Raw genomic sequence first — 72,089 nt, forward strand, 5'->3', positions numbered from 1 at the left:
GAACTACAAGTTCCACTGATTAGCTTGAGAGTTGGGATGGTGATGGGCTGAGCTAGGCATGATCATGCTACAGATGCTCACTGGGACTGGGAACAAGCAAGGCAGGTCAAGGCTGCAGCACCCACTTGAGCACCCTCAAACAGGGTGTGGGGTGGGCCACATTTCATACAAAGGCCAGGATAAATGTGGCACACCATGCTGGATAAGAGCCAAGCACCTGCTGGCATGCAGATCTGGGTCTGAGAGTGGCCCAAATGGGGGAACCTGGGAAACTCCTAGTGGGTCATAGCTCCCACTGATGAGCACGTGGTCCAGATCTGGGTGTTGGGCAAGCTGGGCAGGGTAGCTCCATCCATCAGCAAGTGTGTGAGTTGGTTTTGGAAAGGGGCAGACCAGGAAGGGCTGAGCAAACCATAACCCACTGGCAAGTACAGAAACCAGGAGGACGTGCGGATCATGCTGGGCTAGGCCGTCACACCTACTGATTTGCATGAATCAGAGCAGACTTAGCAGGGCCAGGATGCAGCACCTGCCAGCGAGAGTTGGGACTATGGGCCAGCTAGGCCAGACCAGGCTACAGTATCTAAAGGCAAAGACCAAGTCAGGGGAGGGGCTATGCCAAACTGGGTCAGAGCAACCACTGGCACATGTGAGATCTGTGGCTAGAATCAGGCTTGGTTGAGGAGCAGAGGGGACGCCCTGGCTGAGTTGTGGGTCCCACTGGTGAGTGAGGGGGCCAAAGTAGGGGGCTGTGGTCTGGTCTGGACATGGCTGCAATCTCCCTCAGCACAAGTGTGGACTGGGTTTGGGATGTGCATGACTGGGCTAGTCTCCAGCACCTATTGGTGATCGTGAGAACCAGGGTGGGTGTCGGATGGGCTGGGGTAGGTCTCTGGTCTGACTGTGGAGTGTGTGTGTCAGAGCTGGGCCTCCTTAGCGGCTTCAACATAGCTGTGGACTGCATTTCAAAAAACACATGGAGGATATGGCAGTACACTGGAGCCTGCAGAGGACACTTGGTACCATGACAGAGAATGAAGATCAGAACAAATCGATCAACTACTCCAGACAAGAGTTGGCAAACAAAACCCAGGCAAGCAGAGACTCTATGGTGGACTATGTCAGCCAGTGGAGTCTGGAGAGATTTCATTGTGATTAGAGTGGAATGATTAGTAGCAATATAGAACTGTTGAACTATCAAAAGCACTTGAGCAGGATCCTCAGAGCATGCTCCACATTGGGGACCCTGGAATGGTTGGGAGGCTGGGTATGGCTTTTCCCCTTATCTCTCTGCTTCCTCCAGATATGGGAAGGAAAGAAGAGAATGTGAAGACAAAGGTCTCACCTACTTTCCTGTAGCCTTTGACCCTTCGTACCCTAATCAAATACGTAAAATTTATCAAAAATAAAGTTTATACAATTTTGAAAAAGATTTTTTATTGGAAAGTCATATATACAGGGAGGAGGAGAGACAAAGAGGAAGGTCTTCCATCCATTGATTCACTGCCCAAAATGGTTGCAATGGCTGCAGATGTGCGGATCCAAAGCCAGGAGCTTGGAGCTTCTTCTGGGTCTCCCACGTAGATGCAGGGTAGGTTGTCCTCAACAGCTTTCCCAGGTCACAAGCAGAGAGCTTGTTAGGAAGCAGAGCAGCCAGGATTAGAACCAGAGCCCACATGGAATCCTGGCACATGTAAGGCGAGGCCATTAGCACTGTTACTGAATTAATGAAAAATTAACTACAAGTGGAAAATAATAATAACCTTAAACTTTAAAACCTGAAAGTAATGACTTCAGGGTAACACTTCACCTTGCCAACTCTACATAACAAGTCATTTTTCACCTTTTAAGACTTTTGCTCTTTATTTACTGCAGAAAACACGCAGTGCTATATTTTCAACCATAATCCTATCATTGTGCACACGACATTTCAGAACATTAAGTCTACGATATTTTAACAATACAAAAATTGGGAACAAGCCAAATAGTCAGAACAATGCCTTTAGGGGTTTGACATACCTGGCCAGTCATCTGGGAAGCATACTGGGTCACTGAAAACTAAAGGGGAATGAGTATAGATCAGCCTGATTCCAACTTCTCCATGGGGTAGACAGAGCAAGCACCTTTTCTGCTGATGGCGAGGTTTTGTGAGGCCACAATGGTTGATGTGACTTAACCAAGAAAAATAGCGACTAAATATAGCTGGTATGATTTTGAAATACTACTATATTTTACCAAGCACATTTCCTTTTCCCCAGCCCTACCTTTTGACAGCCAATGAACTGTTTTGCATGTATTGTCTCGAGAGAAGGAGTTCTCTGCAGAAAAATAGGAATAAAGAATACAATGTCAGGTTTGAGCTTCAAGAGATGAAGACCAGTCAAGTGTGGAGAGGACCAAAGCACAAATAACACAGCCTGGGGGAAAAAACTGTTTACATAAAGCAGAGCTTCCACCCACAAGAACGAAAAAACCTTTTCCTGCTAGGTGAAGGTGGGGTTCAGGGCAGTGAAAAAGCAAGCAACGACAGTTGACATGTGGTGAGTGCCTGAGAAAAGGACCCCACTTCCTGGCAGTTATTTCTCTCCTCCAAAGTCCCGAGCTAGGGTTCGGTAACTGTTAGATGATTATACTAAAATGAACCCTGGATGAGTTCTGCAATCTGGGGAGGAGAATGAACTTGTGCCCGTCAGAGCATGAGAATCAGGAGTACGGATGTTCAAGGCGTGAGATGACCTCATGGAACACAGACAGAGCAGATGATGTCTAGGAGGCACACAAACGTGGCAGAAGTCTTTAGTCCCTCACCTCTTAGCATGTCCAGCAGACCAGCATAGTGCAGAAGCAGCCTTGCAGCCACAAAACATAGCTCAGGTGAGTCAGCTGTGGGTGACCACCAGCAAAAGGGAAGGAAGGAGTAGGACTACATGCCACCACTGATGTACAGCAGTCCCAGCACCTGCCCTCCAGCTTTCAGAGACAAACATTTTGTGTCTTAAAGGATATGAGGGGAGCCAATCACGGTAATCTAGCGGCTGAAGTCTTGTCTTACATGCACTAGGATCCGATACCGCTGCCAGTTCATGTCTCAGCTGCTCCACTTTACATCCAGCTCCCTGCTCGTGGCCTGGGAAAGCAGTTAAGAATGGCCCAAAGTCTTGGGACTCTGCATCCATGTGGGAGACCTGGAAGAAGCTACAAGCTCCTGGCTTCAGCTCAGCAAAAGCTATTGCGACCACATGGCGAGTGAACCAGCAGATAGAAGATCTTTCTGTCTCTCCTTCTTTGTGTAAATCTGACTTTGCAATAAAAAATAAATAAAACTTTAAGACAAACGTTAAGTTCCTAAACCCCGTTGCCTCAGAAGGTAGCTAACTTGGAGACAGATCCTGTAGAGAGAGAACGCTACAGGAATGGGCCCTAATCCAATGTGACTGCTAGCTTTATCAGAAGAAGTAATTTGATAATATGGAATAATTTGGCCAATTTCAAGGTACCTAAATCTACTAGAACTGAATCATGAAAGGAGAGAAAATCTGAAGAGATCAGTAACAAGAAGACTGCATCAAAATTGTAAAACTTCTATCACAAATAAGAAAAGGATCCAACAGCTTTACCAAAAACTGAATTCTACCAAAAAGTTAAAGAACAAAAAAATAACTCTTCCAAAAACTTGAAGAGGGAATATTTTCAAAATCAAAAATAATGCCAGACCATTCTTAATCTGTTACTAACACAAGATAAGGAAACTCAAGGAAAAGAAAATTACAAACAACCCTTTCTTGAACTCAGATACAAAATAACACCAACAAAACTCAACAAAATGCTAGCAAATCAAAACCCAACAGCACAGTACAAGTATCATCCACCATGATTAAGTGGGATTCATTCTAGCAATGTAAGGAAAGTTCATCATATAAAACCACGTAAATTTTAATATAATTTGTTAAGAGTGAAGGACAAAAATGATACGATCATCTCAATAGATGCGAAAAAGGCATCTGAAAAAATTCAACATCTTTTCATGATAAAAATTCTTAACAGATTATGTGTAGAAGGCATGTAACTCAACACAATAAAGGCTGTATATGACAAAGTCATGACTAACATGATATAATTTCAAGTATTTCAAAGGTTATCCTCCAAAGCTAGGAACAAGACAGAGATGCACACGCCTACAACAATTGTTCAACATAGTGCAGAAGTTTCAACCAGATAAATTAGTCAAGAATAAGCAACAAAAGGCACCTAAGTGATAAAAGAAGAAACTAAACTATTTCTGCAGATTTCATTACATCGTCTACAGGAAACCCCAAAGACCAACAAGAAACTGATAAAGATAATAAATGAATTAGGGAGAGTTGTCAAATGCAAACCCAACACATAAAAATTTACACAGTAATCATGAAAACGAAATCAAGAGAATACTACTACTTATGATAGTAGTGAAAATAAAATAAAATAGGGAGCAATAAGCCTAACCAGGGACTTGAAATACTTGTACTCTAAAACTATAAAACACTGAAGAGAGAAATTAAAGAAGACATAAACAAATGGAAATATATTCCATGTTCCTAGGCTAGAAAGAATTCAATACTGTTAAAATGTTTTACTACCCCAAATAGACCTCAGATACAAGATAATTCCATCAAAATTCTATAACGTGTTTCAGAGAAAAAAAAATCCTAAAACTCATATGGAAGAAAAGATCCCAAACAGGCAAAGCATTTTGACCAAAAAAGAATGAAACTTTTATATTTATACAATATGACAAAACTAGAATAATCAAATTAATAACTCCAGGCATAAAAGTAGACACATAGATCTGTGAAACAGAGAGTCCAAAAACAAGCAATTGATTTTTTTCCCCTTAATGATGTGTTTACTTCATTTGAAAGTCAGAACTGCAGAAAAAGAGAAGGAAGGAGGAAGAATGAGAGGGAAGGAGAGGGAATGAGAGGAGGGATAAAGAAAAAAAGGGGGAAAGAAAAAGGAGGAGGAGAGGAAGATGGTGAGGAGAGAGAAAGAGAGATTATCCACTGGTTCACTACCCACAGTGGCTGCCTTGGCCAGAGCTGGGCCAGGCTGCAGCCAGGATCCTGGAGCTTCTTCTGAGTCTCCCACATGGGTGCAGTGGTCCAAGCTCTTGGGTCATCTGCTGCTGCTTTTCCAGGAGCTTTGGCAAGGAGCTGGACAGGAAGTAGAGCAGCTGGAACTTGAAATGGCGACCCAATAAGGTGCCAGCACTGCAGAAGATGGCTTAATCCACTGTGTCATGGTGTAGGCTGATTTTGCATAAAGATGAAAACAACATACAATAGTTAATAGAAGTCTCTTCAATAAATGGTGAGACAACTGGATATCCATAAGCAGAAGAATGAAATTAGAACATTTTTATGATAACACATCAAAAACTAAATACAAAATAATATTTAAATGTAATACCTTAAAGTATAAGATTATAAAAGAAAGCACGGGAGAAAAGTTTCATGACATTGGTTTGTGTTAGGAAACTTTTGGATATTGCTCCAAAAGCACAGGGAACAAATGTGAAAACTGAGAAATGAAATTACTTAAACTAAAAAACATTTGTACATACAAAGAAACAAGAGAGTGAAGAGAGAATGTGCAAAGTGGAAAAAAATACATTTGCAAAACCATATATTTAATTGTCTAATATTTAAAATACATAAGGAGCTCAAAACACTTGAACAGCAACAAACTTAAAGTAACCCACTTGAAAAATGGGCTAGGGATCTGGATAGCTATTTCCCAGAAGCAAACATACAAATGATTAATAGGTAGATTAACATTACTCCACATCTTCAATTGTGCGGGAAATGCAAATTAAAATGAAAATGAGCTCTTACCTCAGAACTGTGCAATGTGTTATTAAAAGGGAGGAAAGACACAAGCAGGGAGAAAGGGGAACCTTGGCACACTATTGGCAAGCACAGAGACAATCACACCCGTACTGGGAGACTATAGGGAGGTTCTTCAGTTAGATACAAAAAACAAGTGGAGCAGTCGGGACTTGAACAGGCTGACCTCCAATTCAGATTTTTAAAGGTTGTTTGTTTCATCGAGAAAGCACATAGCTATTAGCTTTTATTATGCATTACCGTTAAAAGTCAAAATGTCTCATTTTTTTAGTCATTCAGTCACCTGACTTTGGCAGTCTCTTTCACTTTAGAAAAATAAAATTTTGCTGCGGCTGAAGTATGGCTGTAATATTCATAAGTGCTTCTAATGTAAGAGAAAATGTCATAACTATACACACCCATTTGAAATGTGAGAACTATGACCTGTCTGTCTCCTCTTTGTCTTGTTTATCTCACTAATCCCAAAACCACAGACTGGAGGCAAATCTAGCACATGAACACCTGCCTGCTAACTGCCACTTCTCTTGATCTCACATCTTGAGAAATTGGAGTTCATGACCAGTACTACAAGGCTCGCTCCCTCCACTTGGATTTATTGCTCTTTCCTTAGAAACTTTCTTTTCCAATGGTTTCCTCAATACAGATTAGAAATTAGAAACGGCAAATGAGTAGCTACTTGGGCTTATGAATGAACAGGGATGGGAGGCACCTGTTGAGGTAACTTTTCAGTTAAAGATTCTATGTTTCTTCTTCTGCAGATTTCACACTTTGCGTGAATCTCTGAGGCCTTTCAAGTACAACATCCAGTGATGTGCAGCCCTGTTATATGCTGAATGTTAGTTTGAATTTCCTAATTTCATATGTACAGTGCTTCTCTCTTTTACCTCATCGGTACTTCCCACATAATCGCATTATGAGGTCCTTAGGAATGATGTCCAGATCACAAATACATAATTTCATGACTGGCAGGAAGCTTATCTGTTGGCATGTATTGGTGCTTCAAGTAACACTTAAAAACATCATGTTGGAGCTGAAACAGTGACTTTACAAGTTAATCCTCTGCCTGCTGTGCTGTGACCCCCAACTGGGCATCCATTTGAATCCTGGCTGCACTATTTCTGATCTAGATTTTTGCTTATGGCCCAGTAAGACAGCAGAGGGTGGTTTTAAAATCATGATGAAGCACGGATAACAGCTATACAAAGGTAAGAGTTACCAGATTCTGGCATAGAGCAGCAGTGGGGAAGACAGAGTTCAATTATGTGCAATACCGGGAAAAAAAGTGAAAAAAACAAGTGGTCCCTAGGAGTCCATTGACCATCCATCCAAGAACACATTTTAAGACACAAGAGTCACTATTAATACTTTCTTGGTGAACCAGAATAGACTTGGGGTAGGTAAAAAAAGGAAGAACAAACAGAGCTACTGTCCACAAAGAACCTCAGGATACCACCTGGCCTGGCAGGGATGTTCAGCGGATGGTTCAGACAGACTTGACCTTTCTACAATTGTGGTCCTGAACCTTAGATTCAGGTTTGGCATTAATGGGCAAAATCATTCTCATTACAAAAAGGACTCTGCAGATGAAGCTCCTGACTGCTAAAGTCTCCCGGGTCTTCTCATTTTGGTGTGGCCAAGGCTTGAGCAGCTTTGATAACAAATAATCCCAAGCTTCTGCCAAATGAGAGGTCAGAATGATTTTTCTCTTCAGTCTCTCAAAGTGTCTCTAATTTGCTCCAATAACAAAGGGAATTAGAAATCCCAGACTAACACAAGATATGGCAGAAATTCTGGGACAGTTCACGTTTCTGCCAATTTAGTCTTATGTGTAGGATCATTTCAACTTTTTTTTAAAGATTTATTTTTATTGGAAATGTAGATTTACACAGAAGAGAGACAGAGAAAGTTCGTCCATCTGCTAGTTCACTCTCCAGATGGACACAACAGCTGGAGCTGAGCTAATCTGAAGCCAGGAGTCAGGTGCTTCTTCCTGGTCTCACACACAGGTGCAGGATCCCAAGACATTGGCCCATCCTCCACCGCTTTCCCAGGTCATAGTTAAGCAGGAAGCTGAATGGGAAGTGGAACAGCCAGAACAAGAACTGGCACCCCATATATGATGCCAGTGTCACAAGCAGAGGATTAGCCAGTTGGGGCATTGTGCTGGACCCAATGGTAGTAGTTTAAGAGAAGTGAGAGAGGAAGAATACCACTTCCACTCTTCCGGGATCCCAGTTGGGTACAACAATTGACAAAAGAAAACAGGCAAATATACAAATTTTATCTAAGTTTTGTCTTGGTTTTATTTCTTCATGATGTTTACACAGTTGATCACGGCTGGAAGGGTCAAGGCTTACGGGAAAGTGGGCAAGATCACTGTTGACACATTTTCTTCTTTCTGCATCTGGAGGAGGGGGGATTTTATCTAAGTTTTACATGAGATTAGAGTCCTCACAAGAAATTGAAGACACCCCACTCTTCTCCCATCTTAGAGTCAATCACTACTGTACTGCACTGGATCAAAATTTATGCAGTTGAAGAACATGGCTAGGCAAAGGAGCTCAGTCTAGGCTAGTCAGATGGGAAGCCACAAGGAAGAAAAGGGCAAGTTGAACAGTCTCGTTCACACTGATTCTAACTCTCCAATTTTGACAAGCACTTGTTACCCAGGGAGGATGGCCTTCCCATAGGAACTTTATCTCCTGGCTTTTATGAAACTCAATAAGCGGCAGGGTGATCTTGCAACTGTTTTGCTTGTTTTTTGAAGTGCTTTTAGTTCAAAATAGTCAATGCGCCAGAGCAGCACATTGCAGGGTGGTATATTCTTAACTCTTCAACGCTAAAAGTCCTGAAGGTATGTTACTAGAATCGAAAGTCTTCAGTTAAGTATTGCCAGGTGTGTAAGATTTACTGAGTACCTATCACCTTCTCTCATTTAAGCATAGGTTGCTGTTCTCAAGATGAAACAGCCTCTGAGAACCAAGTGACCCTACCAAGGTGATAAATGAACTCGGCTGGGTGAGAAGTTCCAAGCTTGGTCGCCTTTCTTATTCTGCCACCTACTGGTCCCAGTACTTGTGCCCTGAGATGTTGGGATGTGTGAATGGCTACTCTTTATTTTTTTCTTTTTGGCAGGTCTTGGGACTCATATCCCTTAAACCAAAGTGCCCAGCCGGTTAGGACCCGTCCTCCGCCCCCCCCCCCCAAAAGCCTCTGAAAACTCTCGAAGGCTAGTAGAAGTAGTAAGAGAAAAGTTCGCCACTTTCTTCCCCCCCGCCCCCGCCTCCGCCTCCGCCTCCGCCTCCGCCTCCGCCTCCCCGAGCACTACAGCGTGCTTCCTCTGGTGGCCCGCACTCAAGATGGCGGCAACGACGTCAGACGCTTACCAGCCCTTCTCTATCATGACGGCGACCGGATCCGCCTCCTTGGGCGCCAGAGTCATGTGACCCACACAATGGCTGCGCTCCTGTTGCAGGCTTCCCGGCAACGCCAAGTGGGAGTCATGACGGCCGCCGCGGGTTCGGCGGGCCGCGCCGCGTTGCCCCTGCTGCTGTGCGCGCTGCTGGCGCCCAGTGGCGCGTACGTGCTCGACGACTCCGACGGGCTGGGCCTGGAGTTCGACGGCATCGGCGCCATCAGCGGCGGCGGGGTGAGAGGCCCGAGGCGAGGATGCCTGGGCTCGCCAGGCGCCCGAGCCTCCCGTCCCACAAGCCCCTGCGGCATGGTCCCTCGGCTTCCGGCCGCGGAGGCTGCTGCTTAGGGTGACTCTAGAGAGGAGGTTAGGTTTGCGTGAAGGAGGATCGGGAGTCCAGAGGGTTAGTGAGAGATGCAGGTGGTGACGAGGCGATGCTCGAGCCCTCATCCTAGGCACCTGCCCCTCCTTGCTGAGAGGACCCCCGGAGGGTCCCCTCGGAAGGACGAGGGGAGCGAAAGCTGACCCCCTGGTCGGTGGCCTTTACATTCTAGAGAGTGGTTGGATGGCTTGGGAAGTGCGTTTCCCCTGGTGACTAGGGTATGGCAGGTTGTTTCTGAGGAGCGACTGTGGAGTAGCTTTTTATCTATCTGTATACATAGGTAAATATGTTTTCTGTTTTAAAGAATGATTTATTTACTTTTCAGGCAGAGAGGGAGAGCTTCCACGTGCTGGATCACTCCACAAATACCAAAAGGTGACCTCCAGCAGTGCGTGCCAGTTTCAGAGCCATGATTGTTTTTGATTCCTCATAAAAGTTACCTGTCCCGTGTGCTTTGTAACTTTTATTCACTCCGCGGCCCTCATTTTGATAACCTTTGGCGGGTTTTAAGGTGCTAGGTGTTTAGGTGAGTTTTTATGTTTTTAAGCCGGAGCAGATGTGAAGCTAAGGCGTGACTCTTAAAGGTTTGCTTTTGTTGGGTTGATCAGATGCGCTTGCTTTCTTCCATTCAATTTAGAACTTGAGTGCTTCCTTGCACTTGATCGCTACCCTGTATATTTATCTAAACCTGAGATAGCCAGTATTTCTTAAAATGAGAATTCAGTCTCTCTGAATGAAACCTTTGCTTAGGTCTAACTTACTAGCCTATTGAAAAATGGAAGGTCTGGTTAGCTATAAACAACATTAGTAAGATGGGAAGAATCTGTTCGTTACTCAAGTAGAAAATTCCTATCTAACCTGATTGAGTATGCCCAGTTAATGGTGTCCCTAGCTAGAGTGCATTGCTCATCTCAGAAGCTCAATCAACACTGAATGTAACTAGTGCAGCACTGCATTTGTGTACTTATTTAAACTTCTTGGAATCCTTGGTACCTGGCATAGTTTTTTAAGAACAGTTTCATTTGATGCTCATAGTAGATAGGGACGGCATTTGGGTACAATAATTAACAATGTGCTCTCACACTAGGAGGACATGCCTAACTTTTTCTTTTTTCATAATACATACTTTACACAAAGCTTTTGAATACCTCTTGCATGTATGTACTTAAATGTATGCATGTAAAATATTTTTGTGCTCAAACTTTTGGTTCTATTTTTTCATTTTGAAGTATTTTCATGTAGTGTTCGTTCATTTAAATAGGGTCTACTTTATTTGAGGTTCTGTTAAGCTCCTGGAGAAGAGTGTAATTAAAAACTTATCTAGACAATGGCTGCCATTTACTGAGAGCTTACAGTGTGTCAGGTGCTGTGCTGTCTGTCCTTTCAGGAACACTACTCTTAGAAGAGCTGAATGAGCTGTAGTAATTTACTCTCGGTCGCATAGTTTATAGATGACAAAATCGGGGTGCAACTTCATTTGACTGAAAGCCGCCTACCTCACTTGGCCTGTTCCAGGGCAATGACAACAACAAAACCAAACCAGACGAGTGGCTATTAGAAAGAATGTCCTCAGGGAATTTAGAGGGCTGATGCAGAAGAGCAAAGCAGTGAGTAGGGCACTGGGTTAGAGCGTGATGGTGGAGCTGTGGACCTGGTCTCAAGCACTTAATGAAATCAGTGGGCAGAGGCAGACTTTATCCTTCCTTGAAGAGGTGGAGTTTGAGCCTGTTGTTCAAATGGGACTGTGGAGTTTACTCCAGGTCAGAAGGAAAGGAAAGAAAAAGCTGTATGTCTCGCTAGGAGCTATGCGATTGGTAACAGATAAAGTGCCAGAAGTAGGGCTTAATAATTAAGAGACTTGGGTATAAAATTTAGCAATTTGAATTTTTAGCAGATTTGAACATAGCGGTTTTAAAAAAGTTTATTTTACTTGAAAAGCAGGGTGACACATACACACATGGGAGAGGGAGAAAGAAGTAAAAACACACACCTAGACAGTTTCCCTTTAGGGTTTCACTTCTCATGTGCTCACAACAGCCGGACCTGGGCCAAGCTGAAGCTAGGAGCTCAGAACGTCCTCAAGGTCCCCCATGTGACTGGCAGGGGCCCAAGTGCTTGGGACACCATCTGTTGCCTTACAGAATGTATTCATAGGAAGCTGAATTGGAATTGCAATGGTACTCTGGTATAGGATGTGGGCATCTCAAATGACATCTCTTTATATAAGATTTATTTACTTACAAGAGAGAATCTGCCATCTGTTAGATTTCATCCCCTCCATCCCTGCCCAAGAAGGCTGCAACAGAGAGGTCTGGGCCAGGCCAGAGTCAGGAGTCAGAAATTTCATTCAGATCTCTCATGTGAGCGATAGGAACACAAACACTTGGCCTATTCTCAGGTGCTTAGGTGCTTTCCCAGGCTGTTAACAGGGAGTTGGATTGGAGGTGAAACACCTGTGACACAAACTGTCACGGATATGAGATCCTCTCTCTCGGGGGAGGGGGGAAGATGGAGGGGGGATAGGGTCGGGGGGAGTCTTCCATTTGCTTTACTCCCCAAATGACTGTTTAACAGCTAGAGCTGGACCAGGCTAAACCGGGATCCAAGAACTTCCTCTGGGTTTCTATATGGGTACAGGGGCCCAAGCAGTTGGTTCCTCCACTGCTTTTGCTGGTACATTAGCTGGGAGCTGAATTGGAAGTGGAGCAGCTGGAACTCGAACTGATGTCCATATGAGGTGCTGGCACTGCATGTAGTGTCTTAATCCACTATGTCACAGTGGGGGCCCCTGAGGTCGTTCTTAACAAAGGAGCGATGAGGGGTGATAGTGCTTCCTTCAGCATTGTTGCTTATAATATTTTTCCTGCAAGATGGTAGAGGGAAAATTATCTGATATATATCTCACACATTCTAGTCCAGAGATACTGTTGCTGACAAATGATTTTTGAGATAAAAGCTTGAGTTTCAAGATAAATTTATAATCACAAAATTCAGCTGAAACTTTAGCAAGCTTCGCTGCCTGCCAACTCTCATCTCAGCAGAAGGGAACTTTTCAGCTTGTGGACAGTAGTGTCCTTGATTGTGTGCAATGAATGGCAGAGCAAGGGCAGATAACAGACCTGAGCAATGACTTCCCACAGATCCACGTTGCCCAAGAACTGGCTAAGCATGCGCATGAACATTACAGCCAAGTAGTCATGACCAGGTATGTTTTGTTCATACTTCTGAAAACTTTTTGTTTTCTTTCAGGCAACCTCCCGACTTCTAGTAAATTACCCAGAACCATACCGTTCTGAAATATTGGATTATCTCTTTAAGGTAATGAAAAATAAAAATCATTTTGTGGTACTTGTGATGTTTTAGAAATTGCCTTGTGAATTTAACCCACAGTATTTAGCAGTTTCACAATTCTAGGGTTCTTCTGTTGTTTTTAACAACTATTTGTTTAGTGGCATTAAGGCCAAGGGAATGAGCAAGTGAGGGCTCTGTATGCTCTTTACTTCTCATTTGCCTGTAATGGATTGGGCTGAGCCAAGTTAAGGCAAAACTTGATCCAGGTATCTCACCTGGGTGGTAGGAAACCTACTTAACTGTCATTACCGCCCTTCACGGTGTGCGATAGTGGGAAACTGGAATCAGGAGCCAAAGACAGTTATCAAACTGCGGCAGGTGTCTTCACTGAAATATTCAAACAATGTCCCTTGATTTGGGTTTCTGCAAGGTGAAAAAATGCTTGATAACTCAGTTGTTATTTGATTTTGCTTTTGTTTTCTCGTCCATAAAATGCAGAGGTCAAAGGCAGTAACGAACTAATGTCTTCCTAGGATGAAGCACAGTGTTAATATTTTTACTTTTTTCCACAGCCAAACTTTGGTGCCTCTTTGCATATTCTAAAAGTCGAAATAGGTGGTGATGGGCAGACAACAGGTAGGAGTATTTGGGAAATAGGATTTCCCCTCTCCCCAACATTCTGATCCACATCTAACCACATAGATGGTGATTTTAGGATATAAAGAGTACCAGCACTCGAGATTGATTACTGCTGAGTAAATCGTTTCTCATTGTTCTTTGTTACTTGTAATTTAGCAAAGATGTATACAGATATAAGTTTTCCATCAAAAAGACTATTCAGACTTTGAATTACCTATTTAGTTGAAGTTTCCTAAAACTGCATACATCAGAATATAAGGACCGTTTGGAGTTTGAAATTTAAAAAAGTTATAAAAGTTTAAAATTTTGCGTAGACTATAAGGTATTCTTAATATACAGTTAAAAAGCTAAGTGATTAGTATTTTAGAGTTGCAGCTTTTTCAAGTTTATGACTTGTTAACTTTGTGAATTTTGAAGTCAAAACTGGTTTTACTCAATTCTCAGTCTTCATTGTCAGCATTTTAATTGGTTTTGTCAAGTACGTGTTATCAAGGGGCAACAACAACAACAACAAAAAAGCCTTTTCCAGAAAGAAGAGAAAAAGTCTGTCAATGATTAGGTGTCACTTATTGTTTCTAGGTGATTCCATAATATACCGTTTGTGTACTGCGCTGCTGCTAGTGTGCCGGTGGATGGAAGCATATATATATGATCATATATATGTATATATATATATGTATATATGTATATATAGATATACAGATCTGTGTTTGTGGTGGTAGCAGTAGTTCAAGAGACTGCATATTTTATTATCAGGTTTTTGTTGTTGTTGTTAGGAAGACTTAATAGTGGCTGGCCAGCTTCATTCTGTGAGGATAGTTAGAGGTATAGACAGAAGCAGGTCGTTCTGCTGCGTTCTGATGTTTCCCTTTAAGAAGCGAGGAGGGCCTCTCTTCCTGTTGGGCTCTGCTTGGCCCAGGACGGTCCTGGGGAAGCGTGACAGCACGTGAGAACCTGAAAACACTCCCCTACTGTAGTAGCCTGCTGATGTTACCTTTACTGTAGGTTTGGGCAGGATTGGATTATGGTTAGCATGTGTATATTTTCTCTTTCTTGTTTGTTCCTGACAGGCTTGTGTCAGGGCCTGTCACACGCTTCGGGTGTGGGGTGTGACAGATGGGGCTCAGGAACCTGCAAATTCATATCCAGAACTGAAAGGCTGGACGTTGAAGTCGCGTGAACTTAGTTATGGTGATTTGAAAACCTCAGTGAGGTCCAAAGTGATATGGTAATTTGTTAATTTGGCTTATAAGTGAAAGTTATAGTTTTAATTAAAGGCTTTATGATGCTAAGGGTCATGAGAAAGGATAAAATATTCTGCACTGGTTATTCATTCTCAAGTTATTTAATTTTTTTTTTTTTGCTCACTTTCAGGCTTGGAACTGGAATAGTACTTTTGTGAAGTGTGTGCATATAAGGAAAGTGGCCCTCGGAAGCAGCATTAATGTATCATTTCCTTTCTCTGTTCCTCCCTTCAGATGGCACCGAGCCCTCCCACATGCACTATGAGCTCGATGAGAGTTATTTCCGAGGGTACGAGTGGTGGCTAATGCAGGAAGCGAAGAAGAGAAACCCCAATATTATACTGATGGGTAAGACGTGACGTTGCAATGTCTCTGCACTCTTCTCCCCTTTAGGTTAGGCTCTTGCTCAGATTCTGGAGTGTGTATGCAGCCGGAAGCCAGCACCTGTCAGACACCTGTCTTAGTTCAGTGAAAGTCGGAGAGCTTTGTCACCACTCTGAAGTCACATAAGATAATGGCAAAGTCAGGTTCAGAACCCAATTCCATTCTGTATTTTTTTTTTCTTTCTGTGATGCTAAGTTGCTCACCTCAAAATTCCTTAAAGGGCCATTCCGTTATAGCACTAGAACATTCTTGTTTCTACAAGAGGCATATATAACAGTGTGTGTGTGTGTGTGTGTGTGTGTGTGTGTGTGTGTGTGTGTGTGTAACCCAGGAGTTTGTTGGTTGCTCTTCCAGGAACCAGAGCTAGGGGATAATTTGGTCCTCAACCCCTTATTGCGTCAGGTGCATGTCAGGATCATTGTGTAATTGCTCAGATGGGACTGTATTCATTTTACAGACTTGTAGTAATGTGTACACACTCGGTAAGGTATTCAGACATCCGAGTGGGTGGGATGCTTCCGATACTTGAAATGTGACTAATGTTTTGAGACAGGTTTACATTCCGTGTGAGTCAAATGAGATTAATGATCCATTTTTGAAGATTTGCTTTGCAATTATTGTAAGTTTTTAAACGCAGGATAAGAGTAATATTTTCTAAATTAAAAAAAAAAATAAGCTATTCTTTCAAATGAACTTTTGAAGGGCATTCCGGAGATATGCTGAAGAGTACAAATGTCACACGATCACCCACTGGGCTGCTTCCAAGGGCAGAGCTCATTCCACTGTGGAGACTGCAATGCTAAACAAAGACTTACACACAGTTGGCCTTCAGGCTGGACTGAGCCTCCCGTTGTTTCCAGATGTTCTATTAACGTTAGATTGTTTACGTAAGACACATAGACTTTCCTCCTGAGTTGAGAAGATATGCGTTTTTCATTTTGACTTTGGCTTTTCAGTGCTGAACCAGTTTGGTAATGTACTCAACAGCTAAGAAACTTAACTGTCAAGCTGAATTTGATATAATAGGAATATAATTAAAATTGTTAATTTGTGTTTTTCTACTGTTCTCATTTTTTTGTTTACAAATAGTAAGACTTTAAAGGATATATGCATATACTTCATATTTATGCTTTAACAAAGATAAAATTCCCTGTTGACACTAAATTTGATTTTACTAGATGCGATTGCCCGAGTTATTAATCATCTTAGAAGTTTTAAACTGTAAGAAGTTATGCTGGTGAAATAGTCATACTTCTGCGTAGGAGTGGTTTAGTATGAGCCTGCTTTTGCTGATGCTTTGTGTTCAGCATAGTAAGCAGCATCATTTTTCTGTTGGAGCCTATGAAAGAGAGGTGTTTATATTCGTTGTTTGTTTTTATTTCCTTCTGTTGCAAGAACATGTGCGATTAGAATCTGATTCACAGAATCAATAAGGAGTTATAGTGCAGTGTCAGGGCTTTGCACCGAGTGTTCATCTTTCCCTAAGTTAGATCTGCACTGGGTTTTGCTTAACTGAGTGTTGCTACTTTTTGTTTGCTTTAATGTGAATTCTGTCTTGTTGTCTGGGGTGTCAGCCCCGTTGTATGACACATTGCCTGTGCCTCTTTCCTCCCCTCTGCAGGGTTGCCATGGTCATTTCCTGGATGGCTGGGAAGAGGTTTCAACTGGCCATATGTGAACCTCCAGATGACTGCCTACTATGTCGTGAGCTGGATAATGGGTGCCAAACGTTATCATGATTTGGACATTGAGTATATTGGAGTTAGTAATATATTTAACATATGGCTAATTTGGGGACACTTATTCGTGCTTTTCAAAACTAATTTGATTCAGTGGAGCTTTGTATACTACTGGTATCATTTCATGAGACTAACTTGTTCTGTTGGTGTCTGAAAATAACACAGATTAATTGCCTGTGATCTTTTATTCTTTCTCTTTACCTATAAAATCTTCCCATATCTAAAAACTGTATTAAGTGTATATATATCTTCTTTGAATAGTTAAAAAATGTTTGTACTGAATCCAACCTGATTCTGCTGCTTTCCCTAAATGTTCTCATTCTTAAAGTAATACTATCTTCCCTACACAGTTTATGGCTTTTTTTTAAGATTTATTTTTATTGGATAGTCAGATATATAGAGAGGAGGAGAGACACAGAGGAAGATCTTCCATCCAATAATTCACTTTTGAAGCGGCCAGAATGGCTGGAGCTGAACCAATCCAAACCCAGGAGCCTGGAGCCTTTTCTGGGTCACCCATGCAGGTGCAGGATCCCAAGGCTTTGGGCCATCCTCGACTGCTTTTCCAGGCCACAGGCAGGGAGCTGGATAGGAAGCAGGGCCACCAGGATTAGAACTGGCACCCATATGAGATCCCAGTGTGTGTGAGGCAAGGATTTTAGTCACCAGACTATTGTACCAGGCCCAACACAGTTTAAAGATACGCATTTTATTCTGTTAGTTTCCTCTTGATAATCACGATATAAGAGGAGCTTCCTTAATAGGAAATTCTTTGTTCTTAAAGGTTTATTTATCTCATTTTTATTTATTTGAAAGACAGAGAGATCTCAGTTTTCCATCTGCTGGTTCACTGTTCAGCTGCTGTTGGGTCAGGGTGGAGCCATGCCAGCCTCCCACTGGGTGACAGGAGCCTAGAACTTCATGCCAGCCTCCCACTGGGTGACAGGAGCCCAGAGGCTTGTGCCAGCATCTGCTGCCTCCCAGGGTGTGCATGAACAAGCAGCTAGATGGGAAGCTGATCTGGCACTGCATCCCACTCGCTGTGCTATCAAGTTGTGGGTGTCCCCAAAAGTGGCTTAACCTGCTACACCAGTGTCCCCATCCTAAGGCACTCTTTCTTGTGTCCTTGGAGTCAAAAGAATGATGGGACCCGGACTCCAGAATCATTTCTCTTCTTATAGTTTTTTTCCCTGCAAAAATGAAAGCCAAAGAAGCTCCTTTTCATCTCTGTAACCCAGTACTTCATGTTTCTGATCCTGAAAGATTTAAGTGTGTTGCATCCTAAGAGCTTTCATTTGCCATCTAGCATATCATCCTGATTCTTTATGTTTACCTAAAGCATTCCTTTTGTAGAACATACGTATTCATACATAGCTTTCAGGTGTGCAGAGAGGGGCCTTGTCAGGTTTACTGCTAAGATCTCCACATCTGTTAGTCGCCCAGTTTCTGGTATGGTGCCTGGCAGGCATTGCACTGATGGCATTTGTTGACTAAATGAACGTTCTGTTGTTTAAAGTCTCTGGAATATATAAATCTTTGAAAAATTGCTCTCAAATATTTTAGTTATATATTCTCTGGAATTTTCCGTAAGGTAAGGACGATGACTTATCAGGGAATGTGAAAGTTGATGTGAGAAATAGCATCTTAATGGTCATGCGCACTTTCTGACTTCTGAAACTTTTTACTTTGGACTTACTTTCTGTTTTACAGATTTGGAATGAGAGGACATTTAACGCCAGTTACATCAAGGTCTGTTCAATTTTAATACCTTCCTGAAAAGTTAGTGAATAATTAGTGAATAATTCTTTGTCTTTTCATTTGGTAGAAAAAATCTGGTAGAAAATTTGTGGAAGGAAATGATGTTCTGTTTTATTGCACAGTGACTTATTTCGTTATTTGTGACATAAATTTCAAGCCGTTTTAATGTTTTTGTTGGAGACATTAAAGCGTATGTAGTTCTCAGTGTATAAGCCCGAAATTGCCTTTATCTAAACATCTGCATTGCATTTTCTTATTTTAAAATTCATTATTTTTAGAATCATGATAAACATTGTAAAATAATTATATCATTTGACTTTTGAGCATTCATGAAATGTAGTAGTTTCTTATGTCAGATATTTTATATTCTTATTTTTTGCGAAGTTTATGATATCAGAATATGTTGTTATATATAACATGATTTTCTTTTTGATTACCAAAGAGGGAGCAACTTACGTTTTTAAGTTGTTGTTTTTGAACCACTTTCCCTAAATATTCATCTGTTTTTAACTTGCAAAAGCTTCCCCATGAGGAACTCTTGTTACTGTGTGTTTTTTTTCCACAAAAGGAAAAGCTGTGATAATAACACCTTCTGTTGAAAACAAATGGAAGTTTTATTTTTTATGTGGAACTCTTTCCTAGTTTACTATTCAGTCTCATTTGTCTTGTTTTATGTAACTTTCCCTAAGAAATACTGTTTTGTGGTTATACTTGGCTTCTGTGTTTTAAAAGTTTTCTTTAAATTTAATGTTTTATATTTTGAAACAGATAATATCCCATACATTTCATTCATTTACTCATTTATTCTGCAAGCATTGATTTAACACCTAGCTTATCAGACATTGTACATGTTCTTGAAATATGATAGAAGGCACTGCTTCTGCCCGTGAGGCGTATTAGGAGCAGGGTAGAGTCAGATACAGATAATTAGAATACCTGTCATAATTTCTCTAATGGAATAGTTCACATGAGGGATTCTCAGAAGGTGTGCACAGAAGGGACCCTGGGGTCTTTAGGGAAGCGACCTGTGGTGTTTAAGAAGGATGAATAAAAGCTCGTTTCCAAGTTGCTAGGGATGGGCCGTGGCACATGCAAGGAGATGAAAGCTAACAGGAAGTGGGATTTAAGAGAAAAGTATCGTATCAAAGGATAGACAAGCAGAGAGAAGAAAGGGGCTGAGTCAGTAAGCTCATGTGTCCCTCAAAGAGAAACACATTTGAATTGATTTTCTGTAGGAAACAACAGACAGAAAGAGATCTTTCCACTGGGACTTGCCCCAGATATCTGCAACCTTCAGGGCTGGGCCAGGCTGAAGCCAGGAGCCTGGAATTCAGACCAGTTCACCTGCGTGGGTGGCAGGGATCCAAATATTTGGGCCAATTCTTGTTACATCCATTGTGTTCAAGTGTCTCTCTAAGTCTTCTGTGAGAGTTACCGTGGGGTAAACACCTAAAAATCCTTCTTTCGTAACCTCTGATGTTTATTGAGTTTTGCTTAGGATTGATAACAAGGACTCCATATTGGTTTTTATTCCTTCTTGTGGACCAACATTTTTTCTGAGCGTGTCACTGATCTGCTGTCCCACAGCTAGGTTCTGTTTGTTCCTCACTGCTGGATCATGTTGGACCTGGCTCCAAACCTAGTCCCACGTTAAGAGAGAAGTATTTGTTGACTAGGAGTCTGTGTCTGTAACCTTGCAGCTACATTTGAGCAACAGAGAATTTTAACAGTAATAATCCTTAGGTTAACATTGCTTGGAGTCCATTGATAAGCTTAGTTTTTTTGTTTTGTTTTGTTTTGTTTTGGTTTTGTGTTTCTGTTCTGTTCTGTAGACACAGGCATCATCTAAAGGTGCCAGACATTGTCTTACTGGGGATTTTACTTCTGTAGAATTCTGATACGCAAAAGAAATGTCTGTCAGATATGTTAGGCAACCGCAAAAATAAGTTTAGGAAGTCTAAAATAATGAGTAGAGTTACACTCTAAAAGTAGCTATGTTTACTCTATTGACTGCTTGTGTCAAGTAAAGCAACAGAAGTTGTTTTGCCCTATGATGATTTCAGATTTCAAGGACTTGAAGTTAAATAGCTTATGCAAATCAGACTTAGCTTTTTCTTAAAGCTGTGGTAACTAACCTTTTAAAGCTTCAGGGTCTGTTAAGAAGTGACTATTTTATTTACTCATCGTGACACTAGGAACTCTTGAAGCCATCATTGTGAGTGTAAATTACACCATGGAGTCAATGAGTCTTTGTTATTTGTCACGTAATAGGAAATTTTCATCTTTCCGTAGTTCCAGATAAGTTAGAATGTATAAAGTAAGTTTATGAAAGCCTTTCATTCCTTCTTATTGGAATTTGTTCAGCTGATAAGTTATTGAGACCTACTGCAGCCCCCGACAGTTGCAGGGAGCTGAGGGCATGTTTGCAGGGAGGTGTTCTGGTTTGAAAGGTGTTCCTTCTGATTCTGGATCACGTTTCCTTCTCCCCGCTCTGGTTTTGTGTCTAGATAACCCATACATCTTGCCATTTCCCTCCTCTGGTTTTCTAGCATACCCTGTTAGTTTCGGTACCACCTAAAGGTGATGGTTCTATCTTGTGTTGCTTTTTAGTGCCCATTTAGGCCCCAAGTGTAGTTCTAAGCACGAAAGTCGGTGCTCAGGCTGCATTTTGTCAATGAATTCTCCATTCTTCTTCATTTTGCTTTCTCATGAAATAGATTATATAGTGATTTTGCTTTTGTTTTCCATAGGAGATACATTTCTATTGAGAAATACAAGGGTACTTCAAAAATTTCATGGACAAATGGAATTGAAAAGTTAAGTTGGGCACCTGTGTTATGGCATAGCATGTTAAGCGAATGACTGTAATTCCAACATCCCATATCAGAGTGCTGGTTTGAGCTGCTAACTGCTCTATTTCCAATCCAGCTTCCCGTTCATGCTGCTGGAAAAACAGCAGATGGCAGCTCAAGTACCTTGGCTCCTGCCGCCATGGTGGACACAAGGATGAAGTTCCATGTTCCTGGCTCTGGCCTAACCCAAATCCTGCCATGGAAGCCATATGGGGAGATATCTCTCAAGATCTTTATCTTTGCCTTTTCCTGTCTGTCACTCTGCCTTTCAAATAAATAGAATAAAATCTTTGAAGAAAAGTTCATTTTTGATGCAAACAAATTTGCAATTCATGCATACTTTTCTCAGACTGCTTATTTTTCATAACTTTCTGAAGGCACCTCTTACACATTAATTTCAACATTTTTGTTGTCCCTAAATAACCTTCTTTTAATACATTTTCCACATGCTTTTTGAAGTACTCTGGTATTACGGAAACTGTGTTCCCAGCATGCTTGACTTTAGAGTTATTTAGGCTATCTTCATTGCGATTCAAACACTACAAACTCCTTTGTGACCTTTCCTGTGCTGTGTGTTGCTCCAAAAGGTTTTAAGGAAAATGCTGAACTCTAAAGGTCTCCGGCATGTGAAAATCATAGCGAGTGATAATCTCTGGCAGCCGATCTCTGCTGCCATGCTGCTCGACTCTGACCTCATGGATGTGGTTGATGTGATTGGGTAAGGAATCTTCCTCTACTGGTGGCTTCTGCTTGCTCGCTCCGCCTCTCAACCATGCCTCTGTTTCTGATCTCTCCTCCTTGTTTGAGAACATTCTCAGAAAATGAGGTATTAGTGGAAATAAGACATGTGTGGCTCACAGTTCATTCCTTACGCATTGAAATACATGTTTTGAGATCTTTCTTTCTCAGTGCAATACACTGGTAAGCATAAAGATATCTGTTGATATTTGGAGTAACAAAATGGGTTTGTTTAGATTAACGAGCAGAAGTACATTTTTTAAACTTTTTAATTTCAGGATAGTTTTAAATTTATAAAATAAAAATTATAAAATACTGCTAAATTTTTCCATATACCCAGCATCTAGCTTTCTCTGTGGTTAACATCTTAGTGTATTTGTCACAACCTATATAAAGCACACTCAGCTTCCCCTGTTGCAGAACAGAACCTAATTCCAAAGGCAGTGTGCGGGTTCCTAACTTGGGTTTCTGTCGGCTAGGAGTTCTCGCAAGAGCACTGTCCCAGTGTTCTAGAATGCTGACGCAGACTGTAACTCTTGCCAGGTTTCTTTCGCAGTGTGGTTTTGCCTTTGTCTTTATTCCACTCACCCTGACCTCACTGCATTCCAGCATTATGTTTTCCTAGTTAATTTGCATTGTATCCATTATAAAGTATATAGAAACAATTGAAAGATATAACACGTATATGTGTGGATTGATTATTTTTTTAAAAATATTTATTTATCTACTTGAAAGGCAGTATTTACTTGACAGTAAAGGGAAAGCCAGAGAGGTCTTCCAGCTACCAATTCACTATCCAAATGGCCACAGTCCCTGGAACTGGATTGGACCAAAGTCTGGAGCTTGTCCAGGTTTCCCACGTGGATGATAGGACTAAAGTACTCAGGCCATTCTTCCCTTGCTGTCTTCGCTCCTTAGTCATAAGCCAGATCAGAAGTGGAGCAGTCAGGACTTAAACCAGTACCATGTGAGTTGCTGGCATCAGAGATGACAACCCACCCTAATACGACATAGGTCCAGAATTTGTTCTTCAAGCATGAACACTTTGTTTAATGCCACTGAGCCCTTTGTGTTTCATTTAGTAAAATTTGAAATGTACCACAAATAGGCAGATGAATGTCAAGAATTGTAACTCTGTGGCCATTTTTCCATCTATATGCTTTTACAGTCTATCCCTTTTCTTGACCACATTATTATTTTTTAAATATTTTTTTTGGAAAGGCAGATTTACAAAAAGAACGAAAGACAAAGATCTTCCATCCATTGGTTCACTCTGCAAATGGCCACAGTATCCAGAGTTGAGCCAATCCAAAGCCAGGAGCCAGGAGCTTCCTTGGGGTCTCCCATGCATGTGCAGGGTCCCAAGGCTTTGGATCATCTTCCACTGCTTTCCCAGGCCACAAGGAGGGAGCTGGATGGAAAGTGGAGCTGCCGGTATTAGAAGTGGCTCCCGTATGGGATCCCAGTGTGTGCAAGGCAACCTCATCACGCTGGGCACCCCCACATTATTTTGAAACATTTTAGGCATTATGTAGTTCTTTCAATAAAAATGTTTTATTGCATATCTCTAAAGAGAAGGATTCTTTTTCTTTTTTTTAAATTATAAACAATACTATTAACATTTCTAAAAATATAATAATATTGATAGTATCAACTATCCATTATTTAATAGTTTGAGTCTGCATTCATACATTATGGTTGGTTGGTATTGAAGACTCATCTATAGGTTCTTGCTATCTTTTTTTTGTTGTTGTTGTTGTTGAAGAAACTGAAGCGTTTGTGTTTAAAATTTCTCATAGTTTGGATTTTACTCATTTCGTCCTTGTATTTTAACTTCATATGCTCGTTCACCCTTTTTCTTATTGGAAATTGGTAGAGATATGCAAGTGTTCTGAAAATAATGGGCGAATAACTGTTGACAAACTCTTGCCACCCCCAAGTTTCTCAGTCACTCGTATTATAACGCCTTCTCTTTCTTTTCTAGGGCTCATTATCCTGGGACCCAGTCAGTAAAGCAAGCTAAACTGACTGGGAAGAAGCTTTGGTCTTCTGAAGATTTTAGCACTGCCAATAATGGTACGGGTGCAGGCTGCTGGGCTCGCATATTGAATCAGAATTATATCAATGGATGGATGACTTCGTAAGTAAAGCCGTTGAGAGGTTCTTTTGCTATAAAAGTTTGGACAGGAAAGTAGCAGAAGACTTCATGTTAGACTGCCTTTTTCTTACAACCTAGATTCAATGATTGTAACAATGCTGTTTATCTATATAATAGATAAAGATCTTCCATCCATTGGTTTATCCTCCAAATGGACACAGTGGCTGGAGCTGAGCTGATCTGAAGCTAGGAGCCAGGTGCTTCCTGGTCTCCCATGTGGGTGCAGGGTCCCAAGGCTTTGGGCTGTCCTCGACTGCTTTCCTGGGCCACAAGCAGGGAGCTGGATGGGAGGTGGAGTACCTGGGAAATGAACCAGCGCACATATGGGATTCTGGCACTTACAAAGCTAGCATTTAGTCATTGAACCATCCTGCCAGGCCCACAAGTTTTTACTTCTAAAGGAAACTTTTCTCAAATGCTCAGAAAGCAGTTTGTGATTGGATTGAAATAAATTGCTAAATAGAACAAAAGCAAATCAGAGTTTTAAAACTCAATTTATGTAATTTTGGGATTTCAATGCCAGTTGCACAAATACTGTGTCGTTTTTTTTCTTCTCTTGCTGAAAGAAAAAATGTTTATGGTAGGATGTTTGCTTTTGAGAGAAATGTGTGTTCAGTTAATAAGTGAAGGTTAAATAAGAATGAAAATCTAGCATTCATGATCTTACCGTTAGAAACATTGGAGCATGTCTGCTTATATTTATGTGTATATATTTTTAGTATTTTGAGGCCCTACTATAGTATAAACTGTTTAATAAGTGGCTTTTCACCTGACATGGTATCATGGGCCTTTCTTTTATGTGTGTTTCCACTTGATGACTTTTAATGCCTGTTAGTATTCTGAAATGTAAAGCAGGATTTCCCAAACTTGCCCTCTGTTGGAAGTGTGTGAGGTACATGCGGTACTGACTCCTTGGCAGGAATCCAGGCTACTAAATCAGAATTTTCAGGAAAGGCCAGCGGGGCTCCCAGCACTGCCACAGGTGATTCTGATGCCACTCAGGTTTGGGAAGTACTGTTGTAGGAAATGTGTTGTGTCTGATTGACCTTTTCCCTTTTTCTAGAAATGGAGAGTGTTGCAGATTTCATTAGTAGCCTTGTTCAAAATCTCTCCGTATGAATCTGTAACTGTTTGTTTAGGATGTAGTCTTGGGAATGGAATGTCGGTTAGATGTATATAGATTTTTTGAAGTGTGTTTTACTTATTTTACTGCATGCCATCTAGAAGGCCTGTCTCAATTTCTACATCTATCACTAGCCAGAGATGTGAGGTATCTTAAAAACCGTGGGCATGACCACAGAAACTCTCAAAATGTAGAGTGATGTCTGCTTTGAAAATTGGGACTATTATTTGTAATTTGTATTGAGAGAATTAGAAGACGTTGATTTGCTATGATTGCCATTACTTTTTATAAGGCCTTGATAAGAAAAATAAAATGTTATGGGTACATTCTGTTTTTTTTTTTTAATTTCTTTTTAAGGGCTAGCAACTAAGCAGTATTATACAGAGCATCTCCCTCTGCCCTTGAATTTCCTGAGAAGCTTAGACTCACAACCTGAGGCCTTAGTACCTGCTCTGAACTGTGAGGACCTGATGATGTGCAAGAATGGGTCAGGGTGGTACACCAGCTGGTGCAGCTAGCTGTGGTTGACGAACACGAGAATGGCCCAGACTGTTCTGTAGTCTGTATGTTCTGCTCTGCAGTCTTCCATGCACTCAGATGTTTAACATGTGAGCTGGGTACAATCATTCCCACTTTACAGATGAGCAAATGGAGGGGTCAGAGAGGTGGGTGGTGGAACTATGATTTGAACCCAGGTAGTCTGACTCTTAAGGGTTTTCAGTTGTGAAACTGGGCAACAGTGCAGAGTCAGGTTCTTAAAAATCAGGTCACGAATGTGGGACATTACGAAGGTTGGCTGCCACAAGGAGGGCAGGTGTGAAAGAAGTCTGTGTAGCACATCTGGTGCTTGTAGGGCATCTTTCATCTTCTGGTTCTAACCCTGGGTCAGTATAAAACGTGTGTATCCCGTGTACACTCTGTGTGAGCGGGGAATTATGTGACTCACTCCTGAAAACATCTAGGTGACTACGACAGTGGATTTTTCAAAATAGAAAAAATTTTGAAAATCTGTGTATTTTTTCTTTGTGCATGTTGAGTTATTTACATTTTCTTTTGTGTGTGTGTGAGTAGTCATCATATAGTGATTCATATGTACTAATATAACTGTGGTGAGTCTTTTTTACTGAAGTTGTTACAAATATACTTACATAAAGGGGATGCGGATCCCAAGCTGTTTTGGTGTTTATCTTTGACCAACGAATCTTTCAGAACAATTGCTTGGAATTTGGTGGCTAGTTACTATGAACACTTGCCGTATGAGCGAAGTGGATTGATGACAGCCCAGGAGCCGTGGAGTGGGCATTATGTGGTAGAATCTCCTATCTGGATAACAGGTATGGTTTAGATTTATTTTTCCTTATATTTCTTAAAGTAGAGAACTTGGTGTCTTAGAGGAGGTTACAGAAACTTTGCGTGGGTTTGTGCGTGTGTGCAGTGTTTTTTTAAAGACAATTTTGGGTAACCATCTTGCTTTCTGTATTTCAGTCTCCATTATTTTAAGTCCAGGCTCTTAGGACAGGGCTGTGTTAGAGGAGGAAGTCAGACCTAGGCAAAGAAGATATTGAGATGGAGAAAAAAATAAAAAAACACCTAAATACAAAGGCTTAAGTTATGATAGTAATTAATGAAAAAATATATATATATATATATACATTTTAAAGATTGATTCCAGTTCAGAGTTTCTAAGAGTCTTGAGTGAGTGAGTCTTGGAGATGCTTTAACTATATATTAATATAGTTTTGTTGGTTCAAGTTGTGTGGTAACGAAATCAAAGGTGGGCAGCAAATCAGGCAAGCAAATAAAAACGATTGAATCTTTAAATCGATAAATGCAAAACGCAGGCAAACTATCATAGCTTTAGAATGTCCCATTCATGTACTGATATCTGTTGTTAAAAGTGATTTTCAGAAAAAGGTAAGATCATGACTCCCATGTAGACAAAAAAGGAGCACATGCTGAAGAGTGTTACCTGAAGAGGGAGCTAGCTAGATGTTAGAACAAGCTCAGGGGGGTCAGCAGAGCTGCAGAGCATGAAGGAATGGGGCATGGATTGGAAATCAGACAAGCTGCGTTTCCCAGAACAAGGAGGAAGTCAATTAAATCCCTACCGAACAAGACATCATTTACACGGCTCAAAGAAAATGGACAGGGCTATCAGACTCTATATATGTCAACTGAAGCAAAACTTTGTCTGGTTTTATTCATTAGTCGTTAAGAACTTTAGTTTCATGTAGACGATGGATGGTGTGGCATCATTTTTTTTAATGAGGCTTAGAACCATCCTAATAATAAATTTAAGCAAAATTAAAAAATCAAATGAATAATACTGAATTTTTTCTATAGTTTTCTTGAGTAAAAGTTTGAACATTTATGACTATTTGCTTTAAACTCATAATCTATTTTACAAGTAAATTTCTTCAAAGATAAGTTGCTTTCAGGAAAATTATGAATTTGAAATACATTTGTTTTAATCTTGAGCACATATTGATTTTTTTTGTTGTTGTTTATGTGTTCTTGGGCAGATTTGTACTCATGACATTAGTCTTATGACCATGACATAATTCTAAACTCCTTAAATCTTATTCTAAAATGTGGAAATTCAGTAGAACTTATATATCTGGGTTGGTTAACCCTTACATATTAAAATTGATTCCCCCATATGTTTAGATGAACTAAAATACTCTTCCAATTTTCTCAATTTTTTTTTGTGGATGTGTGTGGAAGTGCAATATTACTTAGTACATTTTCAGGATCACTTTTAGGGATAGATGATAATAAATACACACAGGTCCTTCCAAAAGTTGCCTTAAAAGTGTAGATCTTTTGGTTTCATTTTTCCATGAACTTTTAGAAATGCTCTTTTATATGTTGTATAAATAATCTGTTTGAAACCATAAAACATAGTTTTTGACATGCATTTTTCAGTTTTCAAGCTTTTTTTGTTATCATTATGTTTGGATAGATTTAGTAGCAACGAGCTTTGGCTGAGAGGGAACTAATCCATGTTCTTGAACTGATACATGCATTTGTTTTTACCAGTCATTCCAACTTCCTCTGACTGTATTTTTTAACTGGATTCATGATTTAGAAATTAAGACACAAGGTTGGCAAGTATATTCCTCCTAAATAGAAATTAGGTTATTAGGTTTTAATCAGAGTCAAAAAATTTTAAAGAAACCCTATTAACACTATTTTTTTAATCTTATTTGAATGTTTTCTGCTTTTTTGTAGCACATACCACCCAGTTTACTCAACCAGGCTGGTATTACTTGAAGACAGTTGGCCATTTAGAGAAAGGAGGAAGTTACGTGGCTCTGACTGATGGCTTGGGTAACCTCACCCTCATTGTTGAAACTATGGTACGTTTCTGTTCTTACAAACTCGCTTCTTTAGTACTTGGAAAAGCACATTATACAAAACTTAGCACCTTTTCAAAAAATATATAGACATAAACATACTTAGAAATTATGTAACATAATAAAAATACTGAAAATCAAAGAAAAGAAACCTCTTGAAAACAGCAAGAGAAAATATGACTTAATCTTTTACAAAGGAATCGTAAAAAGCTGACATCACCTCGGGAGGGTAACATGTTTAAAATGCTGACAGAGAAACTGACAACCAAGCATCCTATATTCATCAAAACTACCTGCATATTTTGCAGGTATGCTTATTGTATGTTACATAATATAATATATATTATATGTTATATGCGCTTCTCTTTGCCTTGACTCTTGGAGGTTTTTGGCTTTGTAGATCATGTAACTTTTCCTGAGGTTTAGGAAATTTTCACCTTTTTCCAAGATCTATTTATTTTTATTAGAAAGGTAGATTTATGGGGAGAGTGAGAAAGATCTTTCATCTGCTGGTTCACTCTCCCAGTGGCTGTAATGGCCGTAGCTGAGCCAACTGGAAGCTTGGCCAATCCGAAGGTAGGCAGCAGGAGCTTCTGACAGATTTCCTATGCAGGTGCAGCGTCCCAAGGCTTTGGGCCATTCTCCACTGCTTTCCCAGTGGGGACCTGGATCAGAAGTGCACTGGCATCAATGTGAACCCATGCCCATATGTGATGTTGGCACTTGCAGGAAGAGGATTGGCCAACCTGTTGAGCCATCATGCTGATTCTTTATTTTTTATTTCATGCGTGGGCTATTTCAATGTTTTTTAAATGTTTCAAGTTTTTAAAAAAATTTTTCCAGAGATTTTTGTTATTTATTTTTAATTCCATGTGATCTGTCATTATTATATGATTTGAATCTTTTGAGTTTATTCTACTTTTTAATGGTTAAGAATATGGTACCTGTGTGCTTGAAAAGAGCGTTCACTCTGTTGAGGTGTGGTACAATGAACTGTAGGTGTCTATCAAGGCAGTCAATTGGAAGCATTGTGCAAATTTCTATGTCCCTGTTGATTCTCTGTCTAATTGTACCATTATCATGGCATGAGTTCCACTGTATTCCAGGATATTATCTCTGAGCGAGAGAAGAATTCAAAGTAGAAACATAGATAAGTGAAAGCATGGGAGCAGAATTCATTGAGAGAGAGAGAGAGAGAGAGAGAGAGAAAGTAGACATTCTTATGTGAAGGTAGGCAGCCCAGCAAAGACAGGCCATCTCCTATGAGGAGAGATTGTGTTGCCCCACTTACTGGGTAGGACACGGTACCCTCATTGACTGCTCAGGTGAGGTAGGGTTTGGGCGGGGTCTCGGGACACAGAGTTCATGTCATCTCCAGGTGCAGCCTAGTGTGCAGGTGCTGGTCACGGTGGCTTCCTTGTGACGTAAGAGACGCAGACGCATCCTGAGAAGGAGCTGTGCGAGGGCAGGGAGCCAGGGACGAAGGGCCTCTGGGAACCTCCCAGCTCTCCTGTTTCTGATTGTTGCCTATCTACAGTTATTGCAAGTGAGATAGTGAAATACCTAATTATAACAAGTTTTTCTTGTTCACAAAGCCTGGCACAGAACCCTGTACAATAAGCACTCTGTGATTGTTACATTAGCTGAAGTAGGGATCCTGTCCCAAGCTGCTTTTGATCCCAGTTCACAGTAGTAAGTACTTAATAACTTAAAAAAAGGTATTGGACCCAACGCTGTGGCCTAGCAGGTAAAGTCCTCGCCTGCACTCACCCAGAATCCCATATGGGCACTGGTTCTAATCCTGGCAGCCCCGCTTCCCATCCTGCTCCCTGCCTGTGGCCTGGGAAAGCACTGGAGGACGGCCCAAAGTCTCAGGACCTGCACCCGTGTGGGAGACCCGGAAGAGGTTCTGGGCTGCTGACTTCGGATTGGCTCAGCTCCAGCCGTTTAGGCTGCTTAGACAGTGAATCATCAGACGAAAGATCTTCCTCTCTGTCTCTCCTCCTCTCTGTGTATCTGACTTTGTAATAAAGATAAATAAATCTCAAAAAAGAGCAATAAGAGAACTATTTGTTACATATTCTTAGCTAACCTTAGTGAGTATATATTTGAAAGGTATTTAGATGCCTTACTTTTGGTTTTTATTTGATAGATTTTACTTGCAAAATATTATAAATTAAATGTAATCTGTATGTGCCATAATTGTGTCTGGAGTTTAGTTACTAATTCAAAGTTTGATTCAGTTAACATGTCATTGTTGACTAGGCACACACAAAACACACTCAACAAAGTTATATTTTTGAAAAAGGCTTTTAATATTCAAAATAAGACTGCATTTGTTATCTAACATATTTCATTTCCACTAATCTCTAAACTTTTTATTTACTTATTTTTTGTTTTATTTGAAAGAGAGAGAAAGAGCTAGACAGTGGAGGAGATCCCAGACAGAGGTTTATCCCCCCTGTGCCTGCAACGGCTGGTGCTGAAACCGGAAGTCACGAGTCAGTCCTGGGCTCTGATGTGGGCCACAGGGACCTGAGTGCTTGAGCCACCACCTGCTGTCTCCCCCACCTTAGCAGGGAACACGATTAGAAACAGCCAGCACTTGAACAACCTAGGTACTCGTAGGAGACGTGGGCATCCCAAATGGTGACTCAACCACAGAGCTGTCCCCTTTGCGTTCATCCTGCAAGGTTAACTATTCAACCCCGTCTCCCCAAAAGATAGCATGTTTATCATCAGGATACTGAAGTGATTTTTTTTTTTCCCCCTCAGAGTCATAGAAATTCTCAGTGTATTCGGCCAGTTCTTCCTTATTTCAACGTCTCCGAGCAGTTTGCTACGTTTGCTCTTCAGGGGTCCTTTGTAAGTAAACATACCTGACTCTTGTTGTGTTTTGATTTGAGAACTCACGTGTTCTTTGAAGGTTAGCCAGTTCTTTGGTGGAGTAAGAACTGTAAGCAGCAAACACCCTGCTGTCTTCTGCTCTCTGTGGCTCCAAGGGACTTGGAGCTTCTGAAAGTCTGTACCCGTGGGCAAGCATCAACTGTGCTGGGAGGGGAATGCCCAAGCCTTGATCTGGAAAGTTCTCTATGCCAAAAATAAAACAAAACTGAAGGCATTGGATTCCTGCCATTTCTTCCCGTAGTTAGATTTGAATTGAGAACACAAAGTGCCCTTGTGGTTACTGATGTGGGATTAATGAGTTGTAGTGCCAGAGAATTCTTCAGAAGCACTTTACACAAACACAGTAGTGACCAGCTTTGCAGCAAATGCACTGAAGTTTTGTTTTGTTTTAACATTTGGCAAGATTCGTTGGTCTGTGTAGGAAATAAAGTATGTTTTTGTTTAAAATTTGAGGAGACTCTTTTTGCTAAGTAGAAATGGAATGTGTCATTATTCTTGTCACATGCTGGGAGAGGGTTCTGTGACTCACGCAAGGATGCTCTTTTGTCTTCTCCCCAGAGTGAAATCCCAGAGCTGCAGGTGTGGTACACGAAGCTCGGGCAGTCCTCGTCACAGCAGACACCGCTCTTCAAGCAGCTGGACTCACTATGGGTAGTTTCTGATTTGCAGAAGTAAAACCCCAGCTGGGTCTCCTGTGTGGGTGGTAGGCACATCATCCACTGCTCCCCAGGCACATTAGCAGGGAGCTGGCTTGGAAGTGGAGCAGCCAGGGCTCGAACTGGCACCCCAGTAAGGGATGCGAGCATGCCAAGCGACTGCTTTATGTGCTGTGCCACAGGTGTAACTCATTAGCACTGCGGAGAGAAAGTTGTCCACTACTTGGGGCTTTGTTTGTTTTTAGTGGAAGTCCTTTGGCAGGCAGTACTGTTTTTAGGACTGTCTTTCAGCTCCTGTCTCATCCAGGTGCAAGGAATCGCTGTTCCCTGGCCACCCTGGGCGGAGGTTCCAGTCTCATTCCAGACTCGGTCTTGAGATGCACAACGTGGCTTGTGCCCTCCATGGGTTCCTGTTACTCATTCCGGGGTCTCCGTCCCCACGCCTGCATCCCATCCAACTTCCCTAATGCTGTGCTCCCTGGTTACCTTAACTGCGCCCTGTGTTCCTGGCCTCCCCATCTGACCCTCACCAGGTGCCCACCGGACTGGTACCACAAGTGTGGATCCAAAGTGCAGAGCTGGGCTTTGTCAGGCTTCTGCCTTGGGGTGCCTCTGTGTGCTGCTTTCCTTCCTACGTCCTGGCCCCACTCTCCTGGCCTTTTCTCAGACTGAACTTGCTCCAGTTTTTGCCGCACAGCAGGCCTGCTTTCCTGCCTCTGTGACTTTGCACACACCAAGCCTAGAATGGCTTTTCCTGGTAATCTTGTCTCTTTAAGACTTACCTGGGGTGTCACCTCCTCTGAACTCCGCCCACTTAGTGGGGGACCACCTGGGACCCTGGGCCTGTTTGGTTAAACACTTCTTCCTCTGTCAGACACCCCGAGGACCGGTCCTGCCTTTGTTAGTTTCATAGCCCAGGTGTGTGCTGCTGTGTTTATTGACACAGGGAAAGTTTCTAAGAATGAATTGGCCCAATCAAGCGCGTCACTTCACCTAACAGACACAAACCTGCTGTTGTCTGTTCTGACAATCAGCTACTCTTCTATGTATTAAGTTCTCAAAAAGAAGTCTGTACGTTTTTCTGTGTGACAAATTGTTAAAAATGACACAATAGGATTAACTTTACTCACAGGAAAGATGAGCCTCATTTGTGGTTCTTCCCAGGCCAGTACGTGGGATGCAATCTCCCACAGAGCAGTCCATTAATTCATTATGAAAGGTGTGATTAAAGAAAAACCCTTTAATTGACAGCAGGAGCAAAGCTTCCCAGAGTTTGTATGTAATGGAAGTAAATGCAGTAGGTGCTTGAATTATGAAAGGCATGTCAGTGTTGGCAGCGGCCTGTGTTTACACGAAACCCCCGTGATGTAGGCCGTGCTTCCTCTCGGTCACACGCTCAGTTCACACCAGTGGCTGGTTTAGAATCAGCGTCTGATTTGATCCTCGCAGTAGCCCTGTGGAGTCGTAGCTAAAGCTTGTGATGTAAATAAATTAAGTTGCTAAGATCCTGCATGGGACATGCACTTGTTTATTAGAATGTGTGTGGAACATATGCTGAACAAGATCTTTCCTAATCGTAAAACTTTTTTTTGTAGTTAATGCAGGAGATTTGATTGATTTTTTTGTATCTTGCTGAAATCCTAACGCAGGAAGAAGCAGGTGTCTAATTTGCAGATATTGAGTAGGCACAAGTTTGAAAGAGCCAGCATGAAATGAGTGGGTTCATAAAGTTTTGTGGACTCTAGTTTTGTTTTTTTTTTTTAATAAATTGTTGAATTAGAAATTCTTTCAACAAAGTATCATTTTATAACATATTCTAAAATGCTCAAGACCAAAAGATTCCAAGGGCCTGAGCCTGGTCAGAGCCTCTTGTAAGTGTTCTAAGAGAAATCAATTGGACTTTTTTTTTTTCTTTAAAGATTTATTTATTTGTTTTTATTGCAAAGTCAGATATACAGAGAGGAGGAGAGACAGAGAGGAAGATCTTCCATCCGATGGTTCACTCCCCAAAGCGGCCGCAACAGCTGGTGCTGCACCAATCCAAAGCCAGGAGACAGGAGCTTCTTATGGGTCTCCCACACGGGTGCAGGTTCCCAAAGCTTTGGGCCATCCTCAACTGCCTTCCCAGGCCACAAGCAGGGAGTTGGATGGGAAGCAGAGCTGCCAGGATTAGAACCGGTGCCCATATGGGATTCTGGGAGTGCAAGGCAAGGAGTTTAACCACTACACTATTGCGCCGGGTCCAAATGCACTTTTTTAAGCTTAGTGAGCCCAGCCGTAGCCCCCGGCCCTGAATGTGGTAACATCTCTGTTTCAGCTGCTGGACAGCAATGGCAAATTCACACTGCAACTTCAGGAGGACGAGCTGTTCACACTCACCACCCTCACCACCGGCCGGAAAGGCAGTCACCCCCTTCCTCCCAAATCCCAGCCATTCCCGTGCAGCTACATGGATGATTTTGACGATGGTAGGTGTTTTTCACTACAATTTACCTTCCTCTCCATCTTCCACAGTAATAGAGGGGTTTCTGGCAAGCCAGGTGTATTACAGAGTGGCTGTCCTAAAACATATTTGTTTAGCTCTCAAATCTCCCGGTGGTGGAAGATCTAATTTTTTGTATCAGCTTGAAGACCCTGGATATTCAGGGCCTGGAAGAATGTAGAGATTGTAGTTCCCCTTCTTCTTGCCTCCCTAGAAACAAGGAAACATCAGATACAGAGACGTTACCTAGCTTTCTAAGGTGACAGTGACAGACTGAGCTACGGTTTAAACCTGGGGGTCTCAGACCCCAGAACTCATGCTCTGGCTTGTCGCCACATGCAGCCATTCCACATCGCACGGAGTCCGTCTCCAGTCTGTCAGCTGACGCTTCGCAGCGGTGACATCACAACGTCGTCATCTCTTTATTAGACGTCAGTCCTCAACTTTGGCAGCAGCAGTTTATTTCAACATTTTCCAAAGTGTTTTGAAATCTTTTATCCAGTATCGGCGGGGAGAGCCTCTGAAAGGATTTGCTACTAAGCGGGGTTCCCTGTGTTCCGACAGATTACCCATACTTTAGCGAACCCCCGAATTTTGCTGACCAGACGGGCGTGTTTGAGTACTACACCAACATTGAGAATTCGGGCGAACACCGCTTCACCCTGCGCCAGGTTCTCAACCAGCGGCCCGTGACCTGGGCTGCCGACGCATCCAACACCATCAGCATCCTGGGAGACTACAGGTGGTAAGTGAGCTTGATGTCCTCAGCGAGCTTTCCCATGGTCAGGTCCGGCTGGAGCAGAGCTGTCCCGTGTGACTCCGTGTCCGGGGCCACAGGTGTGAGACAGTTGTTGGATCAGCAAATTGCGTTTGCTGCCCCTGAAGATACAGAAGGAGAAACCAACTTAAACTCCGATCCGAATGCTCCTATAAGGTGTTTACAACACATATCACTTCTGGGCTCTCACAGGTGCGGGGTTCTCTCCACCAGCAAGTTCTGGGGTGGTCACCAGCCGGGCATTCCACGATGAAGTGCAGTCTTGATACTGTTTACCTGGAGCTAGTGCCGCCCCCCCAGGGTTGGGGTTGGGGTTAGGATTGGGGTTTCGGGCTCAGATGCTAAGACTCCCTCCGTGCTTTAGATGCCAGTTGCAAGCCCCTGGGGTTTTATTGTGATTTCCCTCACTCCACCCTGGGTTCTATGAGCCCTCCTTGGTTTCCTTTAGTTTGCTTCATCAGTTCACAGAACTCAAAGAAACCACTTGCTGGTTTCTCAGAAACAGCACGACAGAAGGCACAGTTGTAGAGATCTACAGGGTGAAGCATGGGGCAAGGGCCACCACTTTCTAGAACTCTGAACTCTTGGATACTCATGGAGGCTTCAGTCCGTGGGCATGATGGCGGACTCTGTGGGAAAAGCCAGCAAGGTCTTGGTATCCAACTCTTTCAGCAGTCATTCCTCCAGGACATGGACAAAATCCCCTCTGGAATGTGCTGGCTCTCAGGAGCTACTAGTTGAGTTTCCATGGCCTTTCTTTGGGAGGGAGTTAATGAGCCATGAATTATAAACAGGTACCCCCCCAAAATACATTATAATATTTATACCACTTCAGTATTCTTTTCTCAAGAGTTTCCAAATGTAATAGTAATAATTGAAAGAGAATTTTGAACTAAATTTACAAATTGTTAACATTTGGGTCAAATTATAATTTAATATTTACTGATAAATTTTCAGATTTCTCAATTGGTTGGGTTGGTTAATTTGTTGATCTGGGTTGCCACCTGGTGGACTAATGCTAGAATTACACCGTCTTAGCTTTTGTAGAAAAGCCATTCACCTCTGGACCATTTACCTCTAGATGGCGATAGTAAACAGTAAATCAGCTTTAGCTGGTTGGATGTACGGTAAAGAGACAAGTTGTTTGTTGTTCACTTAGCAAAACCAACTTAACCTTCCCTACAATTTAGTTACAGAATTTCAATGTGTGATTTAAACTCATTTTAGGTTTTTTGTTTTGTTTTGCTATTTTTCCTATAACTAGTATATTTCCACTATGGAAAAAATAGCTACTCACAAGCAATCCAATTTAGATATGGCAGACAGTAATGCTGAGCCACCAGACAGCCCTATCTGACGCTTGGAAATTGGACAGGGGAGAGAAGATATTTCTGTGAGGAGCCTTGAGTTTCTTATCTGTAGAACGCTGCAGAAAGTCTCGTTCTATTCTGAATTGCCTTCCTGCCAATTATAAGTTTCCCTTCTAGTCCCTAGTTCTTCGGCGAGTCTAGAGAAACTTTAAAGTCTTCACTCACGGGAGACGTGGCAGCCCTGTGCACAGCTGAGCTCCCACAAGGAGTTCCGGGTTGATTTAGTAGTCCCTGGTGGGCTGCATCTTTTCCTTTCCTGGATAGATTCCAAAGGAGTCTGAGCCTAGAGCCAGAGTCCCAGTGCCGGTGCAGAGCAGTTCCCGGTGGGACTGGGGACCTGCGGTGTCAGCAGTGGACTTGTAAGTTCAGACCTGCCGCATGAGATCCTGTGACGGAAGCCCTGCTGGACCACTGGCACTGCCTGCCTGGCTTCCTTTGAGAGGGAAATGTGATTAAGCTCTTTATTCAGAATCCTGTGGAAGCCTTAATCTTTTATGAGTGGCTGGGTGGGGTGGAGTGGGGGAGAAAGACAGGATCAGGGACAAGACACAGACATTTCACTGACTCTAAGGATGACAAGTTGTTTTATCAGAATGTACAAGTGATATGTCCCATTAAACAAGGCAACAAAATGATTCCGTTAAATCACGTAAAACTTAAAACTGTCCTTAATGAATATTTTTGGAAACCCCTCTCCAGGGCAAGTTCAGACTCAGCCAATCATAAGCTCACCTCAGTCAGAAGTTTGGAAGCATTTGCTGAGAAGAGAAATCTCCCTCCATTAGGAGGGGCAGTACTTAAGGGTTCTCATGACCGGTTTGCTTCTGCAGGACCAACATGACTGTGAAGTGTGACGTTTACATAGAGACCCCCGAGGTGGGGGGCGTGTTCATCGCAGGAAGAGTGAATAAAGGGGGCACTCTGATTAGAAGTGCCAAAGGAGTTTTCTTCTGGATTTTTGCAAGTGGATCCTACAGGGTTACAGGTGATCTGGGTGAGTAGCGTCTCTCGTAGCACGTGTCTGTAAAGAGTTATTTATTTGAAAGGCAGGGTTACAGAGACAAGGAGAGACACAGAGTCTTCCCTCCCCTGGTTCAAAAACTGGGGATGCGCCAGGAACCAGGGACCGTTTCTGGGTCTCCCTCCTAAGTGGCGGGACCTGAGGTCCTGGGCATCTTTGGCTGCTGTCTCGGGTGTGTTAACAGGAAGCTGGGTAGAGAAGCAAAGCAGCCGGGACTCATGTGGCACTGCGCTGGGGACTGCAGGGTGGCAGCAGCCGATCAACCTGCTGCACCCCCATGCCATCCCAGCACATGACTTTAAGTGAGCTCTCACTTAGCGTGCACATTTCTTACTTGTTCGAGCGATAAGCCCACTCTGTTAAATGTGTCCAACACAACGCAACCAAATGGCGACTCATGCACAACACGGAGTTACTGATCTAGCATAAGGATAGGCAGCTCAGCTAAAGATAAAATAATTGGAGAAATGTTTTTAAGGGATTGGAGAAGTGCACCCAACAGTATGGGAGGGATTTTGCAAACTGCAGTGCGGTGGCAATGTGAGGGGGAGGACACTTGTGAAGTGTCGCAAACAAAGTGAGTATAAAAACGCTGCCTTTGTGCTTAGGGAAATAGACTGATGTGCTTAAAACGGAGAAATCCTGTTTGCTAACCGACACTTGAAAGGAACCCGACTTTTCTCATTCACACACGACTTGGATGTGGAAGGGCTTCGTGCGGGATACCTGCTTAGCATGTGCCCAGACTGGGAGCAGTGTTCACGGCACAGCGCTTCAACTGCCGCCTGTCGTGCTGCCATCCCATCTGAACCCTGGTTCAAGTCCCAGATGCTCTGCTCGCTACCCAGCTTCCCGTGACTGTGACCAGGAAGCTGGAGGAAAGCCCACTGCTGGAGGCCGTTTACGGGGGAGACTTGGCTGGTGCTTCAGGCCCTCGGGTTTGGCCTGGCCCAGTCCAGCTCTTCCACTTATTTGAAGCAGCAGGTGAAATACTCTGTTTACCTTCTTGTGTATTGACAGCCCTGCCTTTCAAATGGAACAAGGGAAAAAAGTGCTCAGATTGGATTTAATCCAGTTCATTTGATTTCAGTACACATCACTTCATTGAAACTAGACTTTATTGTGGTGATTTTTCTTGATTCTTACTCTCTTGTCTTCTTGCATTAATTGAAAAGTCTCTCTTTAGTGGTTCGCTGCTCTTTGCCTTGCCTCTGTCAATAAAATAAAAATTAAGGAGGGAATAGGTGACAAGGGCATTACAGTAGGAGTTGTGGCTAGTCTTGAAGGCACCTCACTGATTTTTCTAATCCAAAACAACAAACCGGAGGTTAATTGATTTGCCCAAAGTCTCAAAACAAATTAGCGACAGCCACATAAGCAGGAATTTGAGTCTGTATCTCTACTCCCCATGTGCTGTAGACTGCCTGCATGATCTCATCTAGGGTTTCTCCCGGGCATTCAGATGAAATAAATCTAAAAACTAGCTGATTCCTTTTACCCTGTCAGCTTAAATTGATATTGTGACTTGTGTCATCCTTGCTTCTTCTCCCTCGCCCCCTGTCCCTTCAGGTAGAAGTGTGTGTGTGAACCACAGATACTAACAAATGGTACTGTGGTGGATTTTTTTTCTTTCAGTTTTGCCACCAGTTCTTTGTGAGCACACACAGCCTATGCCTTGCTGTGGATCTCAGTACATGCTTTTTGACTGGGTAGCCGAGCTATGGATATTTTCAAGGGGGAAACAGATCTGGAAATAACAGACATAGTTCTTTTTCGAGCCTGACTATATATGTCAGTACCATCTTGGACACCCCTCCTCCCCCGCCGCCCACTGAATTACATGATTCTATGATTTAGGTTTCAAACATAGCGCAGTCACGATAATCTTTATGTTACAGCCGGATGGATCGTATATGCTGCAGGACGGGTTAGAATCATAGAGAAAACATGGTATACACTCACGTTAACTATTAAGGTAAGTGTTGCAAATTGCCTGCAAGTAAAATGCTCTTTTGTGTGCCTTTCTAGAATTTTCCATCGTAATACGGGAGAAAGTGTGGGAATGAACAGAAACAGACAGGGTGTCTGCCTTGGAGCCAGCCGGCCCCTGCCTTTCAGATGACGGAGGTGTCAGTCGCCAGCAGCCAGCGTTATCAGAGAGAGACAGAGCGTCTCTGTGCTGCTGGTTCACTCCCCCCATGCCTGCAGTCATTGCTCACTGTGTTTGAAAATGCTGTTTTGTTTTGTTTTGTTTAAACCGAGGAATACTTGGTGGATAAAGTCAGCCACTGAATCATTGAATTCAGGTACTCGAACCGTGACTAGAGTTAAAACTTATTGGTGTAAAAACTTGATCGAAGTTTGTTTGGTCTGCCATCCAACAGTGCTGTGTACACTGATTTCCACAGACATTTTTTTGTTAGAGAAGATATTAGGCAAATCACAACATGACGGACATCTAAAAACTGTCAAGACTGTTCTAGTCAGCAAGGCTTCCAGGGATGCTGTGTATTATCCATGTGTGTGCAAGTGTGTGCAGAACTTGCTTCTAAACTCTCCTGTGCTGGCACCTTATTTTACATTACGTTGTCTTTCCGAAATCTTCAGTGATGTAGTTTGTTGCCTTGAATGCTTCAGAATTCTCTCCTGAGCACCTGCTGTAAAACAGTGCTCATGTCACTCTCAACCTGTTTCATTTGCCCTCAGTGCTTTACTATACACACTGCCCTGGTCCCCCAGTGGCGCCCCGCTCCTCAGGGACCAGTCTGTCTCCGTTCTCTGCAGCACCTGGAAGATGCCCGGTGCGTGGTCAGAGGCAAAAAGCTCAGTGTGTTCTCGTGAAATGAGTAAGTGCAAATCGCAGGGTGCACCTTCTTTATTGTTACTTTTCAAAGTTATCTTTTTTTTTTTTTAAAGATTTATTTTTATTATTTTTTCATTGGAAAGGCGGATATACAGAGAGGAGAGACAGAGAGGAAGATCTTCCGTCCGATGATTCACTCCCCAAGTGAGCGCAACGGGCCGATACTATGCCGATCCGAAGCCAGGAGCCTCTTCCGGGTCTCCCACGCGGGTGCAGGTTCCCAAAGCTTTGGGCTGTCCTCGACTGCTTTCCCAGGCCACAAGCAGGGAGCTGGAAGGGAAGCGGGGCTGCCGGGATTAGAACCGGCGCCCATATGGGATCCCGGGCGTGCAAGGCGAGGACCTTTAACCACTTGCGCCACCGCGCCGGGCCCCAAAGTTATCTTTTTTACTTGTTCTTCACTGCGTTTTGAAAGCAGTTTTCAACTCTACAGAAAAATACTGCTGATACAACGAATTTATGTAACAATGTGGAGGAGATAACTTTTAAAATAATGTGTTCATTCTATACTGTCTCTCACCCTTGCTTAAGATCTCTTATTAAGTCCTTCAGTCTTACATTTTTACTTTCTGCACATCTCTGACTAAGCTCGATTTTATTAATTGTAAGAAATTTTAAAAAGTCAATTCTGGGATGTGAAAGGTAAAGTTCCCTAATTTTTCCAGGTGACTTTGTATGTCCAATTAGGAATTCGGACAGATGTGCTGAAAGCTGCCATGTCCGGTCCCATCTCCTGTTCCTCCTTCCTCATCCACAGTTTTTGTTCTCTGCTTTTGACACAGACATCCTTACTCTCTGAGCTGCTGGTTCTAGTATGCCTTTACTATCAAGTGATTTGTTGCTTTTAGAATTTAGTTCTTGCCTTGTTCCCAGAGTGGACAGGGCTTTTCTGACTTACACCCACTCTGCTGCCTTCCCCCCGGGAATTTCTTGTTCTGTCATCTGTGGGCCTTGTTTTCCCCTGACATCTCCATTGGATGCCACGTACTCTGAGCATCTTTGTCCAACCATCCAACTGAAAGCTGCATCCCTTACGCTGCTACAGCTTATTCTGTCAGCTTATTTTACTATACCCTTCTTAGGAAGACTCGATGAGATACCACATGTGAAAGCTTGGTATAGTACCTGATGCATGCTAAGAACATAGTGAATCAAGTTAATATTCTTACGAGTGGGTGTACTTGGAGCCCAGCTGATTGGGGTTCCCGTGGTGCTGTTACAGGGGCTCCCAGCCAGGTCTCCAGCTTGTGGCCTTACGTGCCAGGTGGGGCTTAGTTCTGTGAGATTGTCTTGAGAGTTAATGGTGCCTCGTTCTTTCTTTCAATTTTTTTTTTGATTTTTATCCATTCTTTTGATGAAGTACCTTTTCCTACAGTAGGGCTACAGCATGAAGCAACACACACACCATTTTCGTTTAAGTATAGAAATTCTTCCACAGGGACAGGCGAGCTCTTTCTGTGGTGAGCAAGAGCATAAGTACGTCTGGTTTTGTGGGTCCCTGGGGTCGCTCGCAGCCTCTCAGTTCTTCTTAAGGAAGTACTGACCGTAGGTAAGAGAGTGGGTTTCTGCCAGGAAAACTTAATGTACAAAAACAGATGGCTGGTGTGTGGGTCATGGTTTTATAAACTCCTGTTCTAAAATTTCAGCTTGTAAATAAATACATAAATAATCACGAGGAAAAAATGGGCCAATAGGAAGAAGCAGCTTCCCTGCTGTCATCGTCCAGTGAGGGCAGTCAGGGACGCGCTCGCTCATCTTAGACCTGACAGTGAGGAACCTGACAAGATGTTCAGTGAGGACGGTTGGATGACCGCATGGCCATGTGGTCTTGGGACTGTGGGTCTGGGATGAGTGGCCTGGAGTCAAGCCCTGGTTAGGGTAATGACTTCTTCAGTGTCCCCATCCACAGACTAAAAGAACCAACTTAAGATGCATTGCTTTCTAATTCCATGACTTCCCAAAACTGATCGACTTTGCTTCTTGACCTAGTGTTTTGGATCACCAGCTCCTCAGCATTTGAGGATAGACCATCTTAAATATTGAGCTGAATCTGTTAGGCTGTGGTTGTAAGTTTCCAGGTGTGCCGTATTAACAATAAGAGTTAACACTGGCCGTGTACTGTGTGCCAGGCACCAAGCTTGGAAGAAACGGCCACTGGCCAAAGAAGACATGCTGCTGTTTGTCAGTGCCACCATTACACTGGTACTCCACCCCACACGGCGTTAACCGATGCCTACTATTTTTGCAGCTTAACTGTAGGAGAGACAAATGGCTTTGCAAGGATAGTGAATACACGCAGACAAAACATTGAACAAACTTGACTGCTCTCAGCTGGGCTGAGGCTCCTTAAGCAGGAGCTTCAGGAAGCACCGAGGGAGAGCAGCATTTGGCTCCAGCTCTGTTAGCTTAACACCTGCACAGGCAGCTACTCGTGAATAACATTTTTGTTGTTGTTTAAAAAAAAGAACTTAATGTACTTCTGTCTAAAAGTTTATGATGATGTGATAAATAGTTTTTGTTGTTTTCACATTTTGGTGGAGCGCAAGGAAATACTGAGGAATTCTTTGTACCCTGGGAGCTTTTAAAATAGGAAGGTAAGAATTTTCTTGCAGACCATTTTCCCTGGATTGCAAGCTTTTTCCCAGACTTGCGGGATTATGTTTCAGTGTGGTAAGTCTAGAATGAGAAAGACATTTGCTCCACTAAGTAGGTGGCCCATGCATTTTCTTATTTCCATGTTCTCAAGGGCTATGTTTCTGTCTCCTCCAGGGTCAGCTGTCCTCTGGCATGCTGAATGACAAGCCGCTGTGGAACAACGTTCGTGTCCTGTTCCCGAAAAGCGGCTGGGCTGCGATCGGCACGCACTCCTTTGAATTCGCACAGTTCGACAACTTTCACGTGGAAGCTGCTTGCTAACGATACTGAATATCGCAGAACATTCTTTGGATTTCCTTCCTTTCTTTTCGGTTTTGATTCAGAGCCCGTTCTTTTTTCAATGGGCCAATGCATGGGCCTTTGGACACTGAAAATTATGAACACTAAATGGAGAGAAGAATATATTTTTGCTTGATCCTGTGGAAGGTTTTCTTCGAACCAACTGCAGGGAACGAGTGGATCTTTAATGCCACCTGCTATGCCCTGAAGTGTCAGCTGCTTGTTCGCCTTGTGCTCCAGCGTGGTTTGGGAGGGTCAGGTGTCGCTGCTCCAGTGTCATTTGCTGATGACTAACAGGGTCCTGCCAGAGGTGCTTGCGAAGGCTGACCGCGTGTCTAAAGGAGCTGACGATCCCATCAGGAGGCGGAGGCCAGCTGAACAACACTGGAAGTGCTGCTTTTGGAAAAAATCACGTTACACTTACATGAAAAGATATTTTTTCTTTTATAAGATGATGCTTTGTGTTGCCTTAGAATTGCAAGAAGATTCGAAAAAAATGCCTCATTAATAAACTACCTCTGGAGCTATTTCTGCAGTAATAAATATTAATGAACTAACTGGGTTATCTGTGTTCTTTAATTCCTGTGAGTTGTAGTGGTTTCCTAGTGTCTCATGCCTTTGGTGGTCTGGTCTCACATGTGGCACTGGTAAGGACAGAAACATCTGATTAATGTTTTTATCTCCTTATTTGTGGAAGTGGAGGGAGGGCTCTTAGCTTTTTAAGAGCTCGAAGAATCGCTCATCCTTTAATGTTTTGTATAGTTAGATGCACGTATTTTTTAAAATTACATATATATTTATATCTAAATACGGGAGAATGTGTTTCTCATGTGGTCTAATTTATACTGCGCATAATGTTACTCTTAGATGAAAATCAGTTGCTATATGGACAGAGTCAATGTGGAACTCTGTGTAATAGTGTGTCATTGAGCTAATTCTGCAACTTGGGCTAAACTACAATACATTTTTATATTATTTTAAGACAAAAGATAATTACTAAGACCCAGTGCAGTAACCTAGTGGCTAAAGTTCTCACATTGAATGTGCTGGGATCTCATCTGGGCACCTGTTCTAATCCCAGCAGCCCCGCTTCCCATTTAGCTTCCTGCTTGTGTCCTGGGAAAACAGCCAAGGATGGCCCAAAGCCTTGGGACCCTGCACCCACGTGGGAGACTTGGAAGAGGCTCTGGCTCCTGGCTTCTGATCCGTACAGTTCTGGCCATTGTGGCTGCTTGGGGGAGTGAGTCATCAGACGGAAGATCTTCCTCTCTGTCTCTCCTCCTCTTGTATATTTGACTTTGTGATAAAAAAAAAAATCTTTTTACCAAGTCATCCTGGCAGCTGCCAGCATGACTTCCGTCATTAGAGGTTGGGCTTCTTTATTCCAAAGGATCACAAGCTGTGTGCTCCTGGAAAGGGCTTCTCTAGCAGAATGCTTCTGAGATTCGGCCGTGGTATGTGTCGGTGGTTTGACCTTATTTTTCAAGATCATTCCATTTGCTAATATATGATGATCCAGTGTTTGTTCCCTCCAGTCTCTGCTATTGTACATAAAGCTGCTATTAGCATTTACATGCAGATTTCTGTGTAGGCATCTGCTTTCAGTTCTTTTGGATTAATACTGAAGGCTGAAATGGCTGGATTTTATGGTAAATATATATTTATCTTCATTAGAAGCCATGAAATTTCTTTCAAATTAAATCACTAATATTTATGAATTCTACTTTCTTTATATTCCTGGGTGCTTCATGTTGTTCTAATTAAAACTGTTTTTGTTTGTTTTGAGAGATGGTGGTGGTATGCAGGTAAAGAATTATTTCTCGTCTGCTAGTTGACTTCCGTATGTCCACAACGATTGGGACTAGACAAGGCTTAAGTCAGGAGCCAGGAACACAGTCTCTCATGTGAACAGCAGGGACACAAGTACTTGAGCCAGCACCTGCTGCCTTCCAGGGTGCATGCTTTATCAGTAAGGTGGGGCTAGGGACAGGTTGGCACTTAGATCAGGACACCCTGTTATGCCATGTGGATATCCCAAGCTGTGTCTAGATTGTTAAGCCAAGCAATGGCCCTTTTTCTTGCTCAGGTTTACCTCTAGATGTGGCTAAATTTGTCTGATGAATTAAAGTGTCGAGAGTCCCACACTGAGGTGGAGGGAAAAAACCACTGTCTATGACACTGTTATTCCCATATATGTGCCAGTTCATGCCCTGGCTACTCCACCTAAGATCCAGCTCCCTGCCAACGGCCTGGGAAAAGCAGTGCAAGTTGGCTCAAGTGTTTGAGCCCTTGTCACTTACATGGGAGATCCAGATGAAGCTCCTGGTGTCAGGCTTCAACCTGGCCCAGCCCTGGCCGTTGTGGCTATCTGGGGAATGGACCAGAAGATAAAAGATCCGTGTGTGTGTGTGTGTGTGTGTGTGTGAGAGAGAGAGAGAGAGAGAGAGAGAGAGAGAGAAAGAGAGAAAGGCTCTGACTTTCAAATAAATAAATCTTAAAAAAAAAAAAAACTACATTGACCATGTCTTAATGAACTCATTGGCCATTTTTGGTTTTTGGTTTTGTAAAATGTTCAAATCTTTTGTTCACATAAAAATTTGTGTTGTCTTTTTCATTGAGTTATAAGAGCTATTTATACCAGATCCACTTTTTAAAGAAGAATTGATGTCTTGCATCTAATTGTCTGGAACGAGCCTGATTGAATTTTGATTATGGTCACATTTAAGTTGGGGACGATTTGGGGAGGCTGATCGTCTCACGAGTATGCAGTCTTCAGTCTTTGCGTCGTTACGTCATTTTTTGTATTTAGATTTCAATAATATATATCAGCAAATGATAAAGTTGTCAGTGTACAGACCGATCTTGAACACATTTTCTGAAATTTATCCTTAAGTGGTTTTTGTTTGTATGTTCTTCTATAGTTTTTTTCCTTGCTTTCTTTCTTAGTTATGGGCTGCTCAGACATAGAAGTAGAGTTGATTTGTGTCTGTTGACCAGCAGTTATGTTAATTTGCTAAATTCACTTGCTAGCTCTTCTTCTTTTTGTAAATTCTTTTTAGTATTTTGTACATTTTCTCTCCATTTCCAGCTTGTTCAGATTTGTTATAATGAGTATTACATTTGTTAAATGCCTTTCCTATATCTAGTAATTATATAATTGAATAATTTTTTCTTGCTTGGGAATTAAGTGCCCTTGAGTGTGGGTAGAAAACGTCACCCCATGCTGTATCTGCAGACCTGGAAGACCCTGTTGTCTCAAGCTCAATCAAAGCGAACATGCCACTCCACCCCGGCGTGCTGTGTTGTTTTCTCCAAGAAATACAACTACAAATGCCTGCCATTTGGGAACCCACACGCTCGAGGAAATGTTTGCAAATTCTTGCTGAGCTGCTCACTCTATTTCTAGCAGTGAATGGACTGTTCCCATTCTTAGCATCTTGAAATGATAATAGCAGGCATTTCTTGGGAATCAGTTTGTAAGCTCTGTAGAAACAGGGATCAGCTTGATTTTACGCACCACTGTGTCTGTGGTGCGCAGCACAGCCCTTAAAATCTGAAACAGAATGCCACAAACAAAGAGGTGTTGGTTGAGGGGATGTTGTGTTTACAAGGTGGCAGACATGGTGTTAAGCCCTTCTCGTGAGCTGTCTCGTTTCATCTTAGGAAGTACCTCGGGAGGCAGATATGTTTGAAACTAAAATTTACAACACGCCTAAGAGTACTAACACAGTGATGTGAGTGCTAGCGTCTGAACTGGCCTCCCTGACTCCATCTGAATTACTAAGCGCAGCTGGAGGTTTGGGCGTTGCCATTTTATTACTATATACAATAAAGTAACTTAGAATAAATGAGGAATTTGAAAAGCTTGACCAAGTGTCATATTATCCAGCAGTTAAGATATAACTTGGTTTACCTTACTAAAATGAAGGAAAAATAGGAAATTGGGGTGGGAGGGAAACTGATATTTTAAGCTAGCCAAAATAGGTAGTATTTTGGGAGAAAAGGATGAGGTAAGATGTTTTTTAAGGATTATTTATTTAGAAGGCAAAATGACAGAGTAGGAGGGACAGACAGTACAGGAGATCTCCCAGCTGCTGCTTCACTCTCCAGATTATTACAGTGCTTGGAACTGGTCCAGGCCAAAGCCAGAGCCTAGAACGCCAGCTGGCTCTACCACATGGACAACGAGGACCCAAGAACTTGGGGCCATTTTCAGTACTTTCTCACTCTCATAGATTGGTGACATTGAGTCTTATTCCCAGAACCCCAGGATACATTTTTCATGGCTCTAAAGTGTTTTTCAAAGAAAATGATGAATTTGTGCAGGAGCAAAGGATCTCAGTGAGCTATAGAAATCATCTTTATGACACTGGCCTCTTCTACTTCCATGGTTTTTCTATTTCCAGTGGGGGAAGATTTTGGTGTTTTCTGTACATGCCTCCAGGTATTTATAATACTGGAAGCCTGTCTTTGATACTTTGCTGATGTGGTCTTTCAGAGCCCTGTGGAGAGATTCAAACCATTTGATTTTGAGACAAGATCCCTACAGCAGAGCTGTGGCTTCAGTTGGGCCTAGGGAATAAGTCTCTTATTAGTGAAGGTGGGCTACAAACCATGTGAGCATATTCCTTCCAGGGCTTTCTCCAACTCTTACTCTACTTCCAGAGTCGAGACGTTCTCAACTCTGGATGTGCGTTAGACACATCTAAAATAGCCTGAAAAGTCTGTTTGGATGGACTCAGGAGAAGGTTCTAGGCGCTTGTTTTAGCAGCATGCTTGAGTGTCTCGGGCGTGCAGTCAGGAGTCAGAGCCTAACAAGGCTCCCGTCCCAGAAACCACTTCCCTTTGTCCTTACAGCACTTCCTGTGTCCTGTACCATCGGTTAGCAGAGCTTCTGCATCGGAGGGAGGCATTTCCAAAAACCATCAGAGATTATGTGTCAGAATGTGGGGATCTTCCATGAACGCGCTAAGGCTAGGGCAACAAAGAGCTATTTTTTTTTTTTTTTTTGGTTAAAAACTTGGGAATTACAAAGTATAAAGAAGAAAGTTTTTGTTCATTTCCTTTGCCCATTTCTTCACAGGCTTGTTTGCTTTGCTGTCACTGGGTTTCTGAACCTCTTTGTGTATCCTGGATATTAGTCCTCAACCAGTTGTGCCGTGTGCCAAGATTGTCTCCTGTTCTTTGGTTGCTTCTTCACTTTGTTGATAATTTTCTTTGCTGTCCAGAAGCTTCTTAGCTTGATGTAGTCTTATTTGCTTATTTTGGATTTGACTGTGTTTTTGGTGACTTTTCTAAGAAGTCTTTACCAATGTCTGTATCCTGTAGGGTGCTTTCAATGTTTTCCTCTAATAGTTTGACGGTTTCTGGGTGCAGAATTAATTTTTATTTAGAAATCAATGAGAATACGCACAGCAATAACACTGTCCTCTAGCATATGTAGCAGGAAGTTTATTTAATTTTTTTCAAACAGCCATAAACAATGGTATATCTTTATGGAGCACCATGTGATAATTTCACATGTGTAGACACTGTGTAATGTCCAATCAAGGTAAGTTACATTTATTTCCTCAAACATATAATATGTCTGTGTAGTGAGAACATCAAAAAGCTCATTTTCTAGGTTTTGAAAAATGAAAATTTATAGTATGTAGTATTGTAACTGTATTGTAACATGCAGGAGAACTGCAGGATGTCTTACTCCTGTCCATCTGTATCTTAGTGCCCATCAACCAACTTGTCTTCATTCCTCCATCTTCCTTTCCCTTCCCAGCCTCTGGTAGCCATCCTCATACTCAGATCTTGCAATCTGAGAGCTTCCCTATTTTTAGAGTCTGCATGTTAAGTGGCATTATGTGATGTTTGTCTTTCTGTGTTTTACCCATTTGTCTAACCTCCAGTTCCATCAATGCTATTTCTTTAGTATTCATACTGCTCTTATTTTTATGGATAATTTTTATTTATGTAAAGTTTAGCAAATTTCACATTACAGATGTAGGAACATAGTGATAAATTCCACCTTACCCCCTCTTCTGCTGCCCACATTCTCCACCCACCCTCCTCCTTCCTTATTTTTTTTCCCCTAATTTTTACAATGGCATAGTTCCATTTCATTCATGCTATTTCAAATGACAGGATTTCATCCTTCTTATGACCGGGTATTATTTTATTGTATATAAACAACACATTTTCTTTATCCATTCATCAGTGGATCGGCATGTGGGCTGTTCCATTTCTTGGCTATTGTAAATAGTCCTACAGCAAAACTGGGATTGCATGTCTGACATGTTTGACAAGCTGCTTTCACTTCTCTTAGTTTGGACCGGCTTGTAGGATTACCAGGTCATGGGGGTGTTCTATTTTTGGTTTTTTAAGGCTCTGCTATTTGCCACATTGGCTGTATTAGTTTATATTCTCACTAACAAGAGACTTAAAGCTTCATGTGAACTGTAACATTTGTGTACCTTGCACGCACGTCATTGAATCCTCCCAAAACATTGCCAGACTTAGTCCCATTTTAGCAATAAGAAAATAAAAGCCTGAAAATGAACTTGCCCACGCCCACACTGCTCAGAAATAGCAGGGCTAGGAATCGGGTACCTGCCAATACTGCCTCTATAGGAAGAAAATGAATATTAAAGTTGAAACTTAAGGAGATTTGAATAAGTGCAAGTCTGAAGACAATTTTGTAAAGGTAGCATGAGCATTTTCCCGTAATTTTGCTTATGAATTAGATTACACTTCAAATATAATTCCAATGGGATTCTGTTAGTCTGAAAAAAGTGATTCAAAATTCCTCTTTTAAATAGTTAAGAGTGATGGGGCAGATGTTTGGTGCGGTGATGCAGGTGTCACTCAGGGCGTGTGCATCCCATCTCCAGGGATGTGATTTAGGTTCAGTCTTCTCTGTTTCGGATGCAGCTTTCCGTGAAGGACACCCCGGGAGGCATCAGAGGATGGCTCCAGGAACTGAGGCTCTGCCACCTGTGCGGGAGCCTCAGATTGGTTCTGGTTCCTAGATTTGGGTCACCCCGATTTGGCTGTTGCAGGGACTTGGGGAGAGAAGTAGCAGATGGAAGACCTCTGTAGTTCCCTGTCTCGCTGCCTTTCAAATAAAGCTAACAATTTAAAAAAAAAAAATAGAAAATATTCTATAAAGAAGTATAAAAAAAAAGGAACTCATATTCATGATAATGCAGTGAGCATAGAAATGGCCTGGCAATGAACAAAAATTGTTGCACCTAGCACAGAGGTTAAGTGTGGCTTCCAGATTAAGGGTGGCCACACCCAGCATTTATGCATCATCTCTAGTCATGTTCATGCTGCAGCAGCAGAGCTGTGTAGTTGCCATAGAGACCAAGTAGCCCATAAAGCAAGCAATATCTATATTGCGCTGTGTACCGAGGGCGTTTAAGTCACTGGGGATGTCAGTGTTGTGGTGTCATGTGTTAAGCCACATCCTGCAGCACAGGCATCCCATGTGGCTGCCAGTTCGAGTCCCACTTCTGAACCAGCTCCCTGCTATGTGCCTGGGAAACAATGAGAGATGATCCAAGTGCTTGGGTCTCTGCAACCATGTGAGAGAAGCAAAAGAAACTCCCGTCTGCTAGCTTCAGCCTCGCTGACCCAGGGGCTATTAAAAAGTTTCTTTTCTCTCTCTCTTTACCCTTCTTCTCTCTTTCTCTCTCTGCAACTCTGCTTTTCAAATAAAATACGATAACTCACTAAAAAGTTTTAGAAAACATAATGGGACTCTTGAATAGGGTGTATTATGTTATTCTGCAATACACACAAACTTCAAAAAGTAATAGTCATGAAAGAATAGAACAGGTATTCTTCCCTGGGAGTGCTATCAGCTAGGGACCAAAAAGAAAGCTTTCTAAAATATAACTATGAAGATTAAATGAAAACAGCATCAAACAACAAACGACAACTGTGGATAAAATATATATATATACACAAAAATATAGTCTTTTACCAATTGAACATAATAATGGTCATGGTGCAGTTGCATGTTTTAGAGTCACTTTGGCTCTTTAAGCAGGAAGATATTTAATACACATAATTTAAATAATATGAAGGTGATGGTTCCCGAGTCAAGGGGGAAGTCAAAGGAGGAGATTGCAGAGATAGGTTGCAGAGGCAGCTACGGTTCAGCTTCACCACGGGGCTGCAGGCCCTTCTGTTGGTCAACAGCTCGTGAACTCACAGTTGCTAGCCAACCAGGAGGAAGCTTTGGCCAGTACTGTGGGACCATGGGCCCCCTTGAGCCCACTGACTCAACAGCAGTAAAACTGAACACCCTAAGTGCCCAAAGGACTGACTGTTTCTCAAGACTCATGTCAGTGTATCTGAGTTTGAGAATGCCATCATGTTTAAAGTCTTAGCTGCAAAGAAATCTGGAAAATGTGAAGGAAAAACAAGGGAGTTTAGAATAGGCTGAAACAGCCAATGCATTTTACTCCCATTAACTAACACATTGGTGTGCATGTGGGCTGTGTCAAGTAAACCAGAAGAAGATAAGCACCCTGATTTCACAGGCATCTCAGAAGACAAAAATAGAGGGATTCAGTTAAAAGGAGAAACTGTTCACCATTGTTCTAGCAAGGGCTGCAATTGAAATCTCCAAGGACAAACCTGGTGTTGTCCGAGACATTGGAGATGAGGCACTTTCACATCAGTGTAAAATCAGATTAGCTTTTTAAAGAGTGGAGTACCCCCCCCCCTTAATCCCATAGCCAAGAATATCTGCTAAGGAAGAAGATAACCTCCTGATGTACACAAGAGGTGTACCCAACTGTGTGGGGCAGAGCATTGTTTATAATCATGAAGTATTACAATCACCCTAACTGCGCATCCAGAGAGATTCTGTACTGTAGGAAAAGTTCTAATTCTTCGATATGATTTGCCTTGTGCTCCCAAATTTGCCTTCTAGAACTTTCACCAACAGATTCTAATTCTAGATCAGAATTGAATGTGCAAAAAAATCTGATTACAGTTCCTCTTCTAAGCCCTTCAAATACATGAGTCCCACTGCCATGGATTACTTTGGAAGGCAACATTTATTGTCATGGCTAGGGTATTGCAGAAGCTTTTAGGTATTTAGGGTGGAACAAATTATGCACCCCACCCCTACAGTGTTATTCCAAAACCTGGCCTATGTCTGCTCATCTCCTTCAGTACAGTGTGTTCTGGGCTTCCTGATTCACTCTGCAGCTTCTTGCTCTGTGATGGCACCCTTCCACTGTGACAGGAGGATTTGCTTTCAGATCCATGTCTTCCCTAAATCCAGTAGTGAGGGTGCTGCTTGTATCAACTTCCCAAGAGCCCGAACATTAGAGTGGAAGGAACCAGAAAGACAGAGTGTGAGGGGGCAGCAGTCTAGATCATTCTGCAGACATGGCTTTAAATCAAATGGTCTGAAGAGATGAAATGAAGACAGGTCTTTTATAATTGGAATTATGATGTGTTTTAATAACAGGAAAAGGACTGAGAAGCAATAGGACTGAAAGGCTATCCAAGCCCCCTTTAGTTAGTAGGGATGTGTTTATAGAGCATGTTTTTGAGGCAATGGTGATTACTTGGAGAACATGAGACTTCATGTGTATACCCGTAATGAGTAAGACTACTAGAAAATGGAGCTTCTTTGAACATGTTTATAGACAAACGAGGAGAAGTGATCCCTTATGGATGGCTTCTGGGCAGCTGGGTCACTTCCCCATTTTTGGAAAGTAACCTGGAAATTGCCTGTCTAGGTTGATGAAGCTGTGAAGAGAGGGTTTTCTGCTCACTGCAGGTGTGTGGCATGGCATGGGTGGATGAGGCAGGGGCTAATGGAAGATGATTCAACAAGAGGGTAAGATCAAGTCATCTAACTTTGAATGAGTGTGTCTTTCACACCAGAAAACAATACAGAATTGGATGAAATTAGGAGTATAACAACCAGAAACCCATCTCTCTCCTTTCTTCTCGTTCCCTCCCTTCCCCACATCCCCTATCCATGTGTACTCCTCCTTCTGTTTATTCAGCCACATAGGTCCTTACCCCTGTTTCTCCGTTGTAGAATTTATAACAAGCACACACATTTTTGTTTAACTTAGTGTATTTTATCCCTTCCAATGTTTTCCTATTCATCCGTTTATTCCTCCATCCATATGTTCCTCCATCCATCCATCCAAGCATGCATGTGTCTTCCTCCTTCTGCTTCTCCTTTGTAGAATTTACAAGTGCATACATATGCATGTGCTTTTTGTCTATTTTCTGCCTCCTCATTGGACTCCAAGCTCCTGAGAATGCAGCCTTCTCTATGGGGCTCATCACTAGGTCTCCATATTCAGTCCAATCATGGACATGCTGCAGGTACTCAGACAGGATCTATTAAATGCATGAATAAATGACCACTCCATAGTAGTCATTACAATAATGGCATTTCATTTGCAAACTTTGCAGTCAGCTGCATGTCCTGGTCTCCGTAGGTTATGATCCAAAGTGACACCACATTTCCTTTTAAGTAGCCACATTGTATGCTGTTTTGACTGTTCCAGCCACAGGTTAGTTCAGAGGTGTGTTTAAGAAACAGTCAAATTTTCCCAGGGCCAGTTGTCTCTATTGCTTTCTAGTGTTCTTGTGATGTGTGCTCATGCCTACTCCAGGTCCCAATGACTCACAGGCTTCTTTAGTTGCTCCCCCGTGGTTGTGACTGTCCCATGCTGGGGGCTTCTTTAGTATCCCTGTTGTGGCTTCAGGGAAACATAACTCCTTTCTCTCCTCCTTGCCTTTTTATTTCTGGCTTGCGTCAGCCTCTTCCTCTAATTCTCACTAGTATTTCAGAGTCCCAGAATTCACAGAGAATAACTTAAAATCTCCAAAAGTTGCTCCACACAACTCCTGGGCTTAGGCATCTCTCAGATGGTCCCTCTTCTGGCTGATTTCCTGGCCTGCCACTCAGAGCAAAGGCCATCCTCTTCCACCATTGAGAAGGCCCAGTCACTTCTCTTCCTGTGACATGGACCTTAGTACCTAGAGAAAGAGGAAAAGGAGTTGTGTGCTTGTGTGTGTGTGTGTTTTGTACCTCCACTTAATCTATAGCTCATAGCTGTCATGAAAGACATCTCCAATAGGTACTATAAAACAAACTGGAGCATCAGATTTTATGTTACTCTGCTTCAAAGGGGTAATAGTTGAGATGTACTTATATGGATAAGGGCATTTTTCCTAATACTGATCTGGCTGTCTTGGCAAATCAATTCAAACATCATTCCCTAAGATGCAGAGACCATTTACATGACCAAAAATTCCCTATTCATTTTCAATGAGAGGCACCCTGTTAGCTTACTATTGCAATCATTGTCTTTTACAAGAGAGCACTCATTTGCATGTCATGATATTTTTGCTAGAAATCCAATCACTACCTGGTACGTTCATGTTTATTTGCTATTTCACAAATACTTATTGAATGGCTTCAACAGCTCCATTCTCTTTTTTAAAAAGATTTATTGATTTTTATTGGAAAGGCAGATATACAGAGAGGAGGAGAGACAGAGAGGAAGACCTATCCATTGCTTCATTCTCCAAGTGGCTGCAATGGCCAGAGCTAAGCCGATCCGAAGCTGGATTAGAACCGGCAGCTATATGGGATCCCGGCACATGCAAAGCAAGGGCTTTAGCCTCTAGGCTATCATGCCTGGCCCCAAAATATCTATTTTCATAGAACTTAACCTTTAGAGCAGTAGTTGGCAACTTTTCTGTAGAGGACCAGATGGCAGGTATTTTAGCCTCTGCAGATGATACAGTTTCTTTTGTAAGCACTCTGCCATTAGAGCACCAGAGTAGCCATTGATTGTCTGTAAATGGATTGTATAGAAGAAACATTTTTCACTGGACACTTGTTGAAAATGGCAATACATACTGTATGAGGTGAGACAGGCTTCTGTACAGAGCTTCTGAGCTACAGAATAGCAGAATGAGAGGGAGGTTGTGTGTTAGAAAATTGCTAAGTAGGACTTAGCAAGCTATCAAGGGAAAGAAGATTCTTGCTAAACAAATCTAACAGAATCCTTACTAAAGGCAGGCCAAGGACTTAGATTTCAAGAATGGGAAATAAGAATTTGAGCAGATATTAAGGTTGGTAGGAATTTTTTTAAGTGAAAGTTTTATTTATTTTAATTGAAAGTCAGAATTGCAGAGAGAAGGAGAGATGGGTATCTTATTACATCCAATGGTTCACACTCCAGATAGCTACACAGGCCAGAACTAGGCTGGTCCAAAGCTGGGAACAAGGAGTTTCTTCTGTGTCTCCCATGTGGGTGCAAGGGCTCACAGTCTTGGGCTTTTCTCTGCTGCTTTCCAAGGCCATTAGCAGGGAGCTAGATTGGAAGTGGAGCAGCTGGGACTCTAACAAGTGCGCATATGGGATCTGGTACCACAGGCAGAGGATTAGCACACTATGTCACTGTGTCAGGCACAGGAAGATTCTTGCTGACACTTGGATCAGCAGGCTGAGATTAGAGAGTAAGACTGAGTTCAAGGAGACTGGCTCAAGCTTGGTCAAGCAAAAAGTTCTTGTTAGTGGACAAGGCTGTCTTCCAACAGAATGTCAGAACGGCGACTCCTGTTCTAGACTAAAAAAGTACTGAGAATTAAAAAAAAAAAGGCATGATGGCTAGCAATAGCCACACCATGAAGGAGTTTATACAGAATGAGAGGAGATTCTTGGAAGATCTGAGTCAGGAATGGGTTTGATTTTGATCCAAGAATAGGTAGCTGCTTCACGGAGTATGCTGCAGAAGGTGGACAAGTATGGAGATCAATAGTCCAGAGACAAGGGGTGGTAGCTGGTTCCGGGTCAGGACTCTCTCTCTCTATATATACATACATATATGTATATATACATACATATATATGTATGTATTTCTATATATATAAATAACTCTCTGCCCTCAGAGAGTTCCCAGGCCATCACTCTTTCCAGACATCTTTGTCACTAGACAAGTTGCCTTTTCTTCCTGACTTGGCAACTGGGCAGGAAAACTGTACCTCTGCAGTTTCTCATAATCCTCGGCTAAGCTGCTCTCTTTATACTGAAGGAAGCCAGAAGAGTCAGTGAATGATTTCTGGGGTGAGTGGGGAGTTTTTTTATTCTGACAAAAACACAGACATTTCATACCCTTGGCCGCCAGTCTATTATTCCACTTTCTCTATTCTCTAGGATAAGATGGACAAAATTTTGAAATCTGCCTACTCATGGGGTAGGACACAATCTGGCTTCCATGGGGGAGGCAAAAGCAAATGATTATCTTTCCTGGGAAGGTAAGTGTGTGTATTTATGGGAAACTGTGAGGTGAGCAGGACGAGGCAGACTCAAGAGAGGATGCTTGGTGCAGAAACAGAGGTAATGGGGGCACACACATCTTCATGTATCTTCAAGGATGTGTGACTCAAAACTAGCCCAGTGGTTAAAGTCAGGCATCTGGGAAATCAGCCCTCTCCCTTCTCACTCCTCTTTTTGCTCCAGCAAAGACAACACCTGGTGCTCTCAGCTGGCATCTGCTGACGTCTTTATTCTATTTTTCTCCCCACTCTGTCCAATTTGGGTATTTGGCAGGACAGGCTGAGGTTTGAAAGCAGTCTTCCAGCTGTCCCCTCCATGTCCACTCCTACCGAATTATCTTAAAATTTCTCCTGCTTGGCAAGGTTTCCTTTCATTCCTGTTTTGCATTCTTCAGTGAGCCCCTGTTTCGACAAAGAATTGAGCACTTGGTACCTCCTGCCAATGGTTGTCTTGGGTTATTGAACATCTGTCTCCAGGGCTTAAATCTTGTGGTTGGTGGATGACCAGCTGTCCCTGAATAGACCTGAGAGTCATAGAATTGATGGAGCCTCTTGGCGGCAATTTGGGTACCAAGCCAAGGAATTTATGGGTAACCCCTGTGTTTAACATAGCTCTGGCCGGCGAAGTCCTTTACATTGGTGGAATTCCCATAAAGATAGAATAGTGTTAAATTTAAAATAGTCTTTGTGTTCCCAGGATTCATCAGATCTATAACATAGTATTTATTTCTTTTCTTTTTAAATTTTATTTGAGAGGCAGGTAGAGAGAGAGAAAGAGACAGTGCCATCTTGTTTCACTTTCCAATACTCCACCACAGCCGGGATTCGGCCAGAATGAAGCTGGACCTAGGAATTCAATTCAATTCACATGGGTGACAGGAACTCGATTACAAGACTATCACAACTGCTTACCCCGGTGTGCACTAGCAGAAACTTTGAGTTAGGAGCTGCAGCTGAGTTTTGAACCTAGATACTTGGTGCGGGTTGAGGTGGCCTCCCTAGGATCCTAACTAAATGCTAAATGCTCATCTTATCAGAATCTGGCATTTCTTTATAAACCCGAATACCAATTATTTAGTCATGAAAAAAAAGTAGGTAAAGCAGAATGAGGTGTGCATGTGGGAGAAGACTGCATTATTTTAACATCTGCTGCCAGGATGATGCTTTGGAGAAGAGCTCTTTGACAAGTCATTTGGGAGTGGAAGAGGAGGCACTGAGGGCTGGAGGGCCACTGCAGCACAGAATAGGCCTCTGATGATAAGATGAGCAGAAGTGAGATTCTAAGTCAGAGGCAGTCAACAGAACAAACAAAGGTCTTGTGGATGGCTGAAATAACACGGGAATTATAGCTAACCTTATCTGGACAATACGGGTCATGAGACACCTGTGACAGGTTTTGAAGGCTAAAATATAAAGGTCTGGGGCTAACAGATTTACAATCTGATCATAATTGCCTTCCACTTTCAACAAAGCAAATAATCCAGATCATCCCTTTGCCTTTATGTTCCTCTCCAGTTGTCATTTCACGATGACTTTTCATCTCCTCCTTTATTAAGGACCCTTGAATCTAATTTTAGCAGACAAAATTGTTAGCGATGACGGTGTGATTTTCAGCAATGGCTTGGGATGTTGGACTCTTTTAATAGAATTTTCATTCAGGGCATTAAAAGTATAACTCAATAAAAGCAAGCAACTTTACGTAGAACTGTGAGGGCACGAGTTATATATTTTGAATGAGAGTTTCATGCAAGGCTTTGAATGGCCAAATGGCAAGACATGAGCAGAGAATTTTCCAAGTCTTAATTGGCTTTGAAGAAGTGAGTTAATGTTAACTACACCACAAGAACCCTTTGGAGGGAGCTGATATTAACCCAACCCCAGTGTAGACTTAGCAGTGCAGCCCTTGCTTCTGCTATTCTATAACTGTGAGCACATCCAATCTTATGAGGTACTTCTAGTTTCAGAAATTCTGTAACATTCCATCTGAACAAATGTGGAAATGGAGGCACAGGGGGGGAAGAAGTGGCCTGTGTTAACACATGACACCTGTTGGGGTCCTACCCAGTTCCTCAGGGCCTTCCTAAGCTGAGAGCCATGGATTTGTAGTAGATTAGCGATGAGAAGCCATCTTTGCTGCTATTTGCAAGCAAAGAAGCTTGGTGAGGACTGTCTGGGACTTGTGTTGTTCTGATAAATATGTATTATGTGTTATGTATGCTATGTATTATGAAAATGCATAGTTCATTAAAAGAATAAAAGGGGACAGGACTGCCTGGTAGGTAACCATGCCATTTTGGACTGGAGGGCAGCTGAGAGAGGGTCTTCCCTTGTTTGAGTCCCAGCTCTGCTTCTGATTCTAAAGGAGGTTTCTAATGAGAGCTGGCAGATGCAGTGTTTTATTAAACAATAGTCTTGGCTGGCCAAATGTACAATTTGGGGTAACTGAGATAGAAGTAGAGGAAGACTGAGTTTTCCAGTTGGACCTGGTCATCCATGACTTGTGGGAACAAGACTTCGTATAATATGAATTAACTGGATGCCCTAGTTCAAGGTCAAATCCAATATCAACTGATGTTGGCTTAATCATGATATCTCAACAGAGCTGAAAAATGTTTCCTCTGTGAGTTTATAATGAACAGTTACGGTTAGGATGGATCTAAAAGCAATAGCCAGGACCCCTGCTGATTTAGAACATGAGAAAAACCCATATCCAGCAATTGGTCTTTCCTGGTTTACATCTTTGTCTGTCAAACCAAAGACTTGGAATATATTCCCCTTTCCCTTTAAAGCATCCATGGTACTTTATGTCTTTAGCAAGGGGAATTCATTTTTCCTCCTTTGGCAAAGAATGAGTTATTGCTCTGTGTGCGTGTACCTTAAAGGACCAAGTACCAGTGTCTGACACTTAGCAGTGGGATCAAAAGGACTCACAGGGAGCCAGAAGTGGGTCATAGTTTTCAAGCTGAGGTTTGATGAGGGATGAAGTGGTTCAGTACAAGTGCCCTGCTCTCCTGCCCCTTTCTGGAAAGATGCATTTGATTATCCAAGGGATCTGTGTTTTGGTTTCTGTAAAGCAGTGGTCTTCAAGCCTGCTGGCAAAATGCATGCACATGGAGAGCTTTAAGACCACTCTGAAGTCTCAGGGCAGCTCCCCGACCAGTGAAAATGTCAACCATTCCAGCTGACTCTAGTGTACAGCTTTGGCCAGGTCCCTGTCCCACAGCGAATGGAAGGCTCAGAGATGACCGTGAATCCCCACTGAGTGTCTAGGAGCTTACCCTCCTGGCCAAAGCTTCCCAGAGGGCAGGCAGGGTCTGATTTCACCAGAGAGCTTTGTCTCATGCCACTCCTCACTGAGCAGGGAGAGAAGCGAAGAAGCTCCGACCTGAGTAACTTGGGCTGCCGTTAAGGAGTCATGGCTTTCTCCTTCTCTACCTTGATGTTGCACTGAAGCATGTGAAGGGCCTAAAGTAAAACATCCCCTTCCAACCAGCAGTACGCTTGTCGCATAGCACTGTTCAAAAGTGTCTCAGGACAGAATGAAAAGGTTAAACAGAAAAAAGGGAAAGTGATCTGTGTAGTCCTTTTGTTTGAGGTCTCATTCCTCCAAGGCAACACGGAGCGAAGCGAAAGGATCACGCCTGTGTCTGCCCGTGTGGCACTTCTTTCCAGGGGCACCTTTTTCTCATGTGAGCATCCTCTCGTTTTTAGACAAAGAAAAAAATTCATTCCAGCTCACTGAGTGTAACTGTCACATTTGAAAATAGCTTTCAAATAAGACAGGAGAGAGGTCTAGTGTGAAAAATACTTTGATACAGGCTCAGAAACATCTGTAGAGATGTTTCAAAACTTAGCCTCCTAAAGAAAAACAGGCGCCTGATGTGCCCCCTGAGGACTTTGAATCCTTTCTCAATGATTTCCCAGAGGGGAGAAGTACCTCACTTCTAAGAAATGCCCACTGGATGGCAGCATGACCCTGGCAAGAGGCTCACTGTCCTTCCTGGGAACAGAAATAGGGATTTATTATGCTTCACTGATGTTGGAACTCAAAAGGTTTTATAGCTGTGAACACAGTATTAAACCCTCCCACATGGTGGAGCATGTATATCTTTACATGTCCGTCTATCTAAAGCTAGTACAGAATTCTTACTACTAACGTAAGAAGTGTAATGCTGACATTTCAAATGAGTCTTACTCATCATTACTTAAATCACACGTGGCTGAAGCAGCTTTGAGGATCTGGCTACAAGCCCTTTGTTGGCCACTGCCACCTTTGCTTGGCCAGTCTCAGGCTTTGCCTGGCTAACAGTACTTTCTTCAAAGGGCAAGCAATGTTTATGGAACGGCTCTAAGCTAAGGCATTAGTCACAAAGCTATGATCCTACTAATTACTGTTCTTTCATAATTTTCACTCAGTCGTTGGATATAAGCAATTTCTTTTTCTACTGCAATGTATTGTTAACTGCAACTCCATGTTTGAGGCTTCATGGGTGCAATATATTCAATAGCTACATCTTTTCCTGAGTGCCAATTCCTCAGTGAGATTTTGGCAAGAGGTTCGTGGAGGCTCCACCGTAGTGGAACACACCATGAATTGTGTATTAAGTGTGTACTTTAGTGTGACATAATTTATTTTCTTACAAATCCTTTTAAGAAGAAGATACTTGTCCTATTGTTAGGGGAAAATCCTTTCAGAAGTATCTGAATGTGGAGCAAAAGCCCAAAAGATTTGGACCCAAGAGGACTAGCAGTGGTTTTTCCAAGTTTTAGATTATTAGAAGTCTGATGCTAGATTTGATCATGGGGGCACTAGGGCCCAACTACAGCTGTTGGCTATTGTCACCATCTGTCACCTTTAGTACACATCCAGGTGGCTAGATAAAGTAAATCAGAAATATGTGGCTGGGGAGTCTGGTTAGCTAAGTAAGTGAATACACGCATAGAAATGGTCAACTAATAGCAGAAGTTCCTGAGCTAGATTTGACAAAATAATTCTTTCTAAGGCACTGAAAGCATTTTGAAATATATCCTGAGTGAGTTTCACAACCTTAAGCTTGAAAAAAGAGGCTGTCTGCCCCAGCTCACATGACAGGCCAGTAAAAAGAGAATTCAGAAGGAGAAAGATAAAACATATCAAGTGCACATTGGAGGGACCCAGTGAATTGCTACTTCTACTCTGGTTACCCTTTAGTAGAAGCTGGGTCATTGGTATCCAGACTAAGCAGTCTTACCTCATGCTTTTTTCAGTTCAGTAATTTATGACTTGAGGTCTTCAGAAAATTCTTTAAGCTTCTGTTTTGATGGTATATTTCTTGTCTCTGACTTCTGTCCCTGGTGTCTGTGCCCCTCTGTGTCTCTGCACAATTGTGTTTTCAGAAGGAAAGCGAGTGCATTGTTGATCTGGGTTCGCGGGACATAAGCCCAACAAAGGCACAGGTGCCGGGCAGAGTGTCAGGCAGACAACAGACCTTCCCAAGGATGAAAGGATTTTTCAAAAAGGACTGCACCTCCTGCCACACGTCTCAAAAGGCCTTCCTTGTCGCAGTGAGTGTGACAAGCATGACACTCCTTTCTAAGCTGGGCAACAGGTGCTCTCACTGGGCACACAAACATTAAAGGGAAAAGCTCTTGCCCACACCCTTACAAAATAGGTTTTCCAACAACAATGGCAAGAAAGAAACAGAAACACAACACCAAAAAGAGCAGTGCAAGAAGAGTCGAAGAGTGTGAGTCAACATAGAGAAGGGTGCCAGGTTTTTAGGGCCTAGATTTTCCATCGGGAAACAAATATATTTAGAAAGCGGCAGCACCTTGTGACATTTGCTAAGTGGTTTCGATGATTGACTTTTCAATTGAGTTTCTGTAGTGAGCAAAGAGGGGTGTGAGGAAAAAGCAATTTTCCCAATGGGAGTATAAAATCCTTCAGCCTAATGAAATGTTTTTCTGGTTTAGAGATAACAACCCACTTTTGGGTTTTATGCCTAATATTGATTCTTTGTGTATTTTTTATAGAAGGCTTGATGAAATCCAGTTAATTGTGTTTTATTGGACTGGGAGATGGCCTTTTTTAATATTCAGCAACTCTTCTCATTCATGGCTCTCCTTTCATTCTCCCTATACATAGTTTAACTTTGATGGATGCAGTTAAGAAACCCAAAACTTGCAAAAGTGCTGAAAAAGCCAAATTCCTTTTAAAAAGCAGTAGGTTGCTGAAATATGGCCATTAAATCCTGATGGGTTTTTCATTCTGCATCCCCTAATTTTGAGAGCTACTTTCTAAGATGGTTGAATACCTGCAAAAAAAAATGTTATAGGGTCTAAATGAGGTCCTCTGGAACCTTGCCGTCTGCAGGGTGCTACGTTTATTTACTCGTGAATGTATGCTGGTCTCCATCACTTAGCAGAGACTATCCAGGATCAATACACAAAAGGTTTTGGGGATTCAATGCTTTGGTGGCTGCTGGTGGGTAGCTGGTGTGTCTTCCACCTTTTTATATGGCCTTGGTGCTTTATTCAGCTAAAACACTATTGACAGAAATGCTTTGTTGCTGGGCAATCTGACGAGTGACTTCTTGGAATAATGGTTCTCCTAAAAGAAACTGGATATTCAGAAGACTGTGGTTTTTAGAAACTGTAATCTTTACTGAATGGCCATGAGGGTTGTCAATGGGACAGGTGTTAAATTTATAACTACTTAAATGACAAAAAAAGTTATGAATGATTTAAATTTAGGACACTCATGAAAGTAAAAAGCAATAGGCAGGATTTAGCACCAACAATTCTTTCTCGGGGCTTAAAAATCTTGTATGTTGGTTCTGCTTTTGTTTCAGAGCCGTGTGTCCTTGGGTGAATTACTTAACTTCTCTGAGGACAATTTTTTATTTTTATTTTTTTGTGTCTGTAAAATAGGGTTTTCCAGAGCTTCATAAGTGTTCACTCTAAGAATATCGCGTTACTTGGTTTTAAAGCCTTCTATGGCAGTACTACTTTTATTATGATGCCCACCATACAGATGGTAAAGTTGAGGCACACTAAAAGTTGGTAACTTTCCCAAGTCAAGACAGGGCAACACTTGGATGCAGACATTTTAGACTGCACAGTGAAACTCCCTTCTCTATCTATATGTGACACTATAGTAGGACCACCCTGGAGAGAGAAGGTTTGGCTTGCTCACCTGATTGTGGTATGGATCACATAAATTATTTGTGAAAAGGGTTCTATAAGATAAGAACTCAACTGCAAATGTCAAGTGGTTCTGTTTTTAATTGATTACTAATAGGTCTCTGCTGCTGTTTCAAGAATGATATTTACTGCAAACATCATGTCAAAACATAATCCTCATTGTAGTGATTTAAGAATTGGGATCTTCTGGGGGAAGTGGTTAAGTCACGAAGGTTCTGCCTTCATAAGAGGACTGGTAATTTGCAAAAGGGCTGTAGGGAACTGTCTCAGGGTCTTTCTGTTCTTCTTCCTGTTCTGTGCGGGAGGAGACCGTAGTCACGGCACCATCTTGGAAGCAAAGAGGGGCCCTTGCTAAGACAGCTAAGCCATGGCACCTTGATCCAGGATTTTTCTGCCTCCAGATCTGTGAGAAGTAGATTTCTTATTATGAATGTTGCCCAGGCTCAGGTGTTTTATTGCAGATGTGCAAAGGACTAAGATACTTCCCGAAAATCCAGATGTGAATAGTGTCTACTTAATACAGGTGCCAAGAAGCTCCTTGGAAGAATGGACGTGTTAAGGCTTTTGTATGAAAACATCGTGTCTTGGAACAACTGAGTTTTATTATCTTCGTTTTGGAGGCCAATGGTTTGGAATCAGGGTGCTGGTGGGCCCAGGCAGACGATGAGGTGGAGGACCTGTTCTCAAGCTCACCCTCATTTCTCTTTGTCTTAGCTATGCCATAGTTTGAGCTTTCTCCCTGCGTCCCCTTGGCCCTTTCCTCTCTTTGTCTCTTTACCCTGCATTCCTTTGCGCACGTCTCTGCCCAAATGTCTGCTTTGTAAGAACACCGACACACTGGAACAAGATCCATCCCCACATGACCTCAGCTGAACTTGATCATTTGCAAAGACTGCACTCTTAAATGAGATCATATTTACAGATATTGGGACTTAGGATTTTGACATCTAGAGGCACAGGCGGGAAGGAGCATAATTCAATGCATAATAACAGATAAAAGGCTGGAATTTGCAGCCAAGAACTCTGGAGTTCACAGCCAACCTGCAGCACTTACTAACATCCAGGTAAATTATCTAGCTTTTTATTGCAGCTATGACAAAGTGTACACATTTAATAACTTAAAGATAACCTCCCCACACACTCCCACATTTATATATAATCTTACAGTTGTAGAGATCATAAGGCTGAATGGGGTCCCACAGGGCTACAACCCAGCAGAGGTTCCTGTGAGGCGGGTGGTCTGCCAGTTTTAGGTTTTTTGCCATGGCTGCTTCTAGAGAGATCCTGAATTCCTTGGCTTGTAGCCCCTGATCACATCTTCAGAGTAGGTAATGTAAGATCTTCCTTTCTGTCTCTCCTCCTCTCTGTGTATCTGGCTTAATAATAAAAATAATAATAAAGACTCTAGGTGCCATCATTATCTGCAAAGGCTTTTGGCATAGTACATAGAATAGACAAAAGAACTATGGATTAGGGCATGAACATCTTTGGGGGAAATTTTTTTGTTCATCACAGTGACTTGTCCTAAGTCCCCTTCATAGATTGAGAACCTCAGAAGTTTTATGTCATGGTGTTAAGAACAAGGCATTCCAACAAGTCATTCTCATGGAAGACTCAGCTCAGGGCAAACATCTCATGTATTAGATGTTAATGTCACCAGTTTCATCATGTCATGTGTAATAGAGAAGTTCCTTTCGTAATTATTTTCATTGTTGGGGATATTGTGTGACTATAGCTGCTGCTTGTTTGAATTTAAAAATTGTACATATCCTGTCTTGTGAGCAATCAGTAGAACTCCATGAACCTAAAGGAGGGTTAGGGGACTAGGGGGTAGCTTGAACATCATTCTCGTTGCTCATACTTCAGCCCTCTTGAATTGCTCTTCAATCAAGTGGGACTTACTAGGGAGCATGCTTGGGAAAACAGCCAATTTTAATTTGGCAATCTTAATATGGTTAAATATTCCATTTGTAGGCATCTTAACATTTAAGACATTTTAATGACCGCTGTGATACTTACTGTATCACCTTGTAATCCATAGCCTCAATTTATACCTTTTTCAGAGTTTTTAATGTATTTTATGCAAGCAGCCTAAAAATGTATTAATAAGATGGAGTCGTAAAAAGCATTGTCTTTTTAGAAGTACAATAACAATATAAATAGTTGAAGAATGCCTTGTGATTTTGCAAAAACCTTTTTCATAGACTATCAAATAAATGGCCGATGTGATGGTTACACAAGCATTCTAATATGTGGAAGTTCTGATGCTGGCCTTGGAATCAGAGTCATGTGCTTTCAAATCCTTTCATTGCCCTGTATCAACTTCTACCTGACACAAGTCACAGATCCTTCCAGAGACTTCCATATGTGTCAAATAACAAATCATGTAACCCTGAAAGGGTTTTACAACAAGGCAACATCCACAAAGTACTCTGTTCACAGACTGATAAAATTGTGTGATCAATACAATTTTGACTCTTATTATTACCATTGCTATTGTTATTTTAGAGCCGTTAAAATAAAGGTTGCCTAGATGCAGTTCAGCTGAGTGCTCACGTTAACAGAGGCTGCAGATCACAGTGAGGTGCAACTTCACCAGCAAGACTTACACTAGCGAATGAGCAGACCATTGGATAACCAACTCATCTCTCCCTACTCACCTACTGTGTTGCATGGGATTGGAAAGAGGAACAAAGGGATGGGAAGAGAGAACATTATGGAGGATGTTCATAGTATAGAGGAAGAAGGACAGGGCACCTCGCCTGAGGTCCAGTGGGGAGGGGTTGGAGGGAATCCACCCAAGAATGCATTCTGTGACTCTGGTTCTCCAGAAATCAAGAAACCCTTTAAAATCCACATAATGGGCAGAGCTTGGTCTTGCTTATGCATAGGCCAGGGACTAGGAACTGAATCCAAGTCTCCCACACAGATGGCAGGAATCCAATTGCTTGAGCCACCACATGTTGCCTCCCAGGGTACATCTGAGCAGGAAGCTAGAACTGGGAGTGAAGCCAGGACTCTAATATAGAGGTGGTCCAATATGCAATTGGATGTCCCTACAGGTATCCTTATTGACAGATCAAATGCCCTTCCCTATTTTTAAAATGAATTTATTGTTCCATTTTGGCTATTGCAATTTGGCATGTCCATGTTTTAAGGTAGGAAATTGGAGAACCACTGTGTCAGCAGTAATCACAACTGAGTTCTGATCCGTACTGGTTTCCTGCTGCTGTAATACATAACCTCAAACTCGGTGTCGTAAATGAATTTACTCTCTTAATGTTCCAGAGAACAGAAATCAAAAGTTGCTCCCACTGGTTTGAATTAAAGATACTGGCATGGCTGTTTCTTTTTGGAGACCTTAGGGGAGGAATACTTTACTTTGCTGCTTCTGGGGTCTGCATCTCTTAGATTCTATTCCCCTCCTCCTCTCCTCCTATCCTCTCAACCTGCTCCTTTATCACATCTCTTATTGCTTCTGTTGAAGCTTCCTTCACTTCCTTATAGGCACACTTGTGATGGAATTTAGCTATCACCTAAGTAATCTCTGTTAAAATCCTTAACTTAATCCAATATTCAATGTCCCTTTTATCTAACTATAAGAAGCAGGTACTGGGTGGTGGGATGTGTGATTCTTTGAGAAGCCCTCAGACTACCACATGTCTATTTTGGGAAAATGACACCTTCCTTTCATTTGAATTGTTTAAACAAAAATTTGATTCGTTCTTGTTTCTGGCATGGGAGAGGACATCTTTGTTTGGGAGCTTTTTTGGTCTTGTAGGCAATTAGAATCTGTCATCCCCAAATGGAAATATTTCTCTTTTTGTCTGGCAATGTAATGTTTCATCTCAAGTATGAAAACTTTTCATCCATGCATACAGTTCAGGGGTCGTTATATTACATTGAGTCTGAACTAGTCCATAGGTAAGGGAGTTTTCCCAGTCTTCGAAAATTGCCCCCAACTCTTCTGAAAATCCCCCTTTTTTCACTGTCTTGGTGCAAACTAACAGGCTCATCACATTTATACAGCACTTTTTTTTTTTACCAGCACATTCCTAAACAATCTATTATGGTAATACAGCTAACATTCTAATCTTCCATCGTAGATACTGACCCATTTCGCAGATGAGGAAGCTGAGACACCGAGAGAAGTAACATATTCAAGGTCTCAAATGACTATTCAGGATCCAGAGCTCATAATTTCTTGTACCTTTTAATTGAGACATAATATTTGTACATATTTATGGTGTCTAGTATGATAATTTAATGTATGCATGCCATGTATAATGATAGTATCAGGATAATGAGTACAGCCCACGTTTTTCAACTACCACCCTACTCATTAAAATACATTTCTCATCATTGCTATTATAGAGCATAGAAATAAATATTTTGGGTGTCTACCTCCTGAAGTTCTGCCCCCTTTCTTTCAGGAAAAAAAATCAGAAAAAATGGAAAGATTAGACAAAGGAATCAAGAGATGTTCTTTCTGCTGAGATAAAGAAGTAATATCCCATAAGTGAGCAACACATGCATGGGGGATTCTTCAAGCAAGCAGTTAACAGAGTTTGTAGTCTAGCATTAAGCCAGTGTCAAACAGATGGTGACAGATTTTATGGAAACATCACAAAATGATGATTAAGCGAAAAAGAATTTAAATGGTAAAATTTAGGGTCTTAAATTTATAGTTTTATAACTTCTCCGTGTATTTGTGCAAAAAAATTCACTTTTAAATCTGTAGCTGTAAAGTGACGAAGAGGGTGGCAGGTAAGAGATGACCATGCCTTGGTAATTAAAGATTATAGTCTCTCTGTTGGCAGAACCTCTGCTTGGCCAACACAGGGTGTCAGAAAGCACAAAACGGTACCTTACCTGGGTGCGCGGGGGGGGCGGGTTAAAACTTACATTTTGGGGGCTAGGTGACTTGTATTCAAATTCTGATGCACAACTTACCAAATTCTTAGCTGTTAACCTTGGCATAGTTTACTCAGCATCCCTTTCTTTTTGCGTTAGTTTCTTCTGAGTAAAGTGGGTATCATTGTGGTACTTATTTGATAGAGTTGTGTTAATTGGGTGAATGCCCATAAGACCGCTATATTTCTCATGTAGAGCACAACATATATTAATTATTATTAATTATAAATATATTGATTATTATTATCCTCTTGTTTAACATATTTGAATGATTATTACTCACTTGAAAAGGGGGATTTTTCTTTAGATGGAGACTGTAGGGGAGTAAATTATTACTTGAGGGAGAAAAAGAGGCAATGAGCTGTGTCAGCTCATAATACAACAACAAAAGATCAAAGACTGCATGGCTTCAGCAACAAACATTCATTTATTACAGTCCTAGAGGGTGCAAAGTGCAACACCAAGGCCAGAGATAGAAAGAGATTGAGAGAGAGAGAGAGAGAGAGAGAGAGAGAGAGCGAGAGAGCACAGTCTTTCTCCCTCTTCTTCATTGGGCAGTAATCTCATGAGGGCACCTCAAGACCACATCTGAAGCTAAGTACCTGCCAAAGATTATACCTCTAAAATGCAATAACAATGGAAGTGAGGACTTTAACCAATGAGTTTTGAGGGAGATGTAAATGCTCAAACCGTTACATTAGCAAATAAAAAAAAATCAAGAAAGTAGTTTCAGATTGTGGTAAATGTGAAGAGCAAAACATTTTATAAGCTTGAACTCACTCATGTCTGGGATTAAAGTGGGGCAGAGAAAGCTATTCCAATTGAGTGGTTAGGTTGGCCTCTCTGGGTGAGGACAGAGACCACTCAGGGTGTTGAGATGGTAGCAGCAGGAGGACAAAACCCAAAGACTCAGAGATAGGGAGAGGCTTGACTTGTTGGCAAAACAGTAACATTAAACAGTCCAGTGATTCTGAAGAAACACAGGAAGAGTTGAATGAAGGGAGACAAAGTTTAGAAGGATTGGAGAGTGAGCGGTAGGGAAGTGGAGTTTTAACTCCAGGGGAAGTGAGAAGCCACTGGAGAAAATTAGCAAATGAGAGACATGGACATGCCTGGCCAGTGTTTCAAATTTCACACTGTCATGTTTTCCAAATGCGATGTTTAAATCAGCACCATTACTCTGGACAGATGTGTTTGTTAAGTATTTACTACATGCTTGGCCTGTGTTAACCTCTCTGTTCATATGTCATGGGCGATAAATTGGAAATGTCAACAGCAGCATCCATCCCAAATAATATGCCGCTCTAAATGCAGATTGTCACAGGGGCAGGAGTTACACGGCATGAAAATAGCAGGAGGAGCCAGTGTTGTGGTTCAGTAAGTTAAGTTGCTGCCTGTGACAAGAGCATCCACTGTGGAGTACCAGTTTGAATCCTGGCTGCTCTGCTTCTGGTTCAGCTACTTGCTAATGCACTCAGGGAAGGGGTGGATGATGGCCCAAGTACTTGGGCCCCTGTCACCCACCCTGGATGGGATTTCAGGCTTCTATCTTTGGTCCTTGCACAGCTCCCACTGTTAGGGTCAGTTGGGGAGTGAAACAGTGGATAGAACATCACTGAGTGTCTCACTCTCTTTCTCTGTGATTCTGCCTTTCAAATACAGCAAGTTTTTTTTTTTTATTGAAAGGGAAAAGGTGTATTTAGGAATACAATTTATTTGAAGAAAATTTCTTCTCTTACTCCAGCAAGGGATTTTACTGTGACCTCTGGAGTGGGCCCAAGTGTTACAAGCCTTTTGGGAGCAGGGACCATAAGAGGGAGCAGGAAGAGGTTAGAGGAGAGAAGTGGTCAGGGTAGGTAGGAAAGTTGGTTAGAGGTAGCTGGATGTGGACCAGAAGTGCTGTGTTGAGGGTCACTTGGAGGGGTCTGTGCCCAAGAATACCATCTAGGGGAGTCAAGTCCTCAGTTGAATGGATCTTAGGTTGGGAGGGGAGAAGATTTGAAGTCCAAAGTGAGTAGAAGGATGGAATGAGAGTTTCTGCATGGTGCCCTGAGGTTAGTTTGGCCTATGGCTGAGGAATTTGTTAGTATCTGAGCCCTATATATTGTGGGCCATGCTTTGGACAAACTTCTGGTAAGCACAAAGAGAAAGCTTCCCCACTGAAGGAATTTTGAAAATTTCCCTTCAGGGAAGTATTGAGTTTTGATTTTGACCACTGAACCAGTTTTGTCCCACCATTGCCAGTTGTATGAGCATGCAGTATTTTATTTAACCCTGAACAGGGTGGGAAACATTCTGAACCTCACTATAAAGATGAAGAAGCTAAGGCATGAGGAGTTGCCACTGATCTGCAAAAGGCCACAGGAAGTGGAGCTGGGTAGTAAGCCAGAGCTTCTCCTAGCCACTGTACCATGCTGCTTCATCATTGAGAACTTTATCATTGGACAAGCAGAATGAATTGGGGGTGGAAAACACAGGGGCTGGGTTTTAATTTTTTTTAGGGTAGAATGATTTTGGCCAATGAATCATAACCAATTTCTCATATCTGCAAGTTATAGAAAAAAACTGAAAAATTCCCAGAATGAAGCAAAGCTTTGGCCTCATGGCTCATGGCATTAACTCTGGGGCATGTCGAGAAGGTAAGACCAGGCTTTATGACACACGGGGATTGCACAGGTATTGCTGTCTCCCTCCC

The 72,089-nt window shown here is 42.1% G+C and overlaps 1 protein-coding gene across 2 annotated transcripts; it reads left to right on the top strand.

Annotated features, from left to right (window-relative positions):
* Positions 1-9,336: 9,336 nt before the first annotated feature.
* On the top strand, positions 9,337-44,913 carry GALC (galactosylceramidase). 2 transcript variants are annotated; one of them, XM_040975206.1, is made up of 17 exons: positions 9,337-9,531; positions 12,926-12,994; positions 13,540-13,603; positions 15,085-15,198; positions 16,856-16,995; positions 18,684-18,722; positions 22,171-22,301; positions 24,306-24,461; positions 26,812-26,936; positions 28,834-28,961; positions 31,734-31,823; positions 32,424-32,516; positions 34,839-34,989; positions 35,568-35,748; positions 37,982-38,145; positions 40,071-40,147; positions 43,805-44,913. In XM_040975206.1, the coding sequence occupies exons 1-17, from the start codon at positions 9,337-9,339 to the stop codon at positions 43,949-43,951; spliced, it is 2,064 nt and encodes a 687-aa protein (XP_040831140.1). In that variant the 3' UTR covers positions 43,952-44,913. The 2 variants fall into 2 exon arrangements, with proteins under 2 accessions (XP_040831140.1, XP_040831141.1); XM_040975207.1 differs by lacking the exon at positions 12,926-12,994 and having other exon boundaries at positions 43,805-44,912.
* Positions 44,914-72,089: the final 27,176 nt, after the last annotated feature.

Source organism: Ochotona curzoniae, unplaced genomic scaffold (genome assembly GCF_017591425.1).
Source record: "Ochotona curzoniae isolate NIBS_2020 unplaced genomic scaffold, NIBS_Ocur_1.0 contig_2688, whole genome shotgun sequence".
In the NCBI taxonomy this organism is placed as follows: Eukaryota; Metazoa; Chordata; class Mammalia; order Lagomorpha; family Ochotonidae; genus Ochotona; species Ochotona curzoniae.

Excerpts from the sequence above, each read along its gene's own strand:
- GALC (XM_040975206.1), top strand. The coding sequence starts at position 9,337 with ATGGCTGCGCTCCTGTTGCAGGCTTCCCGGCAACGCCAAGTGGGAGTC. Across the intron at positions 9,532-12,925 it reads GCGCCATCAGCGGCGGCGGG|GCAACCTCCCGACTTCTAGT; the intron begins GTGAGAGGCCCG and ends GTTTTCTTTCAG. Across the intron at positions 38,146-40,070 it reads CAGGGTTACAGGTGATCTGG|CCGGATGGATCGTATATGCT; the intron begins GTGAGTAGCGTC and ends TTTATGTTACAG.